Raw genomic sequence first — 53010 nt, 5'->3', positions numbered from 1 at the left:
ATACAACTTTTGTCTAAAACATTTTTCTCTATCTTGCTTATTTTTCGAGTTATTTGGCTGCCTACGTTAAAATGGGTCACCCTGTATATACGGCGTTGAGATATATATATATATATATGTATATATAATTTAATAAGTACTTTGAATTTCAGTATTTAAGGTTTTTAGTATCAGGATAATATACCAATAAAGGAGGTATACTCTTGTATGTCGGTAAGGTTAGCAACATCATTATCTTTTGGTATTACCGTTCGTCGGTAATGTTGGTATTGTCACTTTCCATTGTCGGTAAGGTAGGTAACATCGTTATCTTACGTCGGTAATTACCATGTATCGGTAAAGTAGAAAGTGACTTTATCTTCAGTCGGTAAAGTAGGAATTGATTATATCTTCAGTCGGTAATGTCGGTAACTGTGTTTTCATATGTCGGTAACTTTTCTGTAGGTAACTTTTACTCCGTCGGTAAAGTAGGAAACTATATTATCTTCTGTCGGTCTTTTGTGCTGGTGACATTACCTACTGCTGGTAAGGTAGAAAACTATTTTATCGGTAATTTTTATGCAGACAGCATTATCTTATGTCGGTCTTAAAATTATTTCTATCATTCTTAAGTGAGGTTATGTTATGTATAGCTTGCTTCTTAATAAAGAAAGATTATTTTCGGAAACATTGACAATAATATATCGCGCGGTGGGGTAATATTGATGTACTATGAATATTGGCGATAATTCATTGCGCGGTGGGATTATATAATAAGAAATATTGGCGACAATAAATTGCGCGGTGGGATTTTAGTTAACAATATAAATTATATTGACAATAATATGTAACACGGTAGAATTGAGATTTATATGTTCATCGATGGGATTATAGTTTAAAGATTATAAAGGCGTTTTGCGTATTTGAATAAGTAACAAAAATTTTGTTGCGGGACGTAACACCGGGTGTAGAAAGTGCACAAAAGGTGCAGATGCACAAAGTGCACAAAGGTGCAGAAAATACAAAAACTAATTATAGCGCTAGGAGGCATAATTAAAGGCAAAAAACATAGTAACAACTATAAGACTGATTCCAACAATATCTGGGAAAAAGTGCACAAAGTGCACAAAAGTGCAGTTAGAAAGTGTAGCTCAGAAAAATTTGAAAAAATACATTTTTTTAAGTGTAAAGTGCAAGGTGCAACACTTTGTATAGTATGCAAGCGTTCCAAGACTGTTTTTCGTATGAATGAGAAAAAAGGTGCACAAAAGTGTAACAGGTGCACCACGAGCGAAGTCCTGAATACTGAATATTAATATTAATACTAATGGTTTAAAGGAGTCTTATGCTTTAATTCTTTAATACTACACTATAATTTCCTTCGATAATCTCTATAGAATATTAATTATTCCATTATTATTGATATTCAAAATTATATATGTCAAAATTAGCAAGTATTATATATTTAAAAGAAAATATTTTCTTTGATACTAAGATTTTGAATCTGTTCCGCAGTAAATTTATATTATAGGGCGAAATTTTCTTATGCATAATTTTAAAGTAGTCATATAGGAATTTTGTACTGTCTTGTTAAGATTGCATATTCAGTAGTAACTCATAATGAAAATATATAATGAAATCTTCACTACAATAGTTATAAAGCCTTAAATAATTAATTTGAAGAGTATATTCGTTTCACTTAATCAATATATAAGACCAGCTATTCGGTTAGCACTGCTGGTTTGCTAATATATTTTGGTTATATAAAATAACTAAACGATATGAACATCAAGTAAATGCGATTATATATATATAGTCATATGAAGGATTATATAAGATAGAGAATTTTTATAGTGATTATATAAAGTAAAATGTTTTTCGTTGCGGGACGTAACATGACCATGGGTTGCTTGGTCTTTACTCTTATTAATTTTTTTAGTTGACATTCTCGACAGGTCCTGATGAAATCCTGAATGTCTTTCTTCATCGTTTTCCAGCAATAGCGTGTTCTGATCCGATTATAGGTCTTTGTTACGCCTTTATGTCCACCGTGGGCTGAGGCGAGATTTTCTAGGATTAGAGATTGACGCTTTGCGACTTCAGGTGTCTGGATCAAATTTAGGCATATGGTTATGTTAACCGGTAGTTCTTGCAGGTGTCTCTTAATTTGGTTGGATATGTATGACCATGGTAAATGGTCGAAACGTTCGATCTTGCTAAGACTTATCGAAGAAAGGTCGAGTTCGTTAATTACATTTACGAGAAAACGCAAACAATTTTTTAGAGTTTGCGCTTCAATGAGAGTACGATTGTTTTGTTTAATGGGAAGAGCGATCAGCGTGTTGGTTTTCACGGTGCATACTCTGACTCTTTCGTAGGTTAATCCGTCGTTTCTGGGAAGTAATTCGGCTTCCTGATATAGCCTTGCTCCGCTATCATAAGGTGTTCCGTTTAGATAGACGAATATTACATGGTTGTCTTTTTGTTTCAGCAGATTGTTTCTGACTTCCCGTATTTGAGTACGACTCCATGGTGGAGGTTCAAGGGGTTGTTGTTGGTAAGGTACGATATCAGAGTCTAATATCTCCGTATAATCAGAGTCTTCTTCGGAGTCCGAGACTTCTTCAATAACAATTCCATTATCGTTGTCTTCAGGTTCGGCGGAATAATTTTCTAATTTTTGGTGTTCTGTGGCAATTGAAGTTTTTGCACGTTCTTGATTATTTCTTGTATTTTCCTGACTAGGTCTTCTCTTTCGAATTTCATGAATAGTAGATTCTTTGCGAGGACTTTGAGGATATGAGAATATGGACTCGTCAGATGAGTATTCTTCTTCGTCGATGACGAACAACGGAATAGCTACGTTGACAGGTTGATTTCTGGATAAAACATCAGCATTATGGTTCAAGGTTCCTTTTTTATAATGTTTTTCATATTGATACTCTAATATTTTAGTTCTCCATTTCCATAGTCTTGAAGAAGGATCTTTAATAGAATGCAACCATACTAATGGTTTATGGTCAGTTACAATAATGAATGTTCTTCCGTATAAATATGGCCTGAAGTGATTTACACAATAGACGATAGCTATGCATTCTTTTTCTATTGTAGAATAATTTTGTTCTGCTAAGTTTAGAATATGAGATGTGTAGGCTACAGGCAAATCTTTTCCTACTACTCCCTGACTAAGCACTCCTCCGACTGCATATCCAGATGCGTCGATGGTTAATATAAAAGGTTTAGCAAAATCGGGGTATTGAAAAACAGGCTCTGAGCACAGTGAATTTTTCAGAACGTTAAAGGCTTCCGTTTGTTTGTCTTGCCAATCGAATTTCTTATCCTTCTTTAAAAGATCAGTCAATGGCTTCGCGACTTTTGAGAAATTTGGAATAAATCTTCGGTAATATCCGGCGAGTGGCACCCGTTTGACCACGTTAATATTGACCACGATGATATTGACCACGTTGATATTGACCACGTTGATATTGACCACGTTGCGATTGACCACGGTCCCGAATGACCATGGTTGATATTGACCACGTTGCAATTGACCACGGTCCCGATTGACCACGGTTGATATTGACCACGGTGATATTGACCACGGTCCCGATTGACCACCGTGATATTGGCCACGTTGATATTGACCACGTTGATATTGACCACGTTGATATTAACCACGTTGCGATTGACCACAGTTGATATTGACCACGGTTGATATTGACCACGGTGGTATTGGCCACGGTGATATTGGCCACGTTGATATTGACCACGTTGGTATTGACCAAGTTGATATTGGCCACGGTGATATTGGTCACGTTGATATTGACCACGTTGCGATTGACCACAGTTCCGATTGACCACGGTTGATATTGACCACGGTGATATTGGCCACGTTGATATTGACCACGTTGATATTGGCCACGTTGATATTGGCCACGGTGATATTGACCACGTTGATATTGACCATGTTGATATTGGCCACGGTGATTTTGGCCACGTTGATATTGACCACGTTGGTATTGACCACGTTGATATTGGCCACGGTGATATTGACCAGGGTGATATTTTGGATGCTTTGAAGCGTTTGATTGACCAATCAGGACAAAAGGAGTAAAAATTTCTTTAACCTGATTGGTTAATCAAACGCTTCAAAGCACCCAGAGCATCTCCCCGACCGTAGTGTCGTACAGTTGTGCTGATGATCACTTGAAATGGTTATTTTCGCATTATTTTCAGTCGCAAAACAGTCGTAGTCGCAGTTGCTCGAATAGGTTCAATTCTTATTCGAGAGCGACTGCTTTACGACGAAAATACTGTGAAAATAATCATCTCAAAAGCGATCATCGATACAATTGTACAACTGAATTTTGGATACAACTGAGAGGGGAGTATCCCTTTTGATCACGTCCCGATTGACCACAGCCAATTATATCGACTTGTGCCTAGGGTAACCAGCAACGATTAACCAATCAGAGAGTCCTATTTTGAATTGGCCAATTGGCGACGTGGTCAATCGAATCCCATCCAACTGAGAGTCATTGTAACAGAGGCTCTAGGCAACATTGGTGCAATCGAGTCTTAATAAATTTAATAAATTTAATTTTGTTAATCAACAAAAGAGTGTAATCTAAGTACAGCTAAAAAAACAAGTCTCTTTGTAAAACCATAAGGTAAGTGTTTGTTATATTCTGTATGCAAAAGTCATAATATTGTAAAATAGCAAAGAGCTAGTGATTATAATGTCGAATGTTATTAAAATAATGAAATGGAGCCTTACAAGGGAACGCCAGGCAATATTGTTACCGATTTCATTAAGTCTTATGGCTGCATTGTAGCTATTTGATTGGTTGAATGAGTTCTTAAGATGATTTTAAATATAAGACCGGACTATGAATACCGGCCTTATATACATATATTATAATTTCACCTCTCAAGCATTCGCGAAAAAAACGTGTTTAAAAATTTACATGGTCGCTATGTACCTAGTGTAAAGAACGGATTAATCCTTCCACTCGTTAAATAGTGAGCATGTAAATTTTTAAAAACTTTTTCGTCTTTTTCGCGAATGCTTGGAGGATGGGTCGTATTATTTTAGGTTTAATTAGTGGCAGGATGAAACTATAATATACATGAGACTTAACAAAATCAACACTGCCTGATGTTCCTCTTGTTTAGTAAATAATGATTGAATTGAATAGAAATCGATGGTTAGTAAGTATTTAATATTTTATTAATGTAATTGATCCCTCTAACCTTTAAATTTTTGCAGAATATAAATATAAGGATTAATTATTATGAATTATTACCAATTACTAGACACTCTCCGATTTCTGTCGAGTTTAATAAAAAAAGTATTCATATTTTTATTTTTATATTATATTTCCAGATGAAGATATTAAAAGGAAAACAAAATGGATCTCTTGCATGTTTATAACAATTATACTTATTGTAAAGATAATAGATATAATGATGTTTATCGTTGCTCAAAACGTAGAACTGAGAAATGTTCTGCAGTATTATGAAAAGAAGGAGAATCTCATTCTTTAGATGTATTGCACAATTACCCAGAAGAGCTATATATTATAGAACTTAGTAATATGAAAAAAGAAATGATTCAATTATGCAGAGAAACAACAAAACCTTTCAAAATAATATTTGATACTGTTTGCCGCACTAATTTGGTAGCTGTTACATATATTTCATACAGTAGTATGAAATTTATTTTCAGCTGTGACAGAGCAAAATCACGTCCAAAGATTCCAAATGATTTACATTCTTTGCATCAACAATTACAGATATATGAACTTACACATAGCATCTATAAAGACTGTGTGATGTCAATTGATAATAAAATAGCATTCATTTTTAATAATAATACATTATTAAAGTTATTATCTGAAGCAGGTGAAATTTTTGCAGATGGAACATTTTCCGTAAATCTTATATATATAATAAAACATTATATCTCAATTAATATACATTATACATTATTGTATATCTCTTCTATGACTTTATCATCTTATAATATCTACAATTATTATATACAAATATTATATATTTATAGATTGTGGCAAAAAGACCAAATATTACTCAATTATACAGTGTACACGTTCGTTATGCTAATGCGGTATTGTAACGTCCAGACCCTTAAAAGGTCGGGCCGTCTGGAAGGACGCAACCTACTTACCCGGTGACACACTTTTCGGGCGTGTGTATAGATCGGATCGAGCGCACTGTCAGGGGCCTGGCACAGGTCAGTGACCAGAATGGTCCCTTTAACTCTGTGAGTGTCCCAGGCCGTTACGCTCGTCGGTCCCTTTTCGGTAAGAGAATCGAATCTCTTTTACTCGGGACGGGATCCTGTGCGATTTCGGACTTCAAGGAATGAGAACGGGTAGCAAAATTAAATGAGTATTTTATTATAAATTATCATTTATTCAATAATTAGTCGTTTGAGCGATATGAAATGTTTACATAAAGAGCTTTTCTAAAAATACAAAATATAGTTGAAAATTTTATATGTGTGTTGTTTGTATGTGTGAGGGAATTTCCGCGGGTGTTACATTGGTTCGGAGGACGTCAGCCAGGAATAAAAGTGGTAAATCTAATCTTAAGTATTAATCCTGGCTGGAGATTATTATAATTTTGTTACTTTTAATTTAAAATTTGCTATCTAAACAGGTATATTATAGGTGGGGAAGAAAAAAAGGGGGGGGGAGCACAAAAGGTCAAGGATTTTCAAATTGGATAGTGGACGGAGGGAATTTCTTCCACAGGGCTTGTATAGGAACTCCTAATGGAAGGTGGGAGCCAGGGAGATGCCAAGCAATTATAGCATCGGGAGGGGCAGTGGTAAGGTAGTGAAGGAACTCCTCGTGATCAACAGGACCGGGGCCCACACGGAAAGTTCCTTCGGGAATGAGGAAGTCGATGAGGGGAAACTGTGATAGGAAATAACTTAGAGGGTGAGGAGGGAGAGGTTCGGGAGTTTCAGGGGTGTCGGGATGTTCCGACGGGGAATCGGGAGGGAAGTCGAAGGGGTTGGAATCCTCTTCGAGGTCGGGAAGATCTCTCGCAAAATCTCCCAGAGCCTCGCCGAATTCAGAAAATTCTGAGGAGGTGGAAGGGGAAGGAGGATCTGAGTCGAGGGTGATAACAGGTATGGGAGGAGTACGCTCCCGGACAGGAGGTGAGGGGGAACGAGGGGGTTCGGGAGAAGGCAAAGGAGAGGGTTCAAATACAAGGGTAGACGGGGAAGGAGAAAGTTCTGGTGGGAGCGGGGTACGAGATCTGGGGGGTGAACCAGGCGAAGGCGCGGGGGCCGGAACAGGTGTACCGGGGGAGGTCGAGGAATGCCCTGGGGACGAGATTGGAGAATAATTCGGGATAAGGGATGAGGAAGAGGGGTTAGGAGGGTGTGTGTTAGTGTCGAGTTTATTACTATCTATACTAGTGGTCGAACGATTTACTGGACCGCCGATAGCCTGAGCCAGCCCTTCTCTTAACCGTTTGTTCCGGCGATTCCGCCAACGCCTATTGTTTGACCGCGAATTATGAGGCGACACTAGTAAAATTTAAGATACGCGATTTAAATACGGTAATTATTGATGAAGATAGATGATCGATCAGGTATATTAGGTCTCTATCAAGAAACGATCTTCAAGGTTTATTTATCGTTCAATCCTTTCAATTGAAATATATCCGATCACAATTTGAAGAAGCAATTATATATATATATATATATATATATATATATATATATATATATATATTTATATCGAGAAGAAAATTAAAGGGAACTAATGGGATAGATTGCTGTAAAGAATCTTTGGAGAGTGGGGAAGTATTCGTGAATTCCAATTCTGAAATCCGCAACGAATAGATAGGAGGAATATTCGTGAATTCCAATTCTGAAATCCGCAACGAATAGATAGGAGTAATATTCGTGAATTCCAATTCTGAAATCCGCAACGAATAGATAGGAGTAATATTCGTGAATTCCAATTCTGAAATCCGCAACGAATAGATAGGAGGAATATTCGTGAATTCCAATTCTGAAATCCGCAACGAATAGATAGGAGTAATATTCGTGAATTCCAATTCTGAAATCCGCAACGAATAGATAAGAGTTATATGGAAAGGGAATTGAATTGTTAACGATAAATTACTATTGATGGTTATTATGAAATTCTAACTGATCGAGAGTATTATTGATTAAATTTTTATTATTTTAAGGATCTATAGTTCAAACTCTTTAATTACTTAAAGATCGTTTTTGATATCGCCAGTCGAATGGGAAAGAGAAATAGGAACTGAGAGAGAAATTTAAACTTACTACTTATTGTGAACGTTGCAAGGTGTTGAAAAAGAAATTTAATCCGACCGGAACTGAAAGCGCAGGTGGGTGGCTGTTGGTTGAAGATGAGTGGAATGCTCAGTTGATCCAAAGTTCACCTCACTCACTTCACTTACTTATTGACAATGATTGAATTTAAACAGATACTCTGTGCTGCATGAAAGAGGTGTCGTGATTTCTTTAAAATGAACTGTGTTCTATGAACTGTGAACTGAAGTGTGTCCGCGTCTTCGGCTCGCGAGTTTTAAGGATTTTACTCCTCCTCCCTTCTGGATGGTGGGGAATCTTTTTAGGCGAATGAAATGATTTCTATTACTCTCTTCCTAAGGTCAAGGAGCTTGATTTTTTTTAAAAGGAGAGGGGTCTCTTAAGATTTTAATTGGTTAAGCCCTTTGGCTCGAGACTTAGCTCCATCCAGTAGAGAGTGGGAGTGAGCTGATTATCTTATCGCTTGATGATTTGGCGATTCGGAGAACGCTTGAGGGTGGCCTGTCGAACGAGCGCACGTGCACTATCAATTTCGAAAGGTTTTGTCTTACGTTTATTATTTGTCACTCTTCCGAGGACCAGATCTTTATTTTGAAAATTCTTTGGATAGAGAGGCTTGGAACATAAAGCCGTACCAATAGATACGGGACAGTTAGAATTTCTCATAACAACTTTTCATCATATAACTCGTAAATTTATTTAGAGTTTCGTTGACGCTATCTCGACTGGCCATTCTCAGTATTAGATTTGTTAAAGTTAAATGACGGTACCCGCGGGTGAGGTTGCGTTCTTCTAAGTGCTATCTTTATTTCTAAGAAGAATCGCTTTGCATTCCGAATGCAAGTCGATCCTTGATTTCCTTCTTCCACGAAATCGTTTCGAGGAAAGAAAAGAATCGTGGAGTCCACCGGACGTAACACCCCCCGCCTTAGACAAATGTTGGGGGTACACGACATTTGCAAATAATAAGAATATTAGATTCTTTTCTTTTTGAGAAACGGAAAAAGGAAATTTATACGCATTATTATTATATATTTAAAGTAATATGTAAGAGTATAGTATAAGTGTGTTATAAATTTTAAAGAAGGAGGAAAGAAAAGGCGACCTCCATAACCCCTTCCTTTTATTCTTTCGTCCTTCTTGTACATGATTTCTTTTTTATATATGTATGTTTTTTTTTTGATTAAAATATAATATGATTAAAGATTATATAAAGGCAACTTAACATAAGAAGAATATAATGATAGTTTAATAAAAATTATTGATAATTGATATTTTAACGCAGTTATATAGTTGCGTGAAAGAGAAGACTGGAGCGGAGAAAGGATAGTAAGGACAAGAGAGAGATGTGGACATTTTGTCTTTGTCAGAGTCGATACCAGATGTGCGTATGAGAGAGAAAGACAAGGCTCCTTCTTTGTCTTTTGATCTTACTCTTCTCTCCTTAAGGGAAAGACTGGTATTCCCCACCCTCGATTCAGGTCAGTCTCGTCAGTCTTCTAAAATGTTTCAATACAGTTTACACATTCGTTTGCAGGTCTGATTCTCATCATGGTTTGATTGCATTGCGTGCAATTTCTTAGAGGTTCAGTAAGGTCTGTATGAATTAGCATGTGTGGCAACACCATTAAGTATTTACGTCGGTGGCTTTTTGGCACTGTAAGGTAGCAGTGGGTGCAAATTTTTTGATGATTTGTGAGGTGTTGGAAAATATAGTTTCTTGATTGCCTGACACACCTGAGTTCTAATAGGTAATCTGGTGTTCCGGAATGGTCTTGTGGTCTTGTTCCTCTGGTAGATCTATGAATTTCTTCTCCATGCGTGTCGGGGTTCCAGGAAAGCCATTGTCTTTCTGCCATTTTGTGCTGTGGTTGATGGTTAATTATTCAAGAATTAACTGTAAATACTTGGAATGCGAACTTATATATATATATATATATATATATATATATATATATATCTTATATTCTTGGTTTTTTATTATATATTTCTAGTATTATTTTTCTTCTCTTATTATTATTTTTTTTTTTTGTTGAGGAAAAGTAGTGAATAATATAGAGACAAACAAGGGCATGTGGTTATGGTTACAGAGTCAGGATTTGATGGTGAGAGTGCGAGGGGGAAAAAGGGGGAAAAGGTTTCTCTTTTCACTGTTATGTTTCTTCCCATCGGGCGAAGACAGGCGCTCCCCATCCTTCGCTAAGATATGCTTTATCGGTGTTCAAGTATTTTTCGATGCATCCTTTGCACTCTTCAGCTGGTCTAATTTTTATTATTATCTTATAGCATTGTGTGCATCTGGTTTGATTTTCTACTGATGCTCTATGTACTAAATTATGTGGTGCCACTACAGCGTATTCTTGCTGATAGTCTTCCGGAACTTTAAAGAAACATAAACTGCAGATTTTATAGCAGTCTGAAATACGTTGATAAATTTCGCCCTCGAGTGAAACAATACATCGAAGTTCAAATAGGTAGCTGTAGGTTTCAGGGTGATCGCTTGGTTTTACGCCGTCAATCAGTTCATCGTCTTCTTCCTGATTTTCAACGGATAAGTAATGGTGTCCCGGCATTTCTACGCTGTAAGCGATTATCAAGTGTTCAAGGGTGACTCTTGTTGTATATATATATAAAAGAAATTAGAATAAATAGCTTTTGCGCTATATAGTTGTTATCCTATGTGTTTTACTTATTGTATATATATTTTGCATATATTCATTATATATATATTTTTATTATTATTATTATTATTATTATTATTTTTTTATTATTTTTGTTTTTGTAGTTAATTTTTTTTTTTACACTGCGGGGGAAACATGCTCCATAATGTTTTTGCTGTGACGAGCTATTCCTAATTTAATTAGTGCTTCTTTAAAATCGTATGACGCATCGAAATTTACAGATTGTAGTCGAAGATTAACTAAAGCAGCTCCTTTCCAAAGAGGTTGTACTATGTTTATCCATCCTTTATTACCCTCAGCGACTATGCGAGCTAGATTTTTATTAACCTCTGGCCAGGTGGGAGTAGGGGGTTCTGATCCTGTGTGAGCTAAAGCACAAGCGATGGCACGCCACGGTAATTTTCTGAACTCATCGTCAAGTTCGTACAGTTCATTATGAGACAGACATATTTTCCGGCCAATGTCCTTTAGAAAGATTTCGGCTGCTCCTATTAGTCTGCTGACTCTGGTTATTATACCTCTATGCCAGAGCTTGTTGTGCATTACGCTGACGGCTTGATCTTCATGTATATTTGTCATGAGTTTCTTGTTAGCGGCCATTTTTATTTGTAATTTATTTTGCAGTTTTTCGTAGGCTTTTTCATCATTTCGGAGTTGTACCCAGAAGAGTAACGGTGATTCCACGCATACAACTCTTACTTCTTGATGCCCTGAGCGCAAATGTGTGGTGTCGATGGATTCGATTTCCATTTTCTATAAAGAGCGATAATGTCGATGGTATTATCGAAAAGATATTTCCTCCAGTGTTTTTATCAAAAGATGGAAACCGTGCGATTATTTTAATTGTTATCATTATTATTACTATTATTGTCATTACTACTATTGACATTTTATCAGGGAATATAATATATATATATATATATATGTGTGTGTGTATGGATTTAGGGCAGTACAAAATACAAATTATAAAGAAATAGTGTATAGGTACAATGAGGGCAGGGGGGGAAGGAAGAAAAGGAGAAGAGTAAATTTGCTGATTTAGTACTTAATGTGAGTGTATTGTATAATTTTTCTTACATAGATTAATTCGTTCAATGTATGCGTATTTTAACGCTGAATGGATTGTTATGATGCTAATATCCTACGGTGTTAGTATATATATATTACTTTATAAATTAATGTAAAAGGTGTGTGCTATGGTATTAGAAGTATATGTATGTATATACTAATGAATATATATATACTTATATACAGGGTGGCCCACATAACTCTTAACAGCTCAATATCTCGAAAACTATGCCATCGATTTTAAAGTTCTTGGTCTTAAATTGCATGGATCTGAAGGGCCTTTCTAACTACATAAACGTGAAGTGGCCCCCCCTTCCCCTTTAAGGGGGGGCGGGGGTAACTTTATAATTTTAAATGGAACCCCCTATAAAATGTTACATATTTAGATTCTACAGGAAAAAACAAGTAAATTTTGTCTGAAACATTTTTTTGTCAGATATTTCCATGATGAGATATAACAGTTTGAAGTTTCGACTTGTAGGTACTTACTAAGCGCTCGGAAATAGCGTTGTTGAATTATACGCGCTTGAGTTCTTTGCTTATTCGTGAAGAAATAAAATGTTCTTTAAATTAAATGTTCAAAATGTCCACCACGGACTTGTAAACATTTATGTACTCGAAACATCAAAGTTGTTCTAACATTTGTTAATATTTCGGGAGTCACTGAAGCGCAAGCGTCACGTATTCTTTGTTTCATATTCTCTTTTGTCGTCGGCGGTTCAAACATAACTTTGTCCTTTACATATCCCCATAAGAAGAAATCTAATGGTGTTAGATCGGGGGATCGAGGAGGCCATTGACGAGGTCCCCCACGACCTATCCATTTGTTCCCAAATTTTTCATTCAAAAATTGTCTGGTGATGATTGCAAAATGTGGAGGAGCGCCGTCTTGTTGAAACCACATTTCTCTTCTAATATGTAGTGGCACATCTTCCAAAAGCGCAGGCAAATGATTTTTTAATAAATCACAATAACTTTCAGATGTTACAGTTTCTTCAAAAAAATAAGGTCCAATCACAAAATCTCCTATTATGCCACACCAAACATTTAAAGACCATCGATGTTGAAAGGGAACAGATCGCATCCAATGTGGGTTTTCAACGGCCCAATAATGCATATTATGTTTATTTACATGTCCTGAATTCATAAAAGTAGCCTCATCAGAAAAAAGTATTTTGCATAAAAAGTCATTTTCCATAACACCCTGCAGCCACTCACAAAATGTTACGCGGTGATCGTAGTCTGCCATCGAAAGCTCTTGTGATAAAATCAAGTGATATGGATGATATTTTTGCCGTTTCAAAATTCGTTGAATTGAAAAACGACTGATATGTGATGTTTGTGCAAGTTTACGTTGACTAATATGAGGATTTAATGTAATTGCAGCAAGAATATTGACACTATTATTTTCATTAGTGACAGGTTTAGGTTTATTGCGAATTTTTTTACACAATTCACCGTGCTCACGAAGCCGCTTTTCTAAATTATAAAATGTTACATGAGATTTTTCGATCCCATAACGTTCAAAAAACATCACTGCTGCACGCCGATAATTTTTTTGGCATTCACCTAACACTAATAACATATTCACTTCTGTATCAAAAATAGCCATAATCACAATGTTACTGCTTGAATAACAGTTCTAAACTGAAAACGTTTTCATGGATAATTGAGTCAAACTCAAGAATTGTAAATATTATTATTTTTGTTTTTTCACGAATAAGCAAAGAACTCAAGCGCGTATAATTCAACAACGCTATTTCCGAGCGCTTCAAGTAAGTACCTACAAGTCGAAACTTCAAACTGTTATATCTCATCATGGAAATATCTGACAAAAAAATGTTTCAGACAAAATTTACTTGTTTTTTCCTGTAGAATCTAAATGTATAACGTTTTATAGGGGGTTCCATTTAAAATTATAAAGTTACCCCCGCCCCCCCTTAAAGGGGAAGGGGGGCCACTTCACGTTTATGTAGTTAGAAAGGCCCTTCAGATCCATGCAATTTAAGACCAAGAACATTAAAATCGATGGCATAGTTTTCGAGATATTGAGCTGTTAAGAGTTATGTGGGCCACCCTGTATATATGTAACTGAGTAGTTTTAATATACGTAATAATAACATGAGTATATAAAATATCTCGAATAAGTATATTAGTATGTAAAATATAATATATATATAGTAAAAAAGTATATGTCAATATATATATATATATATATATATATGTGGTGGAGATATACTAATGATATAAACGTAGTTGGGTTTTCTAAAACCCCCTTTTTTTGTTATTATATATCTATTTTTTTGGTTTTTTTTTATAAAATTTTTTTTTTTAATATTGCGAGGAATACATCTCTTGTTATTTTAGTACTTAATTCTACGTGTCCTAGCTTAATTAACATATCTCTAAAGTTGTAGTTTCCTCCGTTATGTTCGCCCTGTATCGTCAGCTTGACGAGGGCTGCTCCCCTTCCTAAAGGAAGTATAATGTTGATCTAGCCGGTGTGACCTTCGGCTAGGAGCCGGCAAAGTTCTCGGGTTTTCTCTGGCCATATTGTCGAATTATCGGGTGATCCTGTGTAGGCGAGCCCACACGCAAAGGCTTGCCAAGGCAGGTCTCGAAATCTATCTTCCAGGTGATAGGTTTCGTGCATTGGTCGCCAGGTTGACCAACCGTGGTCGCCTAGACGTACTCTGACCATCCCCGATGCCTGGCTGATTTTCTCTATCCATCCTCGCCGCCAGCCGTTACCCTTTTTGACTACGACGTCCATTTCCAATTTTATGTCTTCCGGGAAGCATATCAGGAACTTGCTCCGTCTTGACATACGGAGGGCAAGTTCCTCTTCCAACTCCTGAAGGTCCTGGTCACCGTTTTTCAACCGGACCCAAAATAATAAGGGAGACACGACCCGGAGAATAAAAACCTCCAGCCGAGATCGTGTAAGGCTTCCCGTGTCAATGGCTGCTGGTTCCATTTCTCTATAAAAGAGGTTAATTTGTCTTATCATTTGCGACTTTTCCGCCGATTATCTATTTGAGTTTTACGGAAGATAACGTTGACAGAAGGCTGTAGAGAGGGGATAGAGGTTTGTAGCGGAATGCTTAAACCTTCATTCCCTGAGTTGTAGAGTATAGGTAGTGTTCTCTTTATCAGAAAGAGATGGATAGATACGGTCTGAGGATCCTTCAGTGTCAGCGAGGTGTTTATTCTTTTGTGGATTCTCGAGTGGAGCGGATGGTTTGTTTGTTGACGGTGGTTGCTTTAGTTTTAAGTGTAATAAGAGCTGAGTGAGAGAATCCCAGATGGCTCCAAGCAAGTATATGGACCAACCATATACTGTATGCAAAGCGTAGCCATGAACTAGAGTATCTAATATCAATTTAAAAATTCTAACGGATAGATGTTTCCGAAAATTAAAAATCTATTCCAAAATTTTTCCCAGGTAGAGACGGCGATTTTTTCTATTGCGTCTTTGTCTAAAAGATTGGTAATTGAACCTCCCTGTAAGGATGTAGGTCTTCCCATTATTCCCCTGGCGATGGTGTTAAGTACCACGGGCCTCTCGGCAGGGAACATAATATGGTCTTTTAGATCTTCCAGATCGTTTTCGCTATATATGCCACTAGTGGCTAGCGAACCAGGGCTAACGTACTTCCAAGTAGGCTTGGTTAGAGGTTTCATAATGGCAGGGGGTACTGTATCTACTGGTTTAGGCATAAGTTTATACCATGAATCTCCCAGCAGGTACATTGCAGGTGCAAATGCGTTGCATGCCGTTTGTATCCCCTGACGCAGTATTACATGTGTCTGCGGTGTCAAAAAGAATGTTCGATTTCCCCTTAATACAGGAAGTTGATTGTAACAATATTCCGTTTGAGCAAGTCTCACCTCGACAGGTACGCATTTTACTATGTGGATTACCTCACCGGCTAACAATGCCATATATCCTGGTCCTTTCATTAAATAATATGCAAATATATCAGGTGATTGAGTTGCTATGGCTAAGGCGTTTTGCAATAATTGTTGCTCCAGATTACATTGTTGTAAAAGTATATTTCTATATAATTCACTTATTTGTGTACGTATATGTCTTTCTACATACACGAATTTGGAATTCATGTATGTAAAAATGTCAAGATTTGATACTTTTGATTGCTTCTTAAAGATTTCAATGCCAGGTGATGCTTCGAAAATTATTAATTTTGGATGTTCAGTACGAATTAGAGTATATCCACAAGTAATATATTTCCCACGGCTGGTTAATGCGAATATAGTGTTTTGTGCTGTTAACGAATAAGCTACTTGTGATTGCTGATTCATGCTGTCAATTATCTTGTCAGCATATCCTTCATATAATACGCCATAGCTAGAAAATTTGCAAGTATCAGCAGGTACGGGATCCCAGAAGGTATCTCCTCCTTCTATATCTAAACAACTTGTAGCGCTGAGTTCACACGCTACTCCAGATCTGAGGTGTACTTTATTAGTATTTATTTTTACGTCGGCTATGTAATCTTGGAGAGTAATTTTAATATTGCCCAGTACAATGACGTCCGCCCATGTTCCATATGGGTCGGAATAAGCGTTTCCGGAGCACGATCCTTCCGAGTCGACGTGACCAGCTAATATTATAGGACGTGTCAGGGTTTGATTTGATTTTAACCCAGTTATATATGTTCCTGCCAATTCATAAGTTCCATAAGTGTGCATACGGCGGCATGCTTCACGAGTGGTTTCTTGTACGAATATTTGCCGTTAAAGACATCCATGGTGTGAGAAAACATCCCGCATTTCTTAATTAATCGGTCGATTTCAATTTTACATTGTATTACTTTAACAGAGTCAAATTCGTTAATTTGAAGTAGTTGAATATAAATTCGGCTTGAATTGACGCTTTGCTGGGGAATATCACATTCTTCGATGTTTAGGTTAATGATAAGGTGGTGAGATTAGCAGACGCTGAACCACAATCGTAGCCTATTATTCCATGGATGAATTGTAAGTTCACGAGTAAGAATGTTAACGTAGCTATTCCCCTGGGATCCATCTGCAAATTTTTCTTATATATATATATATGACATAATTAACCTATCTATTTATCATTCATTTACGTCGATTAATTATTATATTTATTATTTAGTTACTACCTAACAAAAGGATATTACATGTATACGTATATGAGGTTTTATTATTACTATTATTATTAATATTATTATTATCACTATTGTTTACCCTCTTGATGGTTTGATGATTTATTAATAGGTTTAATATAAGAAATTCGCAACCGATTTGGATGTACTATTCGGCTGTTCTTTTTTATTTTTATCCTTACATTATTTTTATTTAAAATTTCTAAAACTTCATGAGGACCTGTGTAATGATCGCCGAATTTTCCCGGTTTCGGGCCCTTTAGTAAAAATACCTGATCTCCAGGTTTAAAGGTTTGAGGATTGATTTTTCTGTCATAATATTTCTTTGATCTATGCTTGGCGCTGATTACATTTTCTCTTGCATTCCCTTGAATGTTGTGTAGCTGTGTTACAAGGTTTATCAGGTATTCATCGTAATTCGCTAATCTATCTTCGGGTGCTGGAAGTTCACTTGAAGGAACTCTTGCTATTTTTCCAAATACTAACTCGTATGGAGTGTGTTTCGTAGCTTCGTGGACGTTTGTGTTATAATTAAACATTGCAAGTCCTATCCATCGGTCCCATTGCTTTTGTTCATTAGCATATTGTTTAAGATATTCTCCTAGTGCGTGATGTGACCTTTCCAAAGATCCGTTTGATTGCGGATGAAAGGCGGTAGTACGGAATTTACGAATTTTAAATAATTTAGCTATTTTCTTCATTAAGTCGCTAATAAAATTTCTGCCTTGATCTGTTAATATTGCCTTGGGGGATCCAAGTACGCAAATAAAACGGTCTACGAATGCTTCTGCAATTGTTTCAGATGTCTGGTTTGGCAATGATATTCCCATGCAAAATTTTGTTAATTGATCTTGCAATGTTAATATATATTCGTTGCCTCTCTCGGTCTTTGGTAAAGGACCAACGATATCCATTGCTACTTTATCGAAGGCAGATCCTGGAGTGTCAGTGATTATCATGGGCTGTTTAGTTTTTACTCGGACTAATTTCTTTAACTGACATTGTAAACATTGTTGTATATATTTTTGGACGTCTGATTTTAAATTTTCCCAATAATAATTATGTTTTATTCTATGGTATGTTTTAGTAACGCCACGATGTCCTCCTGCTGGTGGACAGTGCGTCTCGCCGATTATAACAGGGCGTAAATCTTTAGGAGGATATTTAATTAATCCATTACATATTATTATTTTAGTAGGTATGTCGAGAAGTATTAATCGAAGCTGTATCTTAATATTATCCCACGGGACATTGTTAACATAATCAGTCTTTGCTATGCTGAGTGTTTCTAATTTCAATGTTTCAAGTAGATTTCGTAAATCGTTTAATACTGTAACGATTTGGTTGAGAGTTACTGTAGGACCTTCTCGTTGTCCTTCGCTGACAGGCAGTGCCACGTGGTAATAGTTCTTATATTTTATGGCGTTAGCTTTACCCAAGGCAAGAGAATTTAGATGTGGTAATTCATTTCGCTTAAATAATTTTTTAGATCCAGAATCCAGAGGATTTCCCTCAGTATCAACAAAATATGCAATGTTGTCTTTTCGTAAAAATAGTAATTCACGTGAGTCGAGAATATTACTCTTTAAGAATTTATTTCCGATTATAAAGGGTTTTATTTTCCTGGATTTTAGATTCTTATTAATGTCATCTTCTTCCGTATCTTCTTTTTCCGTATCTTCTTCTTCCTTCCTTACTTCTTTTGTGCTTAATTCATTTATTGTTTTATAATTTTTATCAGGTGGATCATTTCGTTCATTAATTTTTTCGGTATCAATTTTGAATTTAGCTGTCTGACTTCTTGTTAATATTCTGTTCTGTTTAGGAGGATCATGTATCAATGCTTTCTTTGTTAGCTGGGCCTCGACTGGTTCATTTAATTCTTCTAAAGTAAATGGAAGTAAGTCAGGATTATCTTCCGTTATTATTTCTTCATTATCCTCGCTATCGGAGAGATGTAAATGAAAATAGTCGCTTTCTTCTTCTTCTTCGTCTTCTTCAAGTTCTTCTAACATTTCAGATATTACTTGAGCATCTTCGGGGTTGTCAGGGTTTAAGAGTTCTTTATTTCTTATAATTTTGCAATCAAATTCTTCAATATTTGCTGGATTCCTGGATAGTGCATCTGCATTTACATTAGTTTTTCCTGCCTTGTATACTACTTCATAATCATATTCGGCCAATTTCAATCTCCATCTTAATATCCGTATATTTGCATCTTGAGCGTTTTTAAACCACAGTGGTTTATGATCTGTAACTAAGGTGAATTTTCTTCCATACAAGTATGGTCGGAAATGCTTAACGCAATATACTATTGCAAGTGCTTCTTTTTCGTAGGTATCGTACTTTAATTCATTGTCCGTCAGAGTTCGTGAGGCATAGGCTATCGGCCTATCTTTATTTACTTGTCCCTGTGATAGGATTCCTCCTACAGCTATGCCAGAAGCGTCGGTGGTTAAAATAAATGGTTTAGAGAAATCCGGGTATTGTAATACTGGTTCTTCGCACAATTTTTGTTTTAAAGTTTCAAATGACTCCTCTTGAGTGGCCGTCCACTCAAATCGTACATCATTCTTTAATAATAATGTTAATGGTTTCGCTAATTTAGAAAAGTTCGGTATAAATCTTCTATAATATCCGGCAAGTCCCAAAAATTGTTTAATATTTCTTGGCGTTTTCGGTCTTGGAAAGTGTTGTACTGCTTCTAATTTTTTCGAATCCGGTTTTACTCCATCTCTGCCGATTACATGTCCCAGATATGTTACTTCAGATTTCAGAAACTCACATTTATCAGGTTGTAATTTCAGGTTAGCCTCACGAAGACGTTCAATTAATGCATTGTATTTCCTTTCATGTTCTTCCAATGAAGATGCGTAAATGACGATATCATCCATATAAACAAATAATTCTTCACCTTGTAATCCGGTCAACACTAAATCCATTAGGCGTTGAAAGGTCGCTGGAGCGTTTTTAAGACCGAAAGGCATTCGCTCGAATTCATAATGTCCAAAAGGCGTTGTAAATGCGGTTTTATGACTATCTACAGAATCCATTTTTATTTGGTGAAAACCGGATGCTAAGTCGCATACTGAAAAATAACGAGCACCTCCTAATTGATCCAATATATCGACGATATTCGGAAGAGGATATGCATCTCCTATAGTTTTTTCATTTAAAGCGCGAAAGTCTAAGACCATTCTCCACCTTTTATTACCCTTTGAATCTTCCTTTTTTGGCACAATCCATATAGGCGTATTGTAAGGTGATTGTGAGTGTTTTACAATGCCTCCTTCTAGTAATTCTTCTACCTGTCTATTTATTTCTTCTTTGTGTATTTGTGGGAAACGATACTGTCGGGTATTTATTGGATGGTCGTCTGTGGTCGGAATTTGGTGTAGTAATACGTTCGTCGCAGTCAATTTTTCTCCGGGAATGTGAAATCGATCTTGACTATTCGTTATTAATTTTATTACGTTGTCTCTCTCTGTTCCATTTAGATGTTCTAATCGTAGAGATTCTATTATTTTAACGAGTCGATCCTTCATTTTTATTTCAGTGACCACCAAACACTTGGAATTTGCAGTATTAATTTGTTGATTTTCGTCATGTTTTGATTTACGTTTTCGCATAAATTTATCTATGATCTCTTGAGATTTGTTTAACAAAGACGTGGAAATTCTTGAAGACGGTCTGTATTCTTTGAGACCTTTAATTTTTAAATAACTATAAGAAATTAGGCTCTGTGTATTAAAACATAAACTTAAATTTAAACAGGCCATAAGAGCTAAACGCGGATGATAGTGCGTAAGTTCAACGAGAAAATAAGTTTTTCGTTGAAACTTATTTGTGTGCACAGGGCACAAATTTTCTTGGTACGATACCAAGCAAATTTAAATAATTCTCAATTCGAGAATTTATTTAATTATTATCCCTCTTTCCCCCCTGTAATGTTGTAGGCGAGAAAAATATCGGGCCGAAAGTCGCTGAATCGGGAATCGAACCCGAGTCTTTCGCTTGCCGGGCGACTGCTCTTACCACTGAGCTATTCAGACCCTTCAACTCGATACTTCTCGGTCGCCTACAATTATATATTAAATTGAAGAATAACGCCATCTTCCGCCGGCGTGAATTTTAAATAATTATAAGAAAGCAAGACCGGCAAGCGAAAGACTCGGGTTTGATTCCCGATTCAGCGACTTTCGGCCCGATATTTTTCTCGCCTACAACATTACAGGGGGGAAAGAGGGATAATAATTAAATAAATTCTCGAATTGAGAATTATTTAAATTTGCTTGGTATCGTACCAAGAAAATTTGTGCCCTGTGCACACAAATAAGTTTCAACGAAAAACTTATTTTCTCGTTGAACTTACGCACTATCATCCGCGTTTAGCTCCTATGGCCTGTTTAAATTTAAGTTTATGTTTTAATACACAGAGCCTAATTTCTTATAGTTATTTAAAATTCACGCCGGCGGAAGATGGCGTTATTCTTCAATTTAATATATAATTGTAGGCGACCGAGAAGTATCGAGTTGAAGGGTCTGAATAGCTCAGTGGTAAGAGCAGTCGCCCGGCAAGCGAAAGACTCGGGTTCGATTCCCGATTCAGCGACTTTCGGCCCGATATTTTTCTCGCCTACAACATTACAGGGGGGAAAGAGGGATAATAATTAAATAAATTCTCGAATTGAGAATTATTTAAATTTGCTTGGTATCGTACCAAGAAAATTTGTGCCCTGTGCACACAAATAAGTTTCAACGAAAAACTTATTTTCTCGTTGAACTTACGCACTATCATCCGCGTTTAGCTCTTACGGCCTGTTTAAATTTAACTTTAATTTTTAATTTTTTATTTTTCCGAGTCATCGTTTGAACTTTATTGAGGAGATTTTTTAGAGAAATTTCAAATTCATTATCATTATTTTTTGAAAATAATTCGAATTCCGGAAATTCGATATCAAAGGGGGATAAGGAATTGCTCTCCTTTTTAAAATAAGAAGGTGTCGAATTGTGTAATGAGGTTTGGTAACTTCCCTCCTCACAATTGACGGGGCTAGGATTTTCTGTCGAGGTTTGGAAATTTCCCTCCGAAATCCTAGAGTTAATTTCCCCTGGAGAGGTCTGGTAATTTGCCTCTTCTAGGATTTTTGAATTTATTTCCCTGATTTTTTCTTCATGGTTATTTTTTTTTTTAATTTCTTTCTTGTTTTCCCTTTTGTTTAATATCTCTTCTTTATTTTCATTCAATATTCCATCAATAGTAGGATTATGTTGATGGTTTTCATATTCAAAGTTCGCTCCATTTTTGCAACTTGCAGTTTCCTCTTCTTTCTTCCTTTTTATTTTGATTTTATTTTTATTCTTATTCTTGATTTCATTTTCTTCTTGATTTATTATTTCTTTATTAGTTTTGTTTTGAGATTCCTTGATGCTAACTTCATTTGTATTTTTATTTTTATTTTTATCTTCGATTTACATCTCACCCTTGTAATTGAGCTCTTCAGTCTTTTTGTTAAATTCCTTATGTTTAATTTCTTCCTCCATACGGACTGATTTTTCTAAGTCGTTTCTGTTTTCCAGTGTAGATTCATGGTCGTCAAGCACTTCATTCAACGGTTTTAAGCGCAAGTTCGGAACTTGTACTTCCGTTTCTTCGTCTAGGGTATTTATGATGTTTAAATACGCTTTTCCAGATGTATTTTCGACAATGGTGTCCCCTAGATAAATTCCGTGAGTTAATTTTAATCTGGGTATATATCCTACTTTTATTTCTGGATTTTTTATCCTCATATAAAACAATGACTCAGATCGTGGAGCCACTACGATCATCTCCGGCGTAAAGAAAGGTATGTTAATTCCGGATGCAACCAGGCATTCTTCCGCATAATCTATTTTCGAAAAAGTTTGTTTAAAAAATTCATTGCCTAATATTCCAGATTGCGGAATTGGGAAATCGTTAGATACAATATGAAAGATGACTGGTAGTTCAAAAAGAGTTAATACGATTTCACCGAGGGTGTAAACAGGATAATCATTTATACCATTTAATTTTAATATATTTTTGTAATTAATATTAAGTCCCTCAGGCGCGAAATTTTCTTTGATAACATTAGGTCCAGATCCTGTATCTAACATAAGAGTTATGGAAGTCGGCATATCTTTAACATTAACCCGGACAGTAGGCACTAGGCTTTGCTTGTTGAGATTTACTGTCACAGACTGTACATTTATGTTATTACTTCCTAATTGGCCACTTGAGATTGTGAAGGGTGTGAGGTCTGCCCGGCCCCCTGCTGCACACCCGTGTTACGTCCCCAGTTCCTCAGGACTGGTCTGAAAGTCTTACTTTCCCAGTTGGACGCAATTAATCTCTCAATTTGTTTTAGGGCAACCTGCTAGGCCGGCTATACCCTGGGACGCCGAGAGATTGAAGGTCTGTTGTGCTCTTCGAGAGAGGATTCAGGAGGGAATGCGAATAAATAAATATAGGTTTATATAGATTTAAGATTTCTTTATTTATTTCACCTTTTCTTTCCTTTTATAACTTGAATAAATGTGGATTTATTCCTCCGAAGAGTAACCGTATATTTCTGGGAGAATACATGAATATTCGCTATCGATATTTGCAATAGGTATCGTGGTTTCTATTTGGGGAATCTCCAAGGGTGCGAAAGGGTCTAGATCCTCGTAGGTTACTGGTGAATAGCTTGGAGGAGGATAGAAATCGTCTTCTTCCGGCGAATAATGTTATATTGTTCTGGGTTTGACGCTATCTCAGCGTTTCGCTCTTCGGCTTCCAAGATAAAGTCGCTCAGTTCTTCAGGTAATTCCTCTGTTGTTTCAAATGGGGTGTAGTTATTTCCCGTAGGTGGTGTCGTTGAAGCGAAAGTATTTATTTGAGTGTCGAGGGGTTCTTGGACTTCTGTATTTCCTTCAGTTAGAGGGGGAGACAGATCTTTTGACGTTGAAACATTTATTTCTGCGATCTCTGGGATGGATGGAGAAGACTGATTTATCGTAGATGGGGTTGGCTCTATAAGTTCGTTTAGGAATGAGACGCGATTAAGCAGTAATCGTCGGGTGCGTCTATTCTGTTGTATATGGCGAAAAGCTTTGCGAATGGAAAGCTCACGTCGAGTACCCGGGGTTGAGCGTCGAGCGCGGACCATCTATTAATTATATAGTTTGGTAACAATTTATTTAATTAAGAAGATGGAATAATATTGTATAGTGGTTCGGTGTTACTTACGTTGACCAACACCTGTTAAATAAAAGAAAGGGTCTCGCGTGACTATTCGTTCAGTAATAAATAATTATTATCCCAAGAATACAGAAAGTAATAGTAAGATCTAGTTATTGAAGCTTCATAAGGGTTTAGATCGCGGCTAGAGTATAGTCGGAGAAGAATAAGTCATAATAGTAATAATGAATTACCGACCCGGGGTAATTATCGACTCACGAAATTTACCGACCGATGGTAATGTAGGTTTCTGTTTTACCGACCGATGGTAACATCGGTTTTGTCGACCGTCGGTAATGCAGATTTCTGTTTTACCGACCGTCGGTAATGTAGATTTCTGCTTTATCGACCGATGGTAACTTTAGTTTACCGACCGTCGGTAATGTAGATTTCGGTTTTACCGACCGATGGTAACATTAGTTTACCGACCGTCGGTAATGTAAATTTTGGTTTTACCGACCGATGGTAACTTTATCGACCGACGGTAATTTATATAATTTTGTTAAATTATTAGGTTAGTTTTGTTTTTAAATTGCGATTTGAATATCTAAAGTCGGTTTACTGAAAATCGAAGAGGCTTGAGGAGGAATAAGGAGATTGGATACTTTAATAATGTATCCACCTGTCAAACGTCTGGCTTAGTATTAACCTTATAATGTCAGGTTATAATAAATGAAAGTACTAAAATAATAATTGAAATTATCAAAAGCTAAGCCAGTGCATCATCACTAATTTCTGAGATGTATCTCGTGTCTTGAAATCAAGGCAAGATTCAATCTGACGGTTGCGTCAACCAGCTCCAAAATTAAAAGACAATCTCATGAAAATTGTCAATTAACCGGGCCGAAATTGTATCTTCGCCTAATCAAACGTCGATTGACAGGACACTCTAGTTCCGTTTTCCAGGAATGGTCAACAGCTCCAAGAAAAAAAGGAAATTTCCCTGAGGATAATTGCCTTTTTCACTGCGCCGCGCCTTGAGCAATATTCTGCCGAAGCAGCCTCGCTTTATTCACTGTCAATCGAGTCGTCTTATCAAGGAGATAAGTCCCAGATAAATTTTCCAATTGGAAATGATATTTACTAAGTTGAATAATTGGATTAAGGGATACGGGTAATCAAAGGTAAGGTTCCCGAATTGTCGCGCACTGTTTCACTGAATTTAGTTATTAGTAGAAATTAAAGGTTAGATTAATGACAAGTGGCCGGATATTTACCAGTGTCTGAAATGTCCTAGTGTGTGAAGGCTGCTTCCCTTCACTAGACTGATGAGTGGATGCTGCTTCCTTCCGCTGGATACCGTCTACCTCAGTGACAGTTCGGGATGGAGGTTGCAGTCCAGGAGTTCGATTGAGAAACTCAATGTTCAATAGTCACTGAATTTATTAACTGAATACACGTACAAAATCTCGGAGATATAAGTATTAGCTTGAAGATCGTTGGGCAGAATGCCAGTTATTAACTGTTGAAAACGTTGGGCCAAATGCCAGTAGTTGGTAACTGTAGTTGAATGTTGAATATCGTTGGGCCAAATGCCAGTAGTTGGTAACTGTAGTTGAATGTTGAATATCGTTGGGCCAAATGCGAGGAGGACCGCTCTGCACGGGTTTATATAGTCGTCAGTCCCAGTTTTGCACACGGTCCCAATAGTAGGAGATGCGCTTCTCCGTGAAGGGAGTCGAGCTGTGATTGGTTCCCTCCTCTGCTTCTGGCTGCGCGCGCCTCGAAAGATGCGTGCGCCTCGAGGGATGTGCCGCGTTGTCAACGGGTGATTGGTTTTCTCTGACGTGATTGTTGCGCAATGATTTGGGATTGGCTCCCGCTGACGTGACGGATGCGCGCGCCTCGGAAGATGCGCGCGCCTCGGCGTGGGCGGCGCGGTCGCTCATTGGTTCCCTTCTCCGGGCTGGTTGCGCGCGCCGCTGGCACAAGCGTGGGGAAGATGCGCGCGCTGCTGGGCGTTGCCGCAGGAATTGGGCGTAGTTTGGGCGTAGTTTAATTTGTAGATGGTGGGACTCTTCAGAATTGGAGTGGGGGTGACGGAACGGTCAGTATAGAATCGGCTATACTGGTTACATTGTATTTTGACACATAAGTTTTATAATAATTATTAGACCATCAGAATTTCTTTGCAGTTTACATGCATATTTTCTAATGTAGTTTTTTAAGCTCTAGCTGTAGAAATGTCAACGAAGTTTCTAGCATGCTCCGTTCGAAAGTTCATTTTTGTCTCTATGTATTATTATGGAAAATGCTTTTAAATATCGTTAATAAATTCTGATATCATAATTATTATAATTACAATTATTTTAACATATAAGTATTTATGATTATGCGATGGGATATAAGTATGTAAAGACTACAAATTATTTCAGTAAATGGTGCAACAATTTTTATTATTTGCTTTTATTTTTAATATTTATATCTATTAGGTCCTTGAATAAAAATTATTGCATATACTTAATATTAATAAGTTAGTTATTTCGTTATGTTGCGCAATGTTGTGCAATAGTGTTCGAGCGGAATATTCCATAGTCTTAGTTTGGAATGTGATGATGACTCATAATATCGCATACGGAAAATTATATTTAAAACTTCGTTTATAAAATTAGTAGTATTAGAGTTTTCATAATTATGTATACATGTGTCGGTCTGACTTTTTATGCTCCTTAAGGGAAAATTGTTATAAGATTTTTATTTATAGTATTTTACGAGTTAATCTGGAATCAATGATTTTTGATATAATTTAGGCCCTAAAATAATTAGATATACGTGTAGTCGGTGCTGAGACGTGTTCGAAAATATATATATATGTATATAAAGTCTTTTGGTTTTTGATTTGTAAAATTTCTTGTGTATCAGGATTACATATTAATAAAGGAGGTATTCTCTTATATGTCGGTAAAGTTAGTATCATCGCTACCCCAGAGATGGCGCTGCCCTCTGTCGGTAATGTGGGTACGGACAGTCTTCACTGTCGGTAAGGTAGGAAATGACTTTATCCTCAGTCAGTAACGTCGGTAACTGTGTTATCATAGGTCGGTAATTTTTTTGTCGGTAACTTTTGCTCGGTCGGTAAGGTAGAAAACTTCCTTATCAACCGTCGGTAATTTTTCTGTCGGTAACTTTTGCTCGGTCGGTAAGGTAGAAAACTTCCTTATCAACCGTCAGTAATTTTTTCTGTCGGTAACTTTTGCTCGGTAAGGTAGAAAACTTCCTTATCGACCTTATCGGTAATTTTCGTGCGGGTGACATTACCTACTATTGGTAAAGTAGGAAATTACTTTACCATTCGTCGGTAACTTTTCTGTCGGTAATTTTTACTCTGTCGGTAAAGTAGGAATTTATTTTATCGACTGTCGGTAACTTTTGCGTGGGTGATTTTGCCTATTGTCGGTAAAGTAGACAATTTTTATGCGGATGATACTATATGTGGGCAAATACTTAAAATTATTTCTATCATTCCTAAGTGAGGTTATGTTATGTATAGCTAGCTTCTTAACAAAGAAAGATTATTTTCGGAGATATTGACAATATTATATCGCGCGGCGGAATGATATTGATGTACTATAAGTATTGGTGATATTACATTGCGCGGTGAGATTTTATAATAAGAAATATTGGTGATAATAGATGGCGTGATGGAATTTTAATTAACAATATTAATTTATATTAACAATAATATGTTACGCGGTGGGATTAAGATTTATATGTTCGTCGGTGGAATTACAGTTTAAATATTATAGAGGCAAATTTTGCGTGTTTAAATAAAAATAAAAATTTTGTTGCGGGACGTAACACCCGACGTCGAGGGGCCCTTGTAGTTTCCCTGACTATTTTCCTTGCGACGGTTGTTACTCGCGATACGTAATTGACAATCATCGAGTAGATGACCTCGGTCTTTGCAATATCGACAGAATAAATCGTTCTTAGGCGCCGCTTGTTGATTAATTTTAGAACGACATTCTTTAGAGGTGTGTCCGAATTTGTCGCAAGTTTGGCAAGTAATTCTCGGTTTATTTTCGAGGTCTCTTTCTTCATTTTGTTTTTTCCAGCAATTATTGGCGGAATGCCCTGGCTTATCACACCACTGGCAAATTACAGAGACTTTATTGGGTTGACTATTAGTATTTTGTCGACAGGTTTTTGCATTATGTCCTGGTTTTGAACATAATTGACAGGTGACAGCTTTTTCCTGTATTACGTTTATCGTTTGTCGAGCTTGAGGATCGCGAAACCGACATTTGTCAGCACTATGCCCTCGTTTTTTACAAATCTGACATATTAATATTTCCATGCCTAGATCAGATTTATGGTGATTTTGTAGTGAAAATTGAGAGAGTTTTCGACAATTGTTTGCTACATGCCCCTCTTTGAGGCAAATTTGGCACGTTTCCCGCAATCGATTAGTAGGTAATATTTTTGTTCTGTTTGAGTCATTGCTCTGTCCCTGTCGTAAATCTGTCATTACCCGCAGTTCTCTTTCTATCCTTAAGGCATCGGCGACCGTTTCTTGTACATCTAAATCCCTCGCTATTCTTTGTTCGATTTCGGGCTTAAGCCCCCTTATAAAACATTTACTCATGTCTTTTTCTAGCGATGTCTTAGTAGCTTGGTCCGGCAATGTATTTCCGGGTCCTCTATACGCTTCTAATATCTGTTTTCCTAAGATCTTGACGCGGTTAGCGTAAGTAACTACATCCTCGTCATTTTTCTGATAAATACATCCTAGTTCTCCTTGGAGTTGATAGACGGTTTTTACCGGCCCATAAATTCGTTTTAAATAAGCAGTTAGTTGCGATACTTTATCAAAATCTTGGTCTTGAATCGTTCTGCGTGCTTCACCTACTATTCGTGTTCTTAAAATTTTAGTAAACTGCGGTTCGGCTTCCTTAGGAAGCATTGATCTTGCTTCTTCCCAGCCTTCAATAAAATAGTTAAGCGGAATGTTGCTGCCATCGAAGAAGGGGACAGCGTCAACCGCATATTTCAGTGTGGCGAAAGGATTTTGTTGCGCCATGATTTTAGGGTTTTCAGGATAATTTTCAAAGTTATTACTATCAACTATTTTACTTATACTAGCGTTTGCGGCGGTAGATTCGGAATCGCTGGAAGACGGCTCAGGAGAATCGGCAATTAGGGTATTTTCAGTTAAATTGGAAGAATTTTCCTCAATAAATTGGACTTGTTTAGATGTCGCTTTAGGGGTAGATGTGTGTAAAGCAGTAGAAATAGCTCGAGTGTTTTTTGGTTTACTATATCGCTTTAATGCAGTTTTATAAAGATCTTCTATTTCGTCTTTATTGCCTTTACTTCGAGTCCCGTCACTCATTCCGGTTTCCAAGATCGCACATTTCAATCCCGGACGAGCCCCCAAAATTTATCAGTATGTTACGTCCAGACCCTTAAAAGGTCGGGCCATCTGGAAGGACGCAACCTACTTACCCGGTGACACACTTTTCGGGCGTGTGTATAGATCGGTTCGAGCGCACTGTCAGGGGCCTGGCACAGGTCAGTGACCAGAACGGTCCCTTTAACTGTGTGAGTGTCCCAGGCCGTTACGCTCGTCGGTCCCTTTTCGGTAAGAGAATCGAATCTCTTTTACTCGGGACGGGACCCTGTGCGATTTCGGACTTCAAGGAATGAGAACGGGTAGCAAAATTAAATGAAGATTTTATTATAAATTATCATTTATTCAATAATTAGTCGTTTGAGCGATATGAAATGTTTACATAAAGATCTTTTCTAAAAATACAAAATATAGTTGAAAATTTTATGTGTGTTGTTTGTATGTGTGAGGGAATTTCCGCGGGTGTTACATTGGTTCGGAGGACGTCAGCCAGGAATAAAAGTGGTAAATCTAATCTTAAGTATTAACCCTGGCTGGAGATTATTATAATTTTGTTACTTTTAATTTAAAATTTGCTATCTAAACAGGTATATTATAGGTGGGGAAGAAAAAAAAAGGGGGGGGAGCACAAAAGGTCAAGGATTTTCAAATTGGATAGTGGACGTAGGGAATTTCTTCCACAGGGCTTGTATAGGAACTCCTAATGGAAGGTGGGAGCCAGGGAGATGCCAAGCAATTATAGCATCGGGAGGGGCAGTGGTAAGGTAGTGAAGGAACTCCTCGTGATCAACAGGACCGGGGCCCACACGGAAAGTTCCTTCGGGAATGGGGAAGTCGATGAGGGGAAACTGTGATAGGAAATAACTTAGAGGGTGAGGAGGGAGAGGTTCGGGAGTTTCAGGGGTGTCGGGATGTTCCGACGGGGAATCGGGAGGGAAGTCGAAGGGGTTGGAATCCTCTTCGAGGTCGGGAAGATCTCTCGCAAAATCTCCCAGAGCCTCGCCGAATTCAGAAAATTCTGAGGAGGTGCAAGGGGAAGGAGGATCTGAGTCGAGGGTGATAACAGGTATGGGAGGAGTACGCTCCCGGACAGGAGGTGAGGGGGAACGAGGGGGTTCGGGAGAAGGCAAAGGAGAGGGTTCAAATACAAGGGTAGACGGGGAAGGAGAAAGTTCTGGTGGGAGCGGGGTACGAGATCTGGGGGGTGAACCAGGCGAAGGCGCGGGGGCCGGAACAGGTGTACCGGGGAAGGTCGAGGAATGCCCTGGGGACGAGATTGGAGAATAATTCGGGATAAGAGATGAGGAAGAGGGGTTAGGAGGGTGTGTGTTAGTGTCGAGTTTATTACTATCTATACTAGTGGTCGAACGATTTACTGGACCGTCGATAGCCTGAGCCAGCCCTTCTCTTAACCGTTTGTTCCGGCGATTCCGCCAACGCCTATTGTTTGACCGCGAATTATGAGGCGACACTAGTAAAATTTAAGATACGCGATTTAAATACGGTAATTATTGATGAAGATAGATGATCGATCAGGTATATTAGGTCTCTATCAAGAAACGATCTTCAAGGTTTATTTATCGTTCAATCCTTTCAATTGAAATATATCCGATCACAATTTGAAGAAGCAATTATATATATATATATATATATATATATATATATATATATTTATATCGAGAAGAAAATTAAAGGGAACTAATGGGATAGATTGCTGTAAAGAATCTTTGGAGAGTGTGGAAGTATTCGTGAATTCCAATTCTGAAATCCGCAACGAATAGATAGGAGGAATATTCGTGAATTCCAATTCTGAAATCCGCAACGAATAGATAGGAGTAATATTCGTGAATTCCAATTCTGAAATCCGCAACGAATAGATAAGAGTTATATGGAAGGGGAATTGAATTGTTAACGATAAATTACTATTGATGGTTATTATGAAATTCTAACTGATCGAGAGTATTATTGATTAAATTTTTATTATTTTAAGGATCTATAGTTCAAACTCTTTAATTACTTAAAGATCGTTTTTGATATCGCCAGTCGAATGGGAAAGAGAAATAGGAACTGAGAGAGAAATTTAAACTTACTACTTATTGTGAACGTTGCAAGGTGTTGAAAAAGAAATTTAATCCGACCGGAGCTGAAAGCGCAGGTGGGTGGCTGTTGGTTGAAGATGAGTGGAATGCTCAGTTGATCCAAAGTTCACCTCACTCACTTCACTTACTTATTGACAATGATTGAATTTAAACAGATACTCTGTGCTGCATGAAAGAGGTGTCGTGATTTCTTTAAAATGAACTGTGTTCTATGAACTGTGAACTGAAGTGTGTCCGCGTCTTCGGCTCGCGAGTTTTAAGGATTTTACTCCTCCTCCCTTCTGGATGGTGGGGAATCTTTTTAGGCGAATGAAATGATTTCTATTACTCCCTTCCTAAGGTCAAGGAGCTTGATTTTTTTTAAAAGGAGAGGGGTCTCTTAAGATTTTAATTGGTTAAGCCCTTTGGCTCGAGACTTAGCTCCATCCAGTAGAGAGTGGGAGTGAGCTGATTATCTTATCGCTTGGCGATTCGGAGAACGCTTGAGGGTGGCCTGTCGAACGAGCGCACGTGCACTATCAATTTCGAAAGGTTTTGTCTTACGTTTATTATTTGTCACTCTTCCGAGGACCAGATCTTTATTTTGAAAATTCTTTGGATAGAGAGGCTTGGAACATAAAGCCGTACCAATAGATACGGGACAGTTAGAATTTCTCATAACAACTTTTCATCATATAACTCGTAAATTTACTTAGAGTTTCGTTGACGCTATCTCGACTGGCCATTCTCAGTATTAGATTTGTTAAAGTTAAATGACGATACCCGCGGGTGAGGTTGCGTTCTTCTAAGTGCTATCTTTATTTCTAAGAAGAATCGCTTTGCATTCCGAATGCAAGTCGATCCTTGATTTCCTTCTTCCACGAAATCGTTTCGAGGAAAGAAAAGAATCGTGGAGTCCACCGGACGTAACAGTATGTATTACTATATTAATAAATTTTCTTGTAATATATATTATAACATGTATGAAATATATATATGAAAAGTCTAAGTCATTAACATAATTTACTATCATTAACATAATCTGAACATTTTTGCTGAGCATCATTGTCACTGACCGAAAGAAAATAGAATAATATAAGGTAAAAGTATTCTTTAACATATCTCTATTTTTAGATACTTTTGTAGTTTTAATACTTAAATAAGTGTAATAAGGTTACAATTATAATTAAAATTTTAAGATGCAAAATAATATTATCTATATATATTAATTTTATATTATCTTATTATTATTTAAAGATTATGGTCCATATTCTGAATCCTCTTTTACCGATAAAAGTGCCTTTAAAAGTGGCTTATAGCCAATCAGAAGGCTTATAAACCACTTTTAGAGGCACTTTTATCGATAAAAGAGGATTCAGAATGGACCTAAAACTACAAAGTATCTAACATAGGAATAAATGTGTTCAGAAATTAGTACCTTTTACTTCAACTGTTTAATTCTTTTTTTTATTACTCTCTTTTTATTCAGCACTCAATGCAAATGGTCAAATAGTCAGCAACTTCATCTGAATTCTGTTTATGAAGATATACATTTTATAATAATTACTTTATTGATACAGGGCATAGCAGTAGGTTTTGTGCTATGTGAGATACGTTCTGCTTCCTTGTATAAGGCAATGTGGAAGAAAATTATTTTATTTGCATCTGGTCTAAGTGAAAATTTAAAATTTATTATGTCGGATTATAAAAAAGCAGCTATAACAGTAACGAAGCAGCAATTTCCAGCTGCTTCTATTCATTAGTTTCATTACTCACAGGTATATTTAGTATAATTTAAAAATGAATAATGTTTAATGTTGTATTATGTTAATAATAAATGTTTTCTTCTAGGCGCTTGATAGAAAATGGTGACGCTTACGGTTAAATAATGAACCTCGCTAATCATATAGAATGCGATCTTTTTATCACTGCCATTAATTTATATTTGTATCTTATTATATTTGTATATTTTATATCAAGCAATGGATAGATGGACGAAAACAGTAAACTTCAAATCTTGATCACTTATAAGGAAGTGTAGGTCTTGGCAGGTTAAGAAATGTGTCATAGCCACAGACTTTTGTACTAAATCGCTAAGCAACGACTGCAAAATAAAGATAATAGTGGTCATATTGTAGTTGGAAAAATGACAATTTTCGTAATATTGATGTGATAGGTTTTCCTACACGTATTTATATACGTATTTTGTGAATTATAATTTATTATTATTTTGTGAATATTATTTTTGTGTTATATTATTGGAAACACTGTCACAATACTAATAAGAAAGTCGCTATTTTTCCAATTACAATATTGCCGGATCCCCACTTTCTTTACTGTCTTGATGTTATATGCAATAAGAACAAATAGCATAGCGATTTAGTTATTGACATAAATGTAATAACAATTATATAATTAAATATTGCTGATTGATAGTTTATTGTCGCCCCTTGGGGATTACAAGGCGCTTTTACAAGGAGCGTTCCCGAAACTTTAACAAAACTATACCACTTCTCCCCCCCGACCTGGCCATTTTGCGACCATTACAGACTACAATACCCTCACCCACCCTACGCTTCCTCCCCCTCCTTGACCTCCCTCCCTCGTCCCCCCTATCACCCGCCTGGCTCCAGACCCTCCTTCTCCCGCCTCTGTTTCCTTCTCGTGGTTGACTGCTTCCTCTGCACCTCTCCCTCTTCTCTCTTTTCTCCTGTCCCTTGTTTCCTCCGTCCAGCCTCTCTTCCTCCCTCGTACTTTTCCTTTCGCTCTTATCCTCTCCTTCCTTTTCCTTCCGGCATCAGATATGGCTGTACAGACTAGACCGAACCAAAATTAATCCAACATACGAAAAACAGAGGCTATCAACTCCTCCCCTCTACACCCTCCCTTTCCACCCTTTCCCTTCAGCCTTCCCTCCTATCCCTCCCTACCCTTCTTCTTCCGCCCCTACTCTTCTCCCTATCCTTACTCCTCCCCCTTCCTCCTCCTACCCTTCCCTTTCTTCACTTCCTACCTTCCTCACCCTCTTTTTCTTCTCCCCCTTCTTTCTACTCATCGCTTTCATCCTCTGTTTCCTCCATCTCCTCATGCCACCTATCTTTCTCCACATCCCATCCCCAAGCCTTCCCATCTATCCATATCCTTCTATTTGTGACTACCACCACCCTCCCCCTCGCCCTCTCTGTCCTTGCCCTCTCCACCAGCTTCCACCTTACCCTCCTCTCCTCCAACGTCAAGTCCTCGTCTACCCCCACCCCCCAATTCCTCCTTATCTCCCATCCCCTTTCTAGCAATTCCTTCTTCTCTTCCGTCCTCCTCATCCTCACAATTAATACTATACCTACGTTCCCCCTCCTCTCACTAACCTCCCCAATTTCCACCCTTCTCCCCAATTCCTCCATCATGATCCCTTCTATCACCCTCTTCCTTTCCTCCGCGCTGCCTTCCTCTACCCCTCTCCACACCACATTCCTCCTTCTTTCTCTCCTCTTCTCCTTCTCTCCTTCTCTCATTCTCTCCCTCCTCTCCAACTCCCTTCTCTCTCTATCCTTTCTCACTCTCTCCCTCCTCTCCTCAAACTTTCTCCACACTTCCCCTCCTGTTGTCCCCCTGCCCTCCTCTCCTAAATCCTCTCCTTTCCTCTGTCCTTCTCCCCCCTCATCCTTCCTCTTCTTCCTTCTTTTCTCCCGTTCCTCTTCCACCATCCTCCACCACTCCTCTTCCCTTTCCTCCTCTTCTATACTCTCTTCTCCTCCACTCTCCCTTTCCCTCTCTACCCCCCGTCTCTTCTTTTCCCTACCTACCTCTTCCCCCCACTTCCCTTCTTTCCCCTCTTCCTCCTTCACCTTCTTCTTTTCCTCCACCACCTCTACTCCACTGTCGTCCACTCTACCACTCCACCTGCCCCTCCTCTCCCCATCTATCTCCCCCTTCCTTCTTCCTTCTTCTCTCTTGTCCCCTTCCTCCCTTCTGTTTTATTTCCCTTTCCTTCCCCTATCTCCTCCACCTTCCTATCCTCCCCCCGTCCTTCCACTTTCCCGTCTATCTCCTCCATCCGCTTCTTCACCCCCTGCTTCCTTTCTCTCCCTTCTCCATCCCCTGCTTTCTCCTTTTCTTCCTCCTCATCTACTCCTCTTCTGCTTTCCTCCCCCTTACTCCACTTGCTCTTCCTCACTCCACCCTCCACCCTTTCCCCTTCTTCCTTCTTCTCTCTCGTCTCCTTCTTCCCCACTATTGCATTCCCCTTCCTTAACTTTAACTCCTTCACCTTCCAACCTTCTTCTCTTCTACCCCCATCTTCCTTTTCTCCTCTTCTTTGCCCTCCTCTCCTGCGCCTTCCTAACCTCCGCTCCTTCACTTTCCCTATCGACCTCCCCTCTCTTCTCTAATCCCCTTACCAATCTCCTCATCACCAGTACCAACTCCACCATCACCTTCTTCAGCTCCTTGACATCTTCCACCAGCTCTCCGCACTCCATTCTGCTGTCCGTTCTTTACTTTTCCTTCCCTGCCGGCACTCCCAAAATTCTTCGTCACCACAATCGATCTGCGCATCGATTCCCCGTCTCTCTATCCCTCGCTTCCTTCAACGCACCCCTGGCGCCATCCATCTGTCACTTGCCTCCTCCTGTCCTTACTCCAGCCTCTGGCGCCCTCTCCACTCTCCACCTTATTGTATCTCTCTCTCCTTCCTTCTGCCTCCCGCGCCATCTTCACTTCCTTCTCCATCACTCTTCACGCCTCTCCCTCCATCTTCCGTTTCCCAACTCAGCACTTTTCCATATATTTTCTCACTCAAAAAACTCTTTAACCCTTCTATCTCCAACTCCGCCTCCACCTCTATCCGCTCCCCCGGTCTTCCTCCTCCTCTTCCCCCGCTTCCAGCTCTCAACTCTTCCTCCAACCATCCTTTTTTCCTTCTCCTATCGGCCCACACCTCCACACCTGTCACCTCAATACACGTTCGCGGCCGATAATTAAATATTGCTATAACCACAGATATAATATTAATCTATTATAAAAGTCTGTGGTTATAGCAATATTTAATTATATAATTGTTATTACATTTATATCAATAAAACAACTACATTTGTAACAATTATTGTAATTTTCATATTAACGCTTCATATTAGTACGAAAAATCTCATTTTGTTGTTTTGTAATTTTGCACCTATGAGATCTACAAAATACTTTTTTTGGATAAAATTGATAACCAGAATAAGTAACGAATTAAACAGAACTATACTTTTTCCGTCAAAATAACTGAAATCTACGTCGCTCACGTTATTTATTTAAAACGAATTAGAGTCGAAACGTTATTATGAATACATTCGACAACTCTACGCATAAAAAAGAATAATATATTGTAGTTCAAAGAATATATTTATTAAAGTATTTAATACATAATATTTATTAAATAATATTTTTGGAGACAGTATTATACGTAAAATTAAAATTATGAGATAACATTGTAAGACACATTCGGCAGCTCTAATTACGCAAGAACGTAAAAAAAGAATATAAAAATAAAAATAGAAATGAAACCTCCCATTACATAAACATTATTGTTATGTCGTAACTGTTATTTTCCATACATTATATATATGGATAAGTATCACGCTCAGAAATGCACAGCCATATCGAATATACATTTATTTATATTATTTGCGCTTATTCCTGCAGCTTCTTCGGTTTTGACCACCTTGGCTTTGCCTAACCACTATTTTCTTTGCAAGAAAAGAAGTTTCATTTGTAGTTGTTTCTGAACTATTGTCTGAAGTTGTTAATTAGCTGTCGATATTTCTATAAGAAAAGTATATTATTTCTTCTTCCGTATGAAGAATCAGTATATTATTACGTTAATGATATTATCTTTTCTAGATATCATCTTTTAAATATTTCTTCTTCCGTATGAAGAATCAGTATAGTATTACGTTAATGATATTATCTTTCTAGATATCATCTTTTAAATATACAATTTTAGCAATATTAAAGGTAAATATTAACCATCATTAAGAAAATACATCATGACTGCTTTCAGACTTCTTTCTGATATCTGAACAGTCAGATCTATCTTTTTTAATACATATATCTGTACTAGAAATGGTGTGTAAATTAAGTATCAAAGTAGGCTTGCATTTAAACGTTAAAATAAAGAATAGAAGTAAAATTTTGATTAGTCTATAAAATTAAAATAGAATCATTGTGTTATGTTTACATAACTTTGTTAATCAAGTTCAATAAATTTTATTAAACTTGATTAACAAATATGTAACAGTATTGATTGATATCTTTATTCGTCCCCTTGAGGATTGAAGGCGCTTTTTCGAGGAGCGTACCCGAACCTCTTACAAACCTTTCACATAAAAAGAATCTAAAATATGTAACAGTATATAAACATAACTCAATGATTCTATTTTAATTTTATAGAATAAATAAAATTAAAATAGTCAGAACAATTTAATAGAGTATTATATAAAATAAAAATGATAATTAAAAAGCAGTTTTTGAATGGCATAACTTTTAAAAATTAATTTTTACCTATTCGCAATCATTCTTGTCTTATTTTATAATATAAGAAATAATTCTATTTCTATTCACAAATTAGATACATACGTCTTATCCCTTAAAGGAATGGTTCTCCTCTTTTGAAGTATATCAATCCTTGAAAGAGGAATTTTTATTTCTTTCATATTTTTAATAGAGTTGTAATTGTTATTAATTTCTTCCTCTCCTGAAATTCGTATAATATAATATTTAAAATTTTATAAAGTATCTGTTCGTATCATATACTATATTTTTGTAGAATATTGCTTGTATATTATGCATGTGATAATATCTGAAAGAATACATTATCAAGAAGAAATTATATTATTATTAAAACAATAATTTAAAAATTTCAATATTTATATCATAATGTACAAGCAGCAGAAGAAAAATTAATACGTTTTCTCAATAAGTTTTAGAATACGATGTGCAAAAATTACATGAACAATCTCATGATCTTGATCCAATCTGAAGGGTGTCCCTGAACACCCTTTTGCGCACTTGTAAGGAGATAGAGCGCAGTAAATTAAATAAAGAAATCATATACGGTTCAACGATTTCCGCAATAATAATAGAAATATTAATTATTAAAATCGGATGAATGAGAGAAGCGCTCGACCGCTCGAGCTATAGCACGGCCCACCGTGTCAGACATTGCCTGCCGGCGCGCGGCGAGAGGAGCCTTGACGCGATGCAGCGGTAACCACGGGTAGCGGCGCGCTGTCTCTCCCCTCGCCGCGCGCCGGTAGGCAATGTCTGTCACGATGGGCCGTGCTATACCTGACACCCTATATATATATATATGTATATATATATATATATATATATATATATATATATATATACAGGGTGTTATAGCTATCTTAGAACAAAGTAATGCCATAAGATCTCGTTAAACTGAACTAAAAAACCCAGGTAGCAGAGTGACGTCAAATGACATCTTAATAACGTTTTAATGACGTCATTGTACGTCATTAAGACGTCTGAAGACGTCATCTTGCTACCTGGGAATCCTTACTACTTTGCAAGAAACCACGTAAAGTTTTGAGATATTAATTAAAAAAGATCGGCCAAATCGCGTGACTAGAAGCGCGCGGCGGCAAAGGCGGTCTCACTGTAATAAAATGGCGGCGCGCGGCGAAGCGATGATTGGAGAGGGGAGAAGCGATAAGTGTGCAGGTGCGCGGCGAAGCGGTGAGTGGGAAGGGAGGGGTGGACGGACTTGTCGAGACATAATGGCGGCGCGCGCTTCTAGTTACGCGCATAGGCCGATCTTTTTTAATTAATATCTTGAAACTTTAGTGGTTTCTTGCAAAGTAGTAAGGATTTTTAGTTCAGTTCAACAAGATCTACTTATGGCATTACTTTGTTCTAAGATAGCCATAACACCCTGTATATACATACATATATATATACAGGGTGGCCCATTTTAAACAATACGGTCAATTTTCTCGTAAACTAAGCGAAATATCGAAAAATGGTTCAGACATTTGTTACATGGTTTCGAAGGGGCTATAAGATGGTGCCATTGGTTTGACCTTGGATAATCATTTGAAGGTCACGTGAAGGTCACCTCAATTTTTTTAAATAGCACCCCCTATTTTTTGTTACATATTCTTGTAACTGACCTCGAGAGTTTTCCAAAACACTATAATAAATTATTTTTCCATGAAGTACTTTTCGAGTTATGAGGCTTAAAATCATTTCTTAATTTTACATAAACCATAAAATATCTTGTAAAATATTCATTTTTCGATTATCTTACCTTAATACTTTTATGTACAAAATAATGAGAGGAATCAATTAGTGTAAAGAAAACACATAGTTGTTTCTAAGAAAAAATATGTAATTTGCAATTAACAATTCCATATGTATTCCATATGTATAATGTGCAATAAGTTTTTAATAATGATAATAAATTTTTAATAAAATTACTTTATTTAATAATAAAATTTATATAATTTATATAATTATAATTACTTTATTTAATAATAAAATTTTTTCATTTATGTATTTTCCTTTTTTTAATTTTTAAAACATAAAATAATATCAAATTAATTCCATGTTTATTTGGCTATATTCTTAAATGGTTAAATTGTTTTCTTGCCACGATTATCACATTACTATAATTTAATAATTATAGTATAATTAATATAGTATAATTACTATATTAGTGGAATAAATGTATTTGTATGCATACATACATACATACACACATTATTTTATTGAAATAAAAGTGGAAAATAGGAGGGAGAGAGAGTGTTTCTTTAATATTTTTGTTATCATTAATTATCAAGAGACACGGTAGTGTCTTTGCTAAGTCCCAGCGTAAGCAAAAAATGCACTCCGTGTATTATTACGCGAGTCGGATTGAGAGTATAACTCGATATTTTTATTTCTCATATAACCGCTCAACGGATCGAGTTCTTAGTAGAATTAATCGATAGCTTGGGTTTAAATTAAATAATAAAAGTGTTTTTATTTTTGCGCTATGTGCTCTGTAAACGGAGATATCATGATGCAAAGTCTGAAATGTGAAAATTTCGATTAAGAAACGTCGTCATGGTCGTCATCAACTCCTCTTAACGTAACAAAGAAAATACAGAAATACGTTTCCAACGTCTGCCACAAGAATGCGCTAGCAGTGATTCACGCGACGCAGCATTAGTAGCGCTCTGTGGCGTTAACGGTGCTTATAAATATGTTGTAAAAGGTTAAGTGTGTCACTTCAGGTAATTATATAAAATAATTAATAATATACATATAACATTTATATATTTAGATTAGATTGTATCTATATTATTATTTCAGATTATATATATATATATATATATATATATATATATATATCAAGAGACACGGTAGTGTCTACTTCACTACAGCTATAACATGGACGTGGACACAGCGAGTGACAATACATCTATCGACGACAAGATAGATGACTTTTGCGAAAATCCGACGCGGGATGCATTAACGGAAGGTCTTATGAGTCTCTTGAAACTTACGGTGGATCAACTGGACGAGAGAATTCGCGCCACAAGGTGACGTCAAGTTTTCTGTTTTCAGCGCGCATGCAATAATAGTAACATTTATTTTTCGCGTTTCTTCTTGCAAATTTACGTATATTTATTATTCTTATATTTCTTTCACAGTATGTACTATTTATTGCAAAATATATGTTTATTCATCGAATTGTAACGATAAAAAATTGCGATTTACTTACACAAGCGACATATATATCTTATTGTTACCTATTTTACAAGAATTCTTGAGCATTTTGAAAATCATTTTCAATTTTCATATATAATTATTGGAATGTTATAAAAAATTGTGCTTCTATCATGTACTACAAGTTGCGTACAAAAGTTGCGAAGAGTATTATTTTTTATGCATAACTATTCTCTTTGTTATAGGATATGTCAAATAGAGCTGAAGCAGCGGATTGTTATTACTTAACATTGATTACTTTGCAAGTTTTATAAAAGAAATTTCTTACAATTTTCACCGTAAATTTTATGGAAACTCCAGTAGTTAATTTATCAGATGAAGAACTTAAGACAGTTTATGATCCTTCTGAGGATTCGTATCTTTTAATAGATGATTTGGAAGAAGATTTAGACATTCTGCATGCGATGAAACCTGTGATTTGTTTAGAAATAGGTAGTGGTTCTAGTATAGTCATCACAGCTCTAGCAATGGCATTGAAAAAATATAATGCTCATTTTATTGCAATTGATATAATCATTATAACATAGAATATTGAAATTCAAAATTTCAAAATTAAAAATAATTTATGCTTTGCGAAAGAAAATTAAAAATGAAAAATAGTTTATGCAAAAGCATAGAAAGAAAAAATCATTATAACATAGAATATTGAAATTCAAAATTTCAAAATTAAAAATAATTTATGCTTTGCGAAAGAAAATTAAAAATGAAAAGTAGTTTATGCAAAAGCATAGAAAGAAAAAATCATCATAACATAGAATATTGAAATTCAAAATTTCAAAATTAAAAATAATTTATGCTTTGCGAAAGAAAATTAAAAATGAAAAGTAGTTTATGCAAAAGCATAGAAAGAAAAAATAAATACTCTATGCTATGATGATATTACATACACACACGCACACGCATGTACACATATACAAACATATTTTTATATCATCATAACGTAGAATATTTAAATTTTCAAAATTAAAAATAGCTTATGCTTTGCAAAAGGAAATGAAAAATAAAAAGTAGTTTATGCAAAGCATAGAAAGAAAAAACAAAGACACATTTATAAAAAATATTCTATGTTATGATGATACACACACACACACGCACAAACGCACACGCACAAACTAATCATGGAAGAAGTAATGGAGTCAGTAATTGAATTATCGTCATCGTTACATGTTGAGGCTGAAGCGATTTTAAAAGAAATCATCATAACATAGAATTTTTAAATTTCAAAATTAAAAGTAGCTTATGCTTTGCAAAAGAAAATTAAAAATAAAAAGTAGTTTATGCAAAGCATAGAAAGAAAAAACGAAAAAACACATTTATAAAAAAAAATATTCTATGTATGATGATGTACACACACACACACACATATACACACGCACACACACACACAAACATATTTTTATATCATCATAACATAGAGTATTGAAATTCAAAATTTCAAAATTAAAAATAACTTATGCTTTGCGAAAGAAAATTAAAAATGAAAAGTAGTTTATGCAAAAGCATAGAAAGAAAAAATAAATACTCTATGCTATGATGATATTACATACACACACGCACACGCATGTACACATATACAAACATATTTTTATATCATCATAACGTAGAATATTTAAATTTTTAAAATTAAAAATAGCTTATGCTTTGCAAAAGGAAATGAAAAATAAAAAGTAGTTTGTGCAAAGCATAGAAAGAAAAAACAAAAAGACACATTTATAAAAAATATTCTATGTTATGATGATACACACACACACACACACACGCACACGCATACACATTTAAATATTAATAAAAATTAAAAATATTATTTCTATAACGGGCTGAGGTTCTTGGATTGGAACTTCGGCCTCGGGCTCGTCCTCTCGACCGTCCCGCTCTAGCCCATCGTGCACGCGGTTGTTCTACAATAAAAGAAATATTTTAATGTTATTTTATTTGAATATAATATTTAAAGAAGAACTGCACGGATTAACTATATTGAAAGTTAATAAATCTAATTTTAATATATGTACATTCAGATTCATGAATTTAACATTACGCAAAATACTTTTAGCCTTTTAAAATATAAAAATAATTATTTGTGAATTAAAAATTTCTTTTGTAAAATATAATTTATACGACACAAAAATTCATGAAAATACGAATTTTAATTCTATAGAAGGCTAAAAATACTTTGGGCAATGTTAAATTCATAAATCTGAAAATGTAATAGATTTATTAACTTTTAACATAGCTGATTCATTTAGCTGATTCCTTTATAATTAACGTGCCAATTATATAATTCAAAATTATTTACCTCTTACTTGCCCCGCTGTCGTTATCGGTGACGACGGCGGCGGTGGCAGCGGTGACGACGCTGACGGCGATGGCAGCGGTGACGACGTTGACCGCGGCAGTGGCGGTGGTAGTGATGCCATCGTTGGTGGCGGCGATTCTTTTTGTGTTTCCATTAATTTTTGTGTTTCCATTAATTTTTGTATTTTTTTTTTAAGTATTATATTTTCTTTTAAAGCCGCTTCAGCCTCAACACGTAAAAAGGACGACAATTCAATTTCTGGCTCCATTTCTTCCATATTGTAGGTTCTGAAAGAATGGAAACATATAAAATATATATTATAAAATATGTTTAGAAATGATAGTAGAAATGATAGATAATAAATGATTAATCTTCATTTTAATCTTTTATTGTAATGCATATATGTATTGTGTGTGCAACACAAATATGAATTACAATAAAAAATAAGTAATTACAATAAGTGAATTACAATAAAAATAGTAAAATAAATTTTTATTCCCTTGTTATCTATCATTTCTTACGCATATGTATTAATAATATAATGTGTTACACTTACTTTTTAGGATTTTCTTCATTTTCCTTTTCGTTAGATCTGAAAATAGAAATGTATAAAATATATTGTACAATATAAAATATTTTTGTATTACAATAAAAGATTAAAATAAAAATTAATTCTTTGTCATCTATTTTTATTATATATTTCTATATTTTTATTATATATATGTATTACAATATGTATTACAATAAAGTGTTAAAATAAAAGTTAACCAAGTATTGTGTGTGCAATACATATGCATTATAATAAAAGATTAAGATAATAAAATATTAAAATAGATTATAAAACATTTTTATAATGAAATAATAGATTGTTATCTATCATTTCTATAAAAAATTTTATAATATTTTATTATTTTATATATTTTATTATTTTAATCTTTATTGTAATGCATATGAGTTGCACACACAATACTTGGTTAACCTTTATTTTAATCTTTTATTGTAATACATATATATGTGTTATACGCAGAAGTACATATAGTTACGTATCGCAACAACTAATGGTTAGTTTTAATTTTAATGGTCTATTTTAATCTTTTATTATAATGTATTTGTATTGCGCATGCAACATATAGTAATATATATGTATTATAACAATCATTAGTTATTGCGATGAGTAATTATATGTATTTGTATGTATAATACATATATGAATTATAAGACATTTAAATAAAAGTTAAACAGTATCATGCGTGAAACATATATAATAGAAGATTATAATAAAAGATTGAAATAAAATATATAAAATAATAAATTATATTATAAAATATCTTTATAGATATTATTAATAATCATTGCTTACCTTTTGTGAGTTTCATTATCATTAATTGCTGGTTCTTTTTCGTTTCTGGAACTGTAAATGTATAATATAAGTTATAAAATATTTGTATAAAAATGATAGAAAACGTATTGGTTTATCTTTATTTTATTCTTTTATTGTAATACATATGTATTGCATGCACAACATATACATATTACAATAACGAATTAAAATAAAGATAAACTATTTCATTTCTATAAAGATCTTTTATAATATTTTATTATTTTATATATTTTTAATCTTTTATTGTGCATATTTGTTGCGTGCACAATATTTAGTTAACTTTTATTGTAATGCATTTATATTGCTATATGTTGCGTGCACAATACAAATGTATTATAATAAAGGATTAAAATAATCATTAATTATTGCGATGAATAACTATATGTATTTCTGCGTATAACATATATTTTATGTATTATAATAAAGGGTTAAAATAAAGATTAGCCAAGTATTGTGCATGCAATACATATGCATTATAATAAAAGATTAAGATAATAGAATAATAAAATAATAAATTATAAAATATCTTTATAGAAATGATAGATAAGTGATTAATTTTTGTTTTTATCTTTTATTGGAAGTGAAAATATATAATATAAATTATAAAATATTTTTATAAAAATGATAGATAACGTTTTGGTTTATCTTTATTTTAATATTTTCTTATAATATGTATCACGCGTGCAACATATAATGTGTGTATTACGATAAAAGATTAAAATAAAGGTTAACCAATATTATCTATTATTTGTATATTAATAAAATTTATATATATATATATATATATATATATATATATATATATAATGTATTTATATTCATGCTTACCTTTTGCGATTAGCCATTGTAAAAAGTGGAAAATAACTCACTTTTTCTCCGTTCCATTTATATATTCAATGATAAATTAGATAAGCAAAGCAACGATTATTCATTAATGGATTTATAAGTATTAATTGTGAATAATAAATGTAGATTTCTAATGACATATTGATTTGTAATTATCCGTTATTTTTGCAATAAGAATAGCAAAGAAGTTTGAAGGATCTGAATATCTATATAGTAAGCAAAGAGGACCGTCGAATTTTAATGAAATATGACGGGGGTGGTGGCGGGTTCTTTGCTCATTTATTTAAAGATGTTTAACATATAGTACAAAAAAGAGTGATATCCCTAAAAAAATTACCCTTTTAAAAAAAAGGTAAAAAAAGGTGCTAAGTCCGCGTAAAAAACAGTATATGTATTTGCAAAATAGTGTATTATTAACTGTAAAAAACTATTGTAAAAAACCTGTCTCCAAAATAGTGTTATTTTAAAACTGTAAAAAACCTATCTTCAAAATAGGATTATTTTAATCTACAAAATAGTTATTTTAATCTGCACAAAATAGTGTTATTTTAAACCGTAAAAAATTGTTCTACAAATTATTTTAATTTTGTGTAAAATTGTATATCCTACAAAAATAATGATATCAAAAAAATTGCGCTAAGTGAAAATAAAAACTTATAAAAATATTTTAACCAAAAGAAGTTATATAAAATGTTGTTTTAATTTTCTACATTATATCCTAGAAAAATGATGATATCCAAAAATTACGCTAATTGAAAATAAAAACTTAAAATATTTTAACTAAAAAAAATTGTACAAAATAATTGTTTTAATTTCCTACAAATAATATTAAAAAGTTGCGCCAACTGAATAAAAATTTTCACTATAAAATATACATTTCTTTTTTATTTCCAATATTAAAAGAAAAATGATATTAAATGAATTGTAATATATCTATTATAAAAAATCGTTGAAAATATGAACAATCATATACATTGCAATAATCATATGCATATATCCTGAAAAGTTTAATTGAAAAAAAAAAAAGGAAATGATAATACAAAATACAAAATTAAAAATTATTAAAAAAATTAAAAATTAGAAATTAATAAAAAAAAAATAAAAATTTATATAAAAATTAAAAATTAATACATATAAAAAAATTTTAGTTAAAAAACTTAGCGCTGCTACGTTGAATAATGTGCTAATGAAATTAGCAGCGCTAAGTTTTTTAACTAAAATTTTTTTATATGTATTAATTTTTAATTTTTATATAAATTTTTATTTTTTTTTTATTAATTTCTAATTTTTAATTTTTTTAATAATTTTTAATTTTGTATTTTGTATTATCATTTCCTTTTTTTTTTTTCAATTAAACTTTTCAGGATATATGCATATGATTATTGCAATGTATATGATTGTTCATATTTTCAACGATTTTTTATAATAGATATATTACAATTCATTTAATATCATTTTTCTTTTAATATTGGAAATAAAAAAGAAATGTATATTTTATAGTGAAAATTTTTATTCAGTTGGCGCAACTTTTTAATATTATTTGTAGGAAATTAAAACAATTATTTTGTACAATTTTTTTTAGTTAAAATATTTTAAGTTTTTATTTTCAATTAGCGTAATTTTTGGATATCATCATTTTTCTAGGATATAATGTAGAAAATTAAAACAACATTTTATATAACTTCTTTTGGTTAAAATATTTTTATAAGTTTTTATTTTCACTTAGCGCAATTTTTTTGATATCATTATTTTTGTAGGATATACAATTTTACACAAAATTAAAATAATTTGTAGAACAATTTTTTACGGTTTAAAATAACACTATTTTGTGCAGATTAAAATAACTATTTTGTAGATTAAAATAATCCTATTTTGAAGATAGGTTTTTTACAGTTTTAAAATAACACTATTTTGGAGACAGGTTTTTTACAATAGTTTTTTACAGTTAATAATACACTATTTTGCAAATACATATACTGTTTTTTACGCGGATACACATATACATGAAAATATGTGTATATACATGTTGGTTAATTTGTATCGTAGTTTATTTTTTTCTTTATATTAAAATATACACTTATGATATTATTCTTAAATTGTTTTAATCATTATAAAGTAAAATAATTGCTTAAAGTTTTTTATATTTATAGATATTCCAGCAGAGGAGCAACATTTGAATATTAATCAAAATTCTGCAGAAGAACAAAACAGTAATGAGCAAATGATTGAAAATATAACAAGTGGTAATATTTTTATATTAAAATTTATTATTTAATAATAAATATTTCTAATAAATGAAAGAATAGATATTATATAAAAAAATCCAATTATATAATTGGATAATTAAAGCTTTATAAAAAGAAAATCTATATATCTGATATAATCGCAGATAGTAAAGTGTGAATTCTATTCTCACTATTCCTAAAATATTTTTTTTTCCTTGACAATTTCTCTGTAATTCCTCGAGAATTCATAGAGCAATAAAATAATATCTCAAGAAATTACATGCACTATGTTTAGAATTCCAGAGAAATTTATTAAATTACTCCATTTATTAAATTATTCCATATGATCAAATTACTCCATATGAGTATATTCTAATATATTTTTATATACATTTACGTATGTTTATTATAAATTTATATATATTTTTATAATACTGATTACTTTAAATATTAGATTAATTGCAATATGGATTCATTAATAATGAAATATAAGACATGTTGCAAATATCATAAATTAATTACTTATTAATTTTGAAAACACACTTTGAAACAGAGAAAATCATATTACAAGTTTCTCATTTAAAGAATTTCATATATTTAAAATATGGAAACCCCCCTTTTAATTTAATGGTTAAAAAATTCAAAATCTCTTTAGTCATATGTACGGAATATAAATATAAAGTAGTATAGACTTTTCAATATAATTTTATATATAAAATATTTTGTTGTGTTATTTGGAGAATTTAATATTTTTTTATTTCTTAATATACAGGGCGCACAACATAATTTGCGCCCATTATTTACATAGCATTATTTCTTGTTAAAAATCAAGGTTGAAAGTTTCGAATCATTTTTTTCTACAAAAAAGCTTTACGAGCAATTATTTAATAAAATCCAATTAATCAGAGCCGCTTTTTAGATGGGCATAAGTTTGTGAACCGCTACGCCAGAAAAATAAACTGCACATAACTTTGTGCACACTATTAAGCGTTCTTCTTATAGACATATATTTGTCTAAATAATAATTTTTATTGGTTGGGCTCTAAATTATTCCTTCATTATGTGTTTTTGAAAAAAATATTCATATACAGTTTTTACCTTATTTTTAAATAAAGAATAACGTTATGTAAGTAATGGGCGCCAATTACCCTGTATGTAAAAACTAAAGAAATTTAAATGCAATTGTGCGCCTTTCATACTCAGATTACACTTTCTAATATAGAATTTTAAGTTTTGTTTACTTAATATAATTAATATTAATATATATTATAGATTTATTCTTTGTAACTATACTAGGTCACAACATTCTACACTAAAGATGAGATAGATATATGTTTGAATCTTAGTTGAAGAGAGGAATAGTTTCAGTGTAGTAATAATGTAGCTATAAATAGTAAACCTTATGTATATTTCTATTAATAGGAAAATATAATTGCATTTGTTTTTTCAACAATTTTAATTCATGTTGGATAGTTTTCAGTATTGTTATTAATGTCTTTTAACATTATTTTTAAAAATATGTAGTCTTACTTTATGTTTAACTTATTAAATTGACTTAATTTTTCAACATATAAGTATTTATTTTTTAAATAGTTGGATAAAATAATCATATTTTAATGTTCGAATTTATTAATGATTTTTTAACATTTAATTAAAAAACATCATTAAATTCAAAAGACCTATAGTAATATAAAGATATTAAGAATTTATTTTATTTTTTTAAATTTTAAATATAAAAATAGAACAATTAACTTTGTTAAATATCATATAAATATAATCATATCAATTAAAATTTTGTTACAGGAGAAAGTAATAATATATTACTACAACTAAGGATGATATAATATCAAGAATTAATATTACAATATTTATCTATTTTGTAAAAAATGAGATACTCTTAATAATTAATATAACTACTAAAATTTTGTCTCAATTTTTGTATATTTTTACATTTTTCTACTAATTGCTCTTACATTGTAATGCTTTATAAAATATTTTATATGAATATATAGAATTATAATACAACTCTATTGACATATAAATTACATATAAATATCTCTATATTGCGAAATAATATACTTTATTATTAAATATATATAATTATAAATAATACTTACTTGTAACATATATAAATAACTTATTTTGTTTACTTTTTCATAAATATTTTGATATTTTCCTGCAGACGATGAAGAAATATATAAAATACCAGAGGATGATTATTCTTTTTTGGATGAAAGTCTTACATCACCTGAGAAAACATTTCATAAAATAGATGATGTACAAAAAATTATTGAGGACAATAAAGAGCTACGACCAGCAGGTTGCTGCATTATATGCTTAAGTGAAAAAGCATTATATGTTTTCGTACCATGCGGACATTTATGTGTGTTATAACTGTAATAATAATTTAATACACAAAAGATGTCCAATGTGCAATTTACCTTACAATAAAGTACTCTATAAAAACAATTTCATCTTAAAGAAAGGTAAGTAAAAAACATAAGGTTTATGTACGTATAATTTAAAACGAATACTACTAATTAGATTATCCGAATTCCAACTCTAATTAAGCAATTTGCATATCAACATTTATTTCAAACTGCACTTATCTTGAAATATCTTGTATACAAGATGTCCTACTTTAAATGCAACAGTAGAATATTTCGAAAACTAAACAATATCGAAAAGAATCTTCCGGCAAAACTTTTTAGTTTCGAAGAGGAAATGTAATAATAATATTAGTATTAAACTTTGAAAATGTAAAGATATATAACAATTCCACTGCATTTTGCAATTACATTGATCTAATTATATGCAAATATTAGTATTATCAATTGATTCGAAAATTTTACGCGTAAAAGTATTAAAAAAAAATTATCGAAAAATAAATAATTCACATTTATGCTAAAAAAATATTAGAATAAAATATGAAATATTTCACAAATACACTTTACAAAAATCATGCCTCAATACTTTTATAGAGTAATGAATCAATTTATGCAATAAAAAAATAGTACTTTTTTTTAAATTTAACTTTACCTTAACTTGATTTTCAAAAGATTATCAAAGATCAAACTATTTAATATCCTCCATTTTTATATTTCTGAATTATTCTTATTAAAAACAGTTTGCGAGGTATTTAAGGTAGAAGAAACCCTATAATATTATGTAACTTTCAAGTTAGAGGCAATATCCTGTATAATAGTTTATATAACTTTTTCTGTATTTTAATATATTATTTTAATAATAATTGATAATGTGTGTGTGATAATATTTTTGTTATTTCAGAAACATCTATATAATAGAGTTCATAATTCTGTCAGTAAAAAAAAAACACATTTTGACAAAGAAAAGACAGTTCAACAAAGCGGAAATAGCCAAAACCGAAGAACCTGCAGGAATGAGCATAAATAATACGGATAAATGTATATCCAATGGCTGTGCATTTTTGAGCGTGATACTTATTCATATAAATAATGTATGGAAAATAACATTTAAGACATATAACAATAATGTTTATGTAATGGAAGATTTCATTTTTATTTTTATTTTTATATTCTTTTTTTACGTCCTTTCTTGCGTAATTACAGCTGCCGAATGTGTCTTACAATGTTATCTCATAATTTTAATTTTACGTGCAATGTCTCCAAAAATATTATTTCATAAATGTTATGTATTAAATACATTAATAAATATATTCTTTAAACTAAAATATATTATTCTTTTTTATGCGTAGAGTTGTCGAATGTATTTATAATAACGTTTCGACTCTAATTCGTTTTAAATAAATAACGTGAGCGACGTAGATTTCAGTTATTTTGACGGAAAAAGTATAGTTCTGTTTAATTCGTTACTTATTCTGGTTATCAATTTTATCCAAAAAACAGTATTTTGTAGATCTCGTAGGTGCAAAATTACAAAACAACAAAATGAGATTTTTCGTATTAATATGAAGCGTTAATATGATAATTACAATAATTGTTACAAACGTTTTATTGATATAAATGTAATAACAATTATATAATTAAATATTGCTATAACCACAGACTTTTATAATAGATTAATATTATATCTGTGGTTATAGCAATATTTAATTATATAATTGTTATTACATTTATATCAATAACTAGATCGCTATGTTATTTGTTCTTATTGCATATAACATCAAGACAATAGAGAAAGTAGGGATCCGGCAATATTGTAATTGGAAAAATAGCGACTTTCTTATTAGTATTGTGACAGTGTTTCCAATAATATAACCGCACAAAAATAATATTCACAAAATAATAATAAATTATAATTTACAAAATACGTATATAAATACGTGTAGGAAAACCTATCACATCAATATTAGGAAAATTGTCATTTTTCCAACTACAATATGACCACTATTGTCTTTATTTTGCAGTCGTTGCTTAGCGGTTTAGTACAAAAGTCTGTGGCTATGACACATTTCTTAACCTGCCAAGACCTACACTTCCTTATAAGTGATCAAGATTTGAAGTTTACTGTTTACATCCATCTATCCATTGCTTGATATAAAATAACAAATACAATAATATATAAATTAATGGCAGTGATAAAAAGATCGCATTCTA

At 33.9% G+C, this 53010-nt stretch overlaps 2 protein-coding genes across 2 annotated transcripts; one reads left to right on the top strand and one right to left on the bottom strand.

Moving 5' to 3' along the window:
* The first annotated feature begins 40940 nt into the window (after positions 1–40940).
* LOC145960465 (SNAPIN protein homolog) lies at positions 40941–44562 on the top strand. Its single transcript, XM_083079967.1, has 3 exons — positions 40941–41171; positions 41251–41480; positions 41853–44562. The coding sequence occupies exons 2-3, from the start codon at positions 41329–41331 to the stop codon at positions 41893–41895; spliced, it is 195 nt and encodes a 64-aa protein (XP_082936093.1). The 5' UTR covers positions 40941–41171; positions 41251–41328; the 3' UTR covers positions 41896–44562.
* Positions 43164–46633, bottom strand: LOC145960464 (uncharacterized). The gene is made up of 5 exons (XM_083079966.1): positions 46170–46633; positions 45321–45371; positions 44517–44552; positions 43961–44247; positions 43164–43565 (listed from the first exon to the last, which is right to left on the bottom strand). The coding sequence occupies exons 1-5, from the start codon at positions 46184–46186 to the stop codon at positions 43450–43452; spliced, it is 507 nt and encodes a 168-aa protein (XP_082936092.1). The 5' UTR covers positions 46187–46633; the 3' UTR covers positions 43164–43449.
* Positions 46634–53010: the final 6377 nt, after the last annotated feature.

This window comes from Camponotus vicinus, unplaced genomic scaffold (assembly GCF_025532165.1).
Source record: "Camponotus vicinus isolate PSW18456_S1 unplaced genomic scaffold, iyCamVici1.0 SCAF_10, whole genome shotgun sequence".
In the NCBI taxonomy this organism is placed as follows: Eukaryota; Metazoa; Arthropoda; class Insecta; order Hymenoptera; family Formicidae; genus Camponotus; species Camponotus vicinus.
The sequence above is the reverse complement of the archived record's forward strand: the minus strand, read 5'-3'. Positions and strand labels throughout refer to the sequence as shown.

Excerpts from the sequence above, each read along its gene's own strand:
- LOC145960465 (XM_083079967.1), top strand. The coding sequence starts at position 41,329 with ATGGACGTGGACACAGCGAGTGACAATACATCTATCGACGACAAGATA. Across the intron at positions 41,481-41,852 it reads GAGAGAATTCGCGCCACAAG|GATATGTCAAATAGAGCTGA; the intron begins GTGACGTCAAGT and ends TCTTTGTTATAG.
- LOC145960464 (XM_083079966.1), bottom strand. Across the intron at positions 44,553-45,320 it reads GATAATGAAACTCACAAAAG|ATCTAACGAAAAGGAAAATG; the intron begins GTAAGCAATGAT and ends TTCTATTTTCAG. Across the intron at positions 43,566-43,960 it reads GACAGCGGGGCAAGTAAGAG|AACAACCGCGTGCACGATGG; the intron begins GTAAATAATTTT and ends CTTTTATTGTAG.